This window comes from Lepidochelys olivacea, assembly GCF_965140295.1.
Source record: "Lepidochelys olivacea isolate rLepOli2 genome assembly, chromosome: 4".
Classification (NCBI taxonomy): Eukaryota; Metazoa; Chordata; order Testudines; family Cheloniidae; genus Lepidochelys; species Lepidochelys olivacea.
The window spans coordinates 21,640,461-21,712,549 of record NC_140414.1 but is presented as its reverse complement, the minus strand read 5'-3'; positions in this window follow the sequence as shown (position 1 = coordinate 21,712,549).

Sequence of the window (72,089 nt, the reverse complement as noted above, 5' to 3'; positions counted from 1 at the left end):
AATTCAGTAAAGCCCTTTTGCACATTCTGAAGTCCCACTGACCTATTTCCAAAGGGACTGAGCACTGGCTCAGTGGGAATTGTGGGTGCTCAGCACTACTGAAAACTAAGCTGCTTTTATTTAATTGCCTAAATGCAGGCTGTTCTTGGCCCAAAATATTGAACAATTTTAAAAAGTAGGGCTATTTTCCTCAGTGTTTTCAACAGAGTAGAGAAATTGATCAACAAGTAGAGCTGGACAAAGAGTGAAAAAATGATGCAGAACACTTTCACAAATAAAGTAGTGTATTTCCATCACTATGATTCATAGGACCATTGGGTTAGTTATCTGTGAGTATTCAAACAGCCAAGGGTATTCAGGAAAATGTTTCAAAACCCAGAAAGTTCCCCGCATTTTAGTATGTTTATTTATCCCCAAATTGGAATTGCAAGTTCCCTATTTGCTATTTTCTGTGTGCTATTCCTCCATTTGAAATGTTTCAGTCACCAATTAGGAAGAAAACACTGTACTATGTGACTTAGGAAACCAGTCATATGATATGATTAATGAATAATCCGAATGTATGTTTGCTAACAACCTGCACTATGGAAATTATTCATCCTAAATTTAGGTATAATTAACACATTCAAAGGTCATCAGAATTGGTTCATGAATGATTTGCTGATCAAAAGGGGGTCAAATTCATGCCCAATATCATATGCATAATAATTAACATTTTGACCAACTCTGCCAACAAATAACTGTACCTTAAATATCTTTTAAAAAACAATCTCACCTGGTCTCACCTTCCTTATTTTCCTCTGACTGTCATCAGACTTGCTATATGGGGTGCATTTTCCCCACAATACGTGTGCATAACTGCCATTATATCTAATAAAAGAAAGGCCTAGATCCTCAAAGACATTCAATTTCCATAGAAATCAATGGATGTTATGAGCCTAAATACCTTTGAGGGTCTTGGCAAAAGTATCCATACAGTATAGCATCAAAGAGGAAGCCGACCCATGTCATTAAGTAAAGCAGTACCACTTTTAGAAATGCTAACAAATAAGAAGGAGGAAGCTGCTGTTGGTTTTGTGCTATCTTAGGCCAACAAAATAAAGTCAGAAAACCGGGTTATGTTCTCTTACCTGACAGCTCTTTCACATATGGCCATATATTTATTTTAAACTTGCCTCCTGAGTGACAAATTGAAGCTGCTCATTGCTCAGGTCTCCTATGTGAGCAAGCCAGACATGCAACATGATGATAGGCCCCAGACAGCAGGAGGGCAGCTGGGAATTACAGCATCTTTCCACGCATAGGCTAGAAAGCAGAGAAGATGTGCAATCTGAACAGCCCATGTGTCCTCAACAGTGAAAGTAAATGGAATTCCAGGTCTGAGATACCATGTGTTATGCATCTCGTTTACGCATCCTCACTGTAATTTTTAGGATGTCTGTTAATTTGTGATAAAACTTCCCACAACTATTAAAAATAGCTAACACTGAACATTATTTGTCTATTTTTCTTTTTGTTCATGTTGTTTTGCTTAATATAGGGCCAGATTCTTATAACTGTTCATGCTGAGTAATATCCACTGATTTCATTGGGGCTACTCCTGGAGTAAGGTATTATTCAATGAAAGTAAGGATATCAGAATCTGGTCCTTATTGTTTGTATGTTAATAGGCCACCATTTTTTAGTTCATTATGATCATTCTGTTGGCTGAGATGTGTCTCTGAGCCACAGAATTTCATTTGATTGATGGATTTCAGTAGGAAACGTAACTACATTAGAGATGGGCTTGAACCAAAGCCCCCAGATCCAAACCAGCCTGAACTTTGAGAGAGTTCATATTTAGAAGCAGATCTGAATCTGAGCTTCTGGGATGGGACCTCTCTTTATAATGCGTTGAATCAAAACCCTGGAACCAAACACTTCCTGATTTCATCTGGAGGTAAAAATTGAGGCACAGCCCCATCTCTTGTTTCCTTCAATTCCAGCTGAACTCACCAGGTAAATTGGAACCTATGCGCTCTCTGTAGAGATTAAGAAAACTTGTGATGGCAGTAAATTTTCTCCACTGGGAATGGTTTGGCCGTACAGATTGATCTCATAGCGGTGCTTAATTTGTGCAAGGACTTGCCAGGGCTGAGCTCCTGCACCACTCGGCTTGGCAGTTCAGAGCCCCGGCACCTCTGGGCTTGCTGCATCAGTTATGAATGTAAAACAAATTGCTTGAGCCCTGGCACCTAATTGCTTGAGCCCCAGCACCTCTTTCGTTACAAATTAAGCACGAACAGAAACAGAAGCCTATGAGTTAAAAGGGCTTCTCCCTGGTGACAAACTCTTCCCCTGCTAAAACATTATTAAAAATGGGGAGCCATTGGAACTACTAACCAACTAAGAAACAATTTGCTTGATTCTCCTCTCATTTACACCAGTAAAATTCCGTTCACTTCCGGGGAGTTACTCTTGAGTCACATTGAGAAGACAACAAGGCCTCATCTGTTTGTGGTCCAGCTGCTTGTTAGAAATATTGGCCCTAACTCGCAGTCATAGGGACCTGCGCTTCCTATCACATATATTTCTGTATCTGTAGCCAGGCAATTATTGCTCACTTTGGAGCCAATCCCCATTGATGCTAAGGCACCTTTGCACCACTCTGGGAGTGCGGAAGGGAATAAAGAGCATGTCAATTACACTCAATTTAAGGCCCATCCCTCTACACTGCTCCAGCAGTATAGAAGGGCTTTAGCGTAAATGGGAATTGGGCCTATATATCCAATAACAGCCTGGATACGGGTACAGAAGTGTGTGTGAAAGGAAGCCATGTCAGTATGAATGCAGGGTGAATGATTTTTGCAGGCTTTTCTCTTGATTTTTTTGGTGTGTCCCAGACTGACCTAGAAACATGCAAATCTTCCCCTTTGGACCATTTTATCTGAGATGATATACTGTAACTCCCTGTTTTGTCATGCCCAGATGGGAGTTTGCAGCAGAGGCGCTGCTAGGCCTGGTTGCTGATTGTTGTTTACAACTTTTATGAAACCCATTTCCGTTTCCCAATTATTATCATCGTTCTGCAAACATTGCCTCTGGCATTTATTAAACAGTTTCATTATTGTGTATTTTAAAATGAAAACTATGGAATTATTCTCTGTTCCATGTTGCCCTCCTGGCAACAAGCACACTCAATTATTTAAATAAATGCATCCTTTGCAATGGATATATTCCCCTTCCGCATCAATACAGTACCCTGGCTTCTATGTCCATTAAATTTCATTATTACAATAACGCCTCTTAAAAACAATTGGCTCAGCTCTGCAGAATGGTTTCACACTGAGATGAGACATGTGTGTATATAATGTATACACATGTTGAAGATGAACAGCAACTGAAAAGTGAACTCTGTGTCTGAAAGTGAACCAAGAAAGTGAACTCTGTGTCTGAAACACAGATTACCCACATGTTTACATACTTAATCAGAGAAATTTCAAAGCAGTGCACTGGAGTTCCAAGTATAAATCCTATTTAACAAAACAAGGGAAAAGAACTCCCATGTAGCCCTTTGAAAATGTGCCAGATATTGCTGAGTTCAGCTAGTGAACCTATAGTATGTAAGAAAAACCTGGGACGTTTCTAGTACAATATCTATAAAATGGTTAATTCCCTGGATGAGATTCGTAGGTATTTTTTTCATTCTCTCTCTCTTGAGACGTTCTGTTACAAGGCAAAATACACGAACTGGGCCCAACCTTAAAAATTAATTTTGGGATGTGTGCCAGACCAGATGGTTAGAAAAGCTAAACACCGTTGATTTATTTCTTACCCTTTATGAAGCAATATTAGAGACAATGGACCTTATCAGAACAAATGAGAATAAACAACGGGATGCAGACTCAATACAGAATTAACAACCAAAGCTACCAGCTTTTATTATGCTATGATTAACTCTGAATGTATGAAAGCATTAACAATCAGCAGAAAATGTTTAGCTTCACCTAGTGGAATCATGCCAAGCTATATAGCCCTTTCGTCAGCCATCTCCAATTTGTAAGATGCCTTGGTGGTAAAAAACAGAGCGTGGAAGTGAAATCTAAGAGCAAGTCACAACATGATGTCCGCCTCATTGCTCTAAAAACCTAGCTAACAAACATCAGATGAAATGCCATGCTGAAAGCCTATACCACACGGAGCCATGGGGATTTGATATCTCAAGACAAACACCTGAGAACTAGTCTAAAGTCTGCTATCCTTCTGTTTCTACACCCTCCTAAATCAGTGAACTAAACAACCAATATTTACATAATCCCATGACTTTTTTTCTGACAATCCCATTGGTACCCAAGTGGGAAGGTGACTGAGGAATTTTGCTGTATTATTTCCATTTTCTTTAGGTTGGGATTTTCAGAGGGGCTTAAAGGAAATAGGCCCCCAACTCCATTAACCTCTCTAAAACCTCCAGTTTTAGCCTAACCCCCCATTAGGATTGATAAAGTGTAACATCCCCTTGGCAGAGCGCTCTCCAGTCAGAGGCAGGACTCTCGTGTTCTGTTGCTGGCTCTGGTCTCTGATTCTGGGCACATCACAGCATTGCTTGGTGCCTCGGTTTCCCCATCTATAAAATGTGTATGATATTACTACTGTGAGTATTATTACGCTACAGATGCTTTCATTAATGAAATGTAAAACTCTGAGGTCTTTAGATCACAGTGGCTTAGAAGCTGTAAGTGTAAAATATTATTGTTTAGTGTACTCTCTGTTGTCAGTCAGCAGTCATTCTTTCACTTTAATAGTAAACAGGTTACATGTTATTACTTTAACATACCAAATGGTTGCTACTTGGCTCTGTCACCCAGAAGTTCAGCACTTGGTTAACTACTGTTGGCAACCAGAGAAAATAGCCTTTCTGATGGAAAATGTTTAAGGTCTGTTATTTGTGAGATGCAGCTGAAATGTTATGTGATGAATTTAGCCCTGTTTCACTTCATTTACCACACCTAACACATAAAATAAGAGTTTAGTTTATACCCTCGCGCTACCATGCATGAATATCTCATTATCACTGCAAGGACTTTTACTTTTATTGGAACTTGTAATGACATTGTGGTGTGTTAATTTTCCAGGGGTAACAAAAATCTAGCAAGTTATTTAAAAAAACCCAAACTCCTGCATGGAGATAACAATGGAGTTTGGCATAAAGGGAAAATAAGCATTTTTGTGAATGAGTTTTATTTGACCGATTACTGCGTTCATTAATATGGATCAGATGCATATCATGGGCAAGACTGCAAGGCGCTTTCCTCCACTTTGCTTGTCCCATGCAAGTGCCAGGTAAAAATGCAGTAGAGGGAATTACCCCCTCAGCTCACCCCGGGGGCTCACATCACCCTAAATGGATGAAGGAGGGCTGAAAAGAGACTGCTCCTTATTTCCTGGCCCCAGTCACATAAGTCAAGGTAACAAAAGGGCAGTATGCCTGTCACCAGGGCCACCTGGGAGGGGGCAGGAGGGGCCATTTGTCCTTGGCCCCTGTATTGAGAAAACCCCCAAACCAAGTGGCCTTCTGACATGGCACATGGGGTCGAAGTGCCACTTAGGTTCGGCCTGATGGACCCTACATCACCATGGAGGGGCAGCCAAGCCAAACCTGAGTAGTGTTGGGACCCTACAGGCTGGGTCCCAATGGCTGGAGCGGGGAGCTGGGCGTAGCCCCATAGGCCAGGAGCACCGTCACTGGTGCGGGGTGAGTGCAATATGAGCTCACTCTTAAACAAATGGGAGTTTAGTGCCCAAATACCTCTGAGGATCTGGGCCTCAGTACAGAGACTTCAGTGTCACCTTATGGTCCTCTGGTAGCCCCCCTCCCCTGGTGTGGGGGTGTTCAGCCAGTGGAGCCATGTACTTACAGACGTACTCCTCAGGCCCCCATTCTGTGACTCCTTGATCTCCACCCTCCATGGATCTGTTGCATGTAGCGCTTCCCATGGCTTTAACGCTGTTAGGAAGATTTCCTCCTCTCTTATAAAGCATTGATTTGACGATCTACTTGGTGCTGCACAACGAAAAGGAAAAAAGGCCAGTCCATTCCCCAATCAACAAGATAGAAACAAACACCTCAGGATTCTATTATTAATGCACATGTGTGCAGTGAGGCTAATATGGTACAAAATTGAACACACCTGGGCACCACAGAATTAGGAAGTGGGACCATGTGTATCACAGACATCCTGACCGGCTTTACATCCTGGATAAAAACTAATGCTCAAGATCCACATGTCAGGCTCATCAGTTGTGTACAGTAGGAATAATATAGTGCCATCAGCCCTGAGATTTCTACAGCAGCAAATACTGGATCGTAATTTTAGCCTGTTTGTAGATGGAGTAGTTTCCACTGATAATCTAAATGGCAGTACTATTTTGAGGAGAAGACTACGCTAGCTTCAGAACGTTGTTGCTTTTACGAAATGAAGACAAAATGGATTCTTGCTGCTTTCGGATTAAAAGTCTGTGTTTGGGTTAATGTTCATCTCTGTGGACTGTAACTTCTAGCCCAGTTATATCTGTACAATCAGTCTGGTTTGTGCAGTCACTGCCAATGTTTTTTTGCAATACAACTTTTCCACTGGTAACGCCAGTAAGGTCACATTTCCTAGGACTTGCATCATATCCTGGGAGCATCGCCAGGTGGAAAAGGAGCAGCTGGAAGAAAGCGGGTTCTTAAGGTTTCCCTGCAGATGGTACATAGAAAAAGCTTTGCATTGCTGGACACTGAGTGAACTTTCATGGATCTGGTGGTCAGTTTCGTTATGTAACGTAATGTGTGTGGGGGGAGTTCATTGAGGGGAGGACAGATAGACCAAATAAAATGTGGAGCAAGGTGGATCCTCCTCTAACAAGAGCAATATCTACATGTATATATCACAGATAGGTCCCACTGTATTAAAGATCTCACTAAGTCGTAGGTAATATGATCCTTTAACCCAGATGTCTTTTATAGCCTTACAGTTTCTTAAAAATCTGCAGTGTCTTTTTCCTCCCCCATAGTATTTAGGAAATCTGCATAGGGAATGTACGACTTCCCATTTGCAGTGTCCCCAAGATCAGGCTCCAGCCAGAGCCCAAATGTCTACACAGCAATTTTCAGCCCTGCAGTCCAAGCCCGGCAAGCCTGGGCCAGCCCGTGAGTGTTTACTTGCTGTGTAGGTGATCTTTAGGAGGCTCTCTAAGGCCCTATGGAATCAATTGAAACCATGTCAGGAAAATGTGTCAGTCCTCTTTTTTGGTTTTGCCTTCTTTACAGACTCAGGATCAAAGTCAGATCTAGTGTAAAGAGGTGCAATGCTACTGGCATCAGCAACTTCGGCCCGAAACAGAAATGATTGTCCAGATTTCTACCCAGAAGAGAGGGAAATCAGCAATGATCCATTTTCTGTTCCCTTCACCCTTTGGAAGTGTTTCTGTCACTCAACTTCAGACGTGAACAGTGCAAAATTCATCAAGTTAGACACATCAAATCCTGCATCTTGACAGGGGGTTAGACTGGATGACCCTTGCGGTCCCGTCTAACCCTATGGTTCTATGATTCCATGATTCTAATTTCACTTCATGCAAACGTTTGCTTTGGTTTCCATTCCATGGGATTCGCCCTGCCTTGCTGAGTTTTGCTTTCAGTGTCAGGTTCCAAAAAATCTTGAAAACCTCAAAGCAAAGCTCACTTGAAATGGCCACATTTCACCTGATTTCACATAAAGGCAGTGGGGCTCATCATAATAAACCTCATGCCCTACGTTCATGCCTCAGAGACGTAAAGGAGCTTCTGGAGGTTCTCTACCATGCCTTCTGCAAGTGGGAAGACGCAGCAGAGTGTCGAAGAGCTAGCCCTCATGAAACACCACACATGGCTCTGCACGCAGGACAGAGCCATTCAGATTAGACATTGGAATAAGCTGGAAATGAGACAATACAAATACATGCAAATGTACTCTACATACCATGGAGATTATGCATCTGTTGCATGGAGCTGGGCCTGTGCTAAAAACTGCTAGAGAAGTACCTGAAGGCCAGTGCAACTATACCACTGTAACCACACCTTAATGAGGAAAAGGGGCAAAATGGCAAATGTCCTTTAACAAGCCCTGGCAAGGACAGTGTGGGCACACTGCACTGCTTGGGCCAGAGCCTTAGCTGGCATACATTACTGTAGTTTCGCTGAAGTCAACAGAGCGATGCTGATTTATACCAGCTGAGGATTTGCCCCTCTGCATTTGTACCCCTGCAATCCCACCACTTCAGTTAGTACTGGTTCAATATCCTAGTGCAGGCACGGCCTCTGGTTCATTTTACGCTGTCCTAGGAGAAGTTATTGCTGATATACTCCAGTGTGAGAGGAGAATCAGGCACTGGTTCTGCTTCCGTGTAAGACAAGGGACCTGATTCTCCCCTGCTATGCACCTGAGTAAAAGTGGGTGAAGTCTGGCCTACAGTTTCTCTACAGTAGTTAGTGAATATTACTTACATCCATATTTGGTACACGTGCCTGTCGACGTTTAGAAAGCTAAAATATATATATAGCCTTATGTGGAAGGGACTGAGGGTCAGTTTGCTGAGTTGTGCCTATTTTTGCTTTCATTGTGTGAAATGGTAGCATACAGCATGATACCATGGTGTAAAGCTTGGAAACGCTAGGGTGTTCTGTTGTATTTTCAGATTAAGTTTAATATGTGCTCTGTCTCCAAAGACATGCTTGAATATTTCTCCTTAAGTGTCTGGAGTGGGGAAAAAAATTCTCATAATGAGCAAAAAGCAAACAGTATAGCACATGGACTACGTCCTTCACAGGGACATAACATGGCTGAAGAAAATGGTGAGTAAAAGGAGCATTTCGCCTGATCTCTTCATGTTCGTATGCTGCCCATTGATTTTTGCAGATGCTTGTGCACAGTGGGCACGGTTTCCAATCCAACGCCTGGCTAAACGTGATCAATGTTGAACCCACATCAAAGTCCACTTACGGAGTTCTCTTTAGTCAATTCTATCTTCACTATGCCATCCTGTCCAATCCACACAAAGTTTTCTAGTGATTTCATTACTGCACATAACCACTACTGTAGCTTCTTAATAACTATTTTTGTTGTTACATAGCAGTGCAAGGAAATTATAAATCTGAAGCTGAATTGATGTCCACATAGTTTATCCAACTGAGAAGAAAATTGTATGGGGCTAATAGGCTGATTTTAATGGAGTGTGTATATGTCAGCTGGATAGTGAAAGGGTTAAACTCCCCACCCTATAAAGACTGCATTAGCTGCCAGGCCTGATCAGAAGGACCTTCAGCTGTGGCTTATTATGAGGCAGCTGGAAAGAGGGTGGATTGTCACTGAAGGGAGAAGCATATGATTATGAGAAGCTGATTGTGCTGAGTAGGAGGGCTCTGATCTGACTTCACTACAGTTGAGGGGCTAGACTTTTTCATGGTTATTTGGCTAGTCTGTAGAAAAGAGAACCTCTTTGTGCTACTGTGCCAAGCAGGTAATCCTCTGTGGTTGTGGTTTTCCCCCTCACTTCCACAATGGGGAACCAGGGCCATTCTTATTCCACCCTGCCAAAGGACCTCCCCTTCCTCTGTTAATTTCTCTATCTTCAATCCAGGAGGAAATCAAAATGACTATCTGAGTCCCTCCTGAGGAGAATGGACTGGAGCTGCTAGGATGGGAGTCCTGACAAACTCCTCCCTGCCTGCTGGCAAACCAAGAAGTGAGCTGTTTTGATCAGATGCTTCTTGGGCTCTTTTCCTTGAATGGATTAGTGACCCCTCCCAGTGACATGGTGAATCTATGTACAATTGATCAATTCTGTTTGAGAATATGAACTCTGTATGTATCTGTGTCACGATACAGACTCCATTTTAAATGTGGGACTTGCTGCTTTTGCTGCTGTCATTTTTATCTCTATGTTGGACTGAAATTCCAAGTGATGATGGCACAGGGCTGACAATAAACAATCTTGTGTAAACCTTGATGGGCCTCTGTTCAAACAGAAGTGTTCTTGGATAAAGTATTCGTTACCAGCCCATGTAGGTGGACTGGTAACTAAGCAGGGGATCCACCTGGTAAGCTGAAGAGTATCACCTCACAGGGGATGAGAAGTTATAAAAGAGATGGTATCTCCACCAGCCAGTTTGAGAAGAGACCAGAAGCAGAGGAAGCTGGGGCAGGAGCATAGAAGGACTCATACCATAGAGGTCAGAGAGTCCATGATTTTGAAGAGAAGCCATCAGCAAAAGGGGGAACCTGGACTCCTCAGAGGACGCTGCACGAATCCTAAATAACTCTCCAGGTTGTTGAGGAAACTGATGCAAGAAAGTGAGTAGAGATGTGTTTATTAATCTCTCTGGATTAGTGTATTTCTCATGCTATCGAAGTAAAGAATAATGGGATTTAGGATCTTGTGCAAAGCCTACCTTTGTGGCTGTTGGCTTTGCTATCATGTGGCTATGAAGGATTATACTGTAAACTCGTATGGCAGGAGTTCTGGGATAGACTGTGTTAAACTACTGGGAAGTCTGGTGGAGCCAGTACTAGTTGCAGGGCTAGGCAGTTGGACTGCTGGCTCTCAGAAGGGGATGCTAGACAGAGGCTTCTGTACCCTGAGGGCACCTACAGACCCAGAGCGAGAGACTGTGCCACATATGATATTCTGAAGTAGTTAAGTAAAAGAATGTTTTTAACCTGTTGTCACTACTCCCCCAAAACTCCCACTAACTTCAAGGCAACTAGACATTCTGTCCCCAGTTCTAATGGTAGAACAGCTTTGTGTGAATAAGGATTTCAAGGTCAGGTTCTATATTTATAACTTATTCTCAAAATTTGACTTGAATGATGACCATATTAAAATCACTAACATACCTACTGTTGAAGAGGAAAAATAGAAGTGAGACATTCAATGATTGGAGTCCTAGCTCGTCTGGACTCTTTGCTGTATCTGCCTGGATTCACTGAGTGCTAGATTTTGCATTTAGATCTTTAATTTAATATTAAGATATTTTAATAATCACGTAGCCAGAGAGCTCCTTTGTAGCTACTCATGTACTGTACCCATGAGTTGTACGCAAGTGTTGTTCCAGCTAAGGTCAACAGTAATTTACACTTAGCAGCTTGTCTCCAGATCCACATTTTATAGCTGGCAGCGTATGAATAACTTTAAAGTTGGGATAGAAACACCTGCTTTTGGGTTCTGCCATCAGAAATGCTTGAGAGATACAGATCTGGCACTGCATGCTGTTGGCAAGACAATTGGCAGTTCACAAGTTTGGCCTTTCACTTCTTCAAAGGAAACAGTTTGTGCAACTTTCTGAACCACGCATGTGTGGATGGGAGAGAGCAGAATTTCTCCCAAAGGGCTTCAGTGAAAAACAAGTCCTTACTAATACCATATGAAAGTTGTTTCTCAAATAATGAAGTGGTTGCCAAATTGCTAAGAAATGGGGTTGGGAGATACACACGGAGTAGTGCTGGAAAGACGCTTTGGCCCAAAACCAAACAGCATTTTTAAAAAGAGACCTAATTACAGTGCTTTATTCTCCTGCTTTGCATTTCATTATATTTGACCAAATTCATCTCAGTAGTAAGTCAATTGACTGCAGTGGAAGAAGCTGGCCCATAGTGTGTTTTATACATTCAAATCCAGTGGAAGAAGCTGGCCCATAGTGTGTTTTATACATTCAAATCCAAGGCAAAGTCCTGTGCTGAATTGTGCAGATGCATTATGGCTTAAAGAGAATATAGGGTACCCTCTTCTCCTACTCTCGCACGTCTGGACAGTGGCAGGGCCAGACCCACACTTTTAATGCTCTTGAGAACTGGTGGAGGAATGCCTGGTGTCATGGACACAGGTTTCAGGCCCCAGGAAGCCTTGTTCTCCGCTGCTTTTTTGGGAGTGTAGTTAGTCCCTCAGCCTGTGTGAACATCCTAATGGTCCAGAACCAGAAAGTCACTTGACTTCTCCTAGTGGTGTCACCTAAAGTTTTCTCTCTCACCAAAGTAGGCCCTGGTTCATCCCCAAGCAGGTATGCTGAGCTGTTTTCACAGGAGGTGCTGCCCTGCCCTTTTTCAGAGACAAGCACACGCTGTTCCTTTTCAGTCCTAGCAGCCCTTCCTCCTCGCAGTCTGAGCTATCCTGTCCTGAATTAGCAGGAAGACTCAGTGACCCAGCGTGAGGGTGGCGCCCTCTTTCCCTTCCCCCAACCTCTTTGCAAAGCTCAGATGCATAAGGCAGGATTTTGCAGTGAACATCAAATTAAAAAGCAGAAACTTGCTTCCTGATGCTCTTGCTCCCTTTCCAGCTCCAACTCTGACCCTCTGAGACGTAACCGCCAGTTGGATGGGGTTGTTTCTATACTGCCAACTTGTCCTCCTCCCCCCTGCAAAAACCAAAAAACCCAAGCCCAAACAAAGCATGGAAAATGTGAAACAATTACTTTAGCAATTGCATCAGCCAGCAATGACTGAATAACTAAATACAATGGGGAAATGACTGATGTACTAGGGACTGCCATAATTGCATATCTTACGAGTGTTCTAACTCGTGTCTTATCCATGTGTGCAAGTGCACAGATGGCTGTTTGGGAGGGTATATTCAGCGGAGCTTTCTTGATGCATGAAACCAAAAACTACTCTCTATCTCTCATAAAAATACAGAACCGCCAGGCCTCCTCTGCTCTAGAAGTGGGGTGGTCAGGGCACGTGTTGGTGTGGGAGGAAATCTGCACGGGGGGGATGACGTGGCCGCTGGTTGCATGTTGTCTTTGGTCTGGGCTACACGCTGACCTTTAAGCTTTCTGACTTCCCAATGTTTATGTAATGAGAGCTGCCCTTTGAAAATTGACAGTGAATTAAAAGAGAAAGACGGGCGCTGAGCTCATTCGTTAGGCTGGATATGATGATACATCTGCCCAACAAAAATGATCCAGGAAAAAATAAGAGACCACATTTAAGAGCCTGTGCCGCAAATTGACTCTGCCACAGACTTTCTGTGTGTTCTTGGGCAAGTCATTTACCCTCTCTGGCCTCAGTTCCCCATCTGTAAAATTGGGATAGTATTCCTTCCTTTCTCTCACCCTTTGTTACATCTATTAGTCCTTGCACAGATGAGCGTACGATGTCTCTCTCACGATGTGTTGTATAGCTTCTCACACAGTGGGCCCCTGATCTTGGTTGGAGGCTCTAGATCAGTGGTGGGCAACCTGTGGCCCGTGGGCCACATGCGTCAGGGTAATCCGCTGGCGGGCCGTGAGACAGTTTGTTTACATTGACCGTCCAAAGGCACAGCCACCCGCCACTCCCAGTGGCGGCAGTTCGCTGGTCCCGGCCAATGGGAGCTGCGGGAAACGGCAGCCAGCACGTCCCTGTGGCCCGCACCGCTTCCTGCATCTCCCATTGGCTGGGAACAGTGAACTGTGGCCTCTGGCAGCTGCGGGCGGCCGTGCCTGCAGACAGTCAGTGTAAATAAACTGTCTCGCAGCCCGCCAGCGGATTACCCTGACGGGCCTCAGGTTGCCCACCACTGCTCTAGATGCTACTTGAAAACATTAAATAATTAAAAATGTCGTTGCTAATACATGGAGGTTCTGTAATGAAAGTAACTGCTGATGCAGTGGGTGCTACCCTGGGCTTTGGAACGCCCGGGTTCAATTTCCTGTTCTGCCTCTGACTTCGTATGTGACCTTGGACAAGTTAGTGTCTCTCCGCCTCAGTTCCCCATCTGTGAAATTGGGGTAACAGTACAATTCCCTACCTCCTGGGGACTATTGTGAGGAGAAATACATTAACTGGCAGAATGAGGTGCTCAAATCCTACAATAGTAAGCAAGATAATTTACTATAAAATTATGGCCTAGATTGTGATCGCTGTATTCATCTTGGGTAGTACCTTACTGCACAAGTAGTTTATTTATTTCAGTGGGGCTACTTGTAGTGTCAGGTTCTATCCACCATGAAAAAGGCTATCATAATGGGATTCCACTCTACCCTTGTTTCCTGCTGGGTGGACAATTGCTTTCCTGCTTCCTCACCTTCTTAACACACACACACACACACATGGAAAATAACATTCTATCTGTTCAGTGAGTGGAGTATTCAAGATTTGTGCCTTAGCTATATCTAACAATATATTTTCAGTTGGGGAATCTACATAAGTAACCTGCAACTCTTTAATCAATCTCCCAATTTTATGAAGATTTTCTCTATCCAATTTCTTTCTGTAAGTAGACCTGGATTTTTATTTTTTTTTAAAGCCAACAAACTGCTGTATGCTTTGAAAGCTTTCCTGATAGCTGTAGAAATGGATGTAGAGCTTGTATTCCCCTAAAAAAATATCATTTTTAATATCTGCTTACCTGATTGGGTCTTTAAGCATAGATGCATTCAATCACCATCTTGGAGCATGTGATAAATCTCTGCTCAGTATTAGATTAATAAGAACAGAAAAAGGGCCTGAAATGGTTGAAGGCAGAATTTCACCATTAGCTGTGCTCTTAGTAAGGGTTTGTCTTCGCACAAAGGTTGCAGTGGTTTATATCTAAAATCTGTTTTAAAATGGATTTTTAGATAAACTGGTGCAATCTCTCGTGTGGACACACTTAAATTGATTTAACCCTGGCTTATGTCAATCAACCTTAAATCAGAAAGGAATCAATTTAAGCTAAATCAGCATGAGCCCGGTTTTGAATTGAAATGAGTGTCCACACAGTGGTTTGCACTAGTTAACTAAACAGATCAGGAAACATAACTTTAGTTAAACTAGTGCAAACTTGTGTGTAGACCACGCTTTAGGGTCTGATCCTTGCATTCTTTGGGCAAAGTTCCTGCTGATGTCCAGGACTAGTAAGAACCTCAGGACTTGGCTACTGTATTGATCTTTGGTGGAGGATGGAAACATTTCAGCCAGTTACTCAATAAGGGATTGATTTTTTTTCTCAGAAGTGCTTGGTCCCAGTTCTCCCTTTAACATCTTCTGAAGCTGTGCCCAGCATGTCTGAATATTATGCCCTAAAGCTTTACAAGGGAATGAATGAGTATGCTAGCTACAATGGTTATATAATATATATATATATGAACAAAACAGAGAAATTGGAGAAACAGTGTTGTCAACTCTCATGATTTTATGGCGGGTCCCCTGATATGTGGTGGTTTCCTTAAAGCCCCAGCTCCTGGAGGCATGTGATTATGGGAGAGTCTCACTTTAAAAAAAAGTGAAAACTCATGATTACAGAGAAAAGTCTGAAAACATGATCTAAGGGCACCCTAAAGACTCAAAACCAGAAGCAAAAAAACCCCCAAAACCACCCAATTTTTTTTTTTGGCTTACAAATGGGGGTTGGCGGTGTTAATTTCATGGTTTTTGGCATACTGGAATCATGTTTTTTTGTTTGGTTGGTCGGTTGGTTTTTTCGTTGGTTTTTTTATGCTTTGGGTTGGCAGTACTGGAAAAGGTGCAGTGTTCTACATCCACCGCATTGTCCAGGAAGTACACCACACAATGGATGTTTAGATAAAATGTTTGAGGATTATTGTACTCCAAAGAAGACTTGCATTCCAGCACCATGTGTTTGATTCTCTCAGCAAGAAGCAAATGAAATAGTTGGTGAATTTATAACACACCTGCCTACCCTCTACTGAAAACTAATGACGGCCATCTTGTAAATGGTGTGATTTATAATAGAATTATAGATGATATTCTACTACTAGTGATGAGACGACAGAATGATTACTCCGTGAGAACAGCTTAACTCATGTACAGATGTATGTTGGCTCAGACACTGCACAACAAATGAAAACTTTGACTAGTGAGTATACAGCAAACTGCAGTTTAGAAAGAGATCCTTTGCCGTAGATGGAGTTCAACTAGAAAACGCTATGCAAATGTGCGTGAATGAAGATACAAGGATTTAATGGAAGGGAGCTATTCGCTAAGATGGTCGCTGGGTGTCCTACATCTCCAACTGCCAGAGGCATCTGGAACTGGGCCCCGTGAGAGACAGGATACTAGGTTATATCGACCATTGGTCTGATTCACTATGGCCGTTCTTATGTTGACTTCGTGGGGGCGGGGGGGGCGAACAGCATACTGTATAATGCTACAATATGGGCAGCAATATATCTCTCTAACTCACTTGGCAGCGTCTGTAAGAAAAGCCATGACCGCGAGATGGGATGGGAGTGGATGTGGCCGCTATCTTTCTGTTTTGTTCATTTGTGGCTTGCTCCAAAGCCCATTGGTACCGACGGGAGTCTTTACATTGACTTCAGTGGGCTTTGGATCAGGCCTGTCTTTCCCCTTCCCCACGGATTGAACAGTCCATTCTCCATAAGGGTTCCATAGGACAGAGAGAGCTCCACAGTGCTTGTGGCAATGTGTGAACTATGCAATCAGATGAAATCCTCACATAGGAAGTGCCTGGAGAGCATAGCCACAGCGATGCTATTTGGTATCTAAACAGGCATACTTGTAAGAGAGAGAGCCCCCTAAACAAATAAATAAAGATCCCCCTTTGAAAGGCCTCAAGTGGCTGCCAAATAGCTTTCTAAAGATGTTTACAAAGGTTCCCTATAAAATTAGATCATTTGGAAAAGCCATCTTTTAATTGTCATTGTAGGTTTTAAAGTGATAAGCCTCAATGGGCGAACAGTGAAGGTTTGATTATTATTTTTTTTTAACAGGCCTCCGAGTGGAGGACCTCACGGACGTCTGCAATTTCAGGCAAATATTGAAACCTAGCAGTCGGAATGAAGTGTCAGGATTGTAGAAGTGCTTCATGGTACGGGGCAGAGGAGTTCAAGAAATCAAAATAAATATGAGCAGGACCCACTTTTCAAAGGGCTAAGAATAAACTTTACTTCACAACTCATAATTGGGAATGAGAATGGTTATTAAATGGTTCGCTTAAACCTGGCTAAGGTTGGGTTTTTGTAGAGATGAATTATTACTTATTTGGATTATTGTAGTGCCTTAGAGTCCTCAGTCTCATTGTGCTAGGTGCCGTACAAACCTAAAACAGAGACAGTCCCTACTCCCCAAAACCTTACAGTCTTAGTATAAAAGAAGAGACATCAGGAGAATAAAACTACTGAAGTTAGCTAGGGGAATAGTATTTGCCTTAGCAACATGATAGTTTGGGGAGAAATTCTTGTTGGTCTGAGGTTACTAGAATAAAATCACTCTGTAGGTTGCTATGACTCTAATTATGGTACTTAAAATGTTATAAAATAAAACACAGAAGTCGTATAAAAGCCACAAAGAAGGCAGAAGACACAACAGAAGGGGTGGAAAGAAGACGCATAACAGAGAAGGAGTTATTTTACTATACCGTATACCCTTTCTAGGGATTGAACAGTGACCTGGTATGTCCGTGTATTCTAGGGACTTCCAAAGGACTCATGGACGTGGTCTCTAAGGGCCACATGTATAAATTCATCCAAAAAGTCCAGTACCACCATCTCTTCACTGTTTGTACTACTCTGTTCAGTGAGGTACTCCTGTCAGATGCCATGGTGATGGGGACCACATAACAACCTACAGTTGATGGGTATTGTCCTTCACAACAACCAAGCTACCTATTATTTTGCAATCCTTGTTACCAAAAGAAGGTTTGTGCAATGAGAGGTTTTACATTGTATTCTGTAGGTGATAACATTGGGGCTCAAACGGATCCTGGCAGAGAATTGCAAGGCTAAGGGCCTGTTGCCCTATTTCTGAGCCATTCCCCAGCAGTAATGTACTGGGCACTTGGGGATTGCTCCTGTGGTAGTGATGGGAGGGGTTTTATGTTCTTTAAAGAGTCTGAAAGAGTCAGTCTCTGAGGTTGCCAGGTCCAGTCTTTCCAACTGCTAGACCCTGATTCTGCGAGGTATTTAAACGTGTGCCTAACATGTCCCATTGGCATCAGTGCTCTTCACGTGCTTCAAGTTAGGCACCTGAACTGTGCTGAATCAAGGGCTAATGGGGCGGTGGGGGGGGCTTGTGGTGTATAAAGAATGCAAGATTGGGTCACAGGTACACCTAGAGTAATATCTGCATTTAGAAGATTTGAGCTACTGATCTGTCTACCTCCCTGTAATGGCTGAGGTCTGGTGCCCGTGCATAGGACCTGCTGACTGATCTATCTGTAAATGCATTGAATGCTACTTTTATAACAATTCACTGAGTCTGAAATGTCACAAGAGGGCTGGAAAGAGCTCAGAGAATCATGCTGGGCCAAATGACACCACTAATAACATCAGGTAACCAGGAGTGTGTGATTATCGGTGAACTGGGTTTCACTGATCCTCTCTCCAGCGCACGGTGCAGAGCAAAATAACCATGCATTAACTTCACAGAACTAGGGCGAAGGAAGTATATACCTTTAAGACCGGCAGCTATGGTATGTGGCGTGTTGTTCCTCTCACTATCCCCATGCGAACATCCATTGTAAAATACATGCATTCTGGAAGCATGCTGTGGCAATGCTAGGCAGCAGTCACTTTACATTGTCTGCTGCCATAGTAACACCCCTGAATGCTAAATAAGTCAAACCTGTAGCATTAATTATTCTTCCTCAGTTTCTAGTTCCCTTGCAAGAGGAAGCCATGGGAGCCTGATACTTGAGCCAGCCAAGTTGCTACTTCTGAGGGAGCTGGGGCTGGCTGGAAGCACATGAAGGGCAGCTGCAATACATGCATGACCAGTGATCTGTGGGTTTTGGCGGTCAGTTCCTGAAGGTCCATGTATTTGGCAGACAGCGTCACCTACCCCTTCTGTGCTCAAGGACTCATAGGTGCCAAAATGTTTGCCGCATCGGATGCGTTTCGGGCTGTGAGCGGGGGAAAAAAGTGAAGAACAGAATTGCACCATGGCCTGCAGATTTTAAAATCATGATGGCTTTTAGCTAACAAATAAGTACAACATTATTTCACAAAATGTTCATGTTGAGTTGGATTTAAATTTTGCTCACCTGCCCTGCATCACAGATGGTGTAGCTAGTTGTTAGGAAATACTCAGGAAGCCCTTTGCAGTGGATAGCATCTTTATTGAAATGGCTGACTTATGAACAATGCTACTTCTTCTATCAGGCCAACAGATGATGCTTCTTATATTAACTAGCTACATATACCTGTCTCTAGGTAGATAATTTATCTCTTCTATAGAACTCCCATAATACCAGTCACCCAGTCACACCATCCACACTCTGTTAGATGCTGGGATGTTATGAAGAAACTATGTACTTAAAGGAGTGTCTTAGAAGTGAGGGAACTCATTTATTAAAGCAGCAACTGGTGAAGTATCCTTCTTGGCCAGTAGAAACTAGTGCTTTCAACCACCGGGGCATCCAGAGATGTTGGGCTAGAATTTCCCATGCTTGGTCTGTGTCTGATGGTGAAATCCTGGCTCTACTGAAGTCAGTGGGAGTTTTGCCATTGGCTTCAGTGGAGCCAGGATTTCACCGAGTATGCCCGCAGTTCTCCAGTTTGGATGTTCTCCAAAATTGGAGGCCTACGTCCATCTTTAGGGCAGTGGCCTACTCTGTAGAGGCGTTGAGTACCAGTAGCTCCCACTGAAGTCCTTAACACCTAAGGTCAAAGGGAGGTCGTGTAATGAGTGAACCTGGGCCTGCACTGGGAAGACCTGACATTACACAATAACATAAGCCAAGCTCTGATAACAGTAATTCAGAGAAATCAGCCTCTGCTGACTCTAACAAGGAGGGTGCTCCTGAATAGTTTCTGATGATGAATATGATGGAAACAATTGTATTACGTTAGTGCGACTGCACATGATCCCATACAGGGCGATTTGGTAAACGTGAAATAAATAACATATCACTAAGGCTGATTAAGTGGATTTGCTTTGCTGTAGCATTCACTGGCACACAACTACAAGTGCTTTATGAAAGGCAAAACAGCATCTGGATTCGCTGGTACTTTGGCCCTCTCCCACCAGCTCAGCAACCTCACCTAGATAGTCTTTTTTTTTCCATCCCCCCTGTAGATTCCATGATCTTCTGACAGCCCCATCCATCTGCACTACTCAGCTGTGTGCTTCTCCACTTCCTACTGTTCAGCCTCAGACTTATGGCCTCTTCTGGGAGCCTCCTTCCCTGCTCAACCAGAACAGAGTCAAGGAAGGCTTGAACTTAAACAACAGTGACCTCCACTCCATCCAATTCCATGGAAGGTCCCATTCATGGCAGAATGGCTGGCCATTCTGTGCAGCTTCAGTCCCTCTCCCAAATCTGCCATGAAATGCAGTTCGGCCTCTGAGCATTATATTGTATGGACTCCGACTTCTCAGTGTGAACCTCCTTCAAGGGGTCTGGTTCCAGCAGGTTTTGCAGGACAGCACAGTTTTCCATGAGAGTTCAACTGCAATAAATGGTATTTTGTCTATCCAAAGCATTCAAAAATGAGGCAGGCCCCAATCCTCTCAAAACCCCCATGAGATTGGCTTAAAAAAATCATAAGATTTTGAAAAATAAATTTGGAGATCTTGATTTGGCACCGTGCTTCTGAACCATGATGGCTCATATTTTCAAGCTTTTCTCTGCACTCACAAATGCAAGAAAATAGTTGTTGTTTTTTTCAAATAAAAGTGTAGAGTCTCATGTAATCACATGATTCCAGGAGCTGGAGCTTTAAGAAAAATGCTTCATATCACAAAAATTGAAATAAAACTGCAACACTGTGAGCAGCAGATGGGATCCTGAGCAGTCCTTTCCCCTTCCTCCTTACTCCCCAGCATCTTAGATTTTCCTCGGTGTCCCTGGAAGTGGTCCATGCTCTTGCTAGTTCTCTAATTTCCCCTTTGGTTTGTGCCCCATGAGAAGGGTGGGGCAACAAGCCCATTTCCTTCTGGTGAGGTGTAAGTAAGAAAGTCCGCAGCTGAGGCATGGATATGCAATAGACGAAGCAGTGTCAGATTTAGATTATACTTTGCGTTAACCACATTTGTTAATTGCGATGACATTTCAAATTTTTGAATTAAAAAAAACAAACAAACAGCCCCCTTCCAAGAAATTCAAACATGGCATTTCTTTCCCTCTGTCCTGGGTTTCAAATGATTATAAAGCTGATTGAAAAAATGTATATTGGAATTTTGAAATTTGGGGAGTGAGAGGGAGGAAAGAAACAACTTTGACAACAATTTAGTTATTTCCCCCTTGCCCCTTTTGACCGGCTCTAATTGAAATGAAAAATTAAATATGTATCATGATGACAAATACTACGCACTTGTAAGAACCTTTCTTCCAAGACATTAAAAAACAGGTATTCAGAAAAGTCATTCTAAGAGCGATTGGTATGCTTGCTAAATGAAGCTACAAGGGAAAAGAAATCAAATAAATCAATTCCACTCTTTAACAAAGGATATAGAGATAAACAGATAAATGGTATCTGTCAGTTAATGAAACATCATATAGGGAAGGCTTTGTACATGGAAAAAGTGAGTAAGTGTGGGGTTATTTAGCAGGAGATGGGAAGCGGGAATCTTGGTTATTTGGTTTTGGAAAGGAGAAGCCATGATTTACTCACCTGTTGAAAATTTGCACTGTTGAAAGATGCTTTGATGGTGTGAAAGGTGCAGTGAGCATCTTATACTGTTATTTAAAGATCCAGTAGACGAAGGTCAACATTGGAAGTTGCTGTATGACTGGACCTCCTTATAGTAAACTTGGGTATCCAGTAACATGAATAAAAAGATGTCTTTTGTGCCTCGGCAGTACTTGTCATCCATATGCCCCTAAGTACTTTACAAAGATGGGTAAAGCATCATTAAGCACTGTTTTCACAGATGGGGACAGAAACACAAATGATTTGGCTAAGGTTATGCAGTGAGTCAATGGCAGAGCTGGGGATAGATCCTATAAACCAGATCCTCAGACACATCTGAGCTGGTGGTGAGGAATAAGTCCTTTTCCACCTCCTTTCCCCATTGAACCTTAGGGAAGGCAAAGTAGCTTTAAGGCTTCTCTAATTTGCCTACATTGGAACAGCCCCTTTGGGGCACAACCTCTCATCTCCCACTGTACATCCCAGAATTCCTGCTCTGCTGGATGGGCCTAGAAGTGGATGACCTAATGCCACTTGCAGTTCCCCTATGCTCTATCTACCGCATTCGTTTAGGGTAACCCTACTTATCATGATGTATAATGAAAGTCAAATTCTTCTGTAAGGGGGAAGAGAATCTCTCTGTTGTAAGAGGATTCCAGTGTATTTGGTACAGAATAAGTGGATAGTCAAGTCACTAGGTAGTACAATAACTTCAGTTAAACAACTGAAACAATACACACAATTTTCTCATATTGGGAAGAACTTGTTAGTAAGGAACCAGATTTATTTCACTAGGTTCCCAACTGTCTACATATAACAGAGACCGAGAGGAAAGAGTAAGAAGCAAGATATCCAGGATTGCAGATGATGATAAAGTCAGAAGAACTGTAAATAATGAAGAACTATGCAGTCAGATGCAGAAGGGCTTAGATCATTTAAGTATCTGGGCTAAAAGATGGCAAATGCCAGGAATCAATGTAGATATACATAAAATACTGAATCTTAGGCAAAGAAAAAAAAAACCCAGTGTCTACTAAAATAAGTGTTGAGCAAGGAAGATATTAGGATAGGAAGTTAGAGAAAATTCCCTAAAGCCTCCAAGACAAAGTGCATCTCTGTAGTGATGGAAACAAAAAAGGTGCTGTGATGTTTTGCGAGTGTAAATCAAGAGGCAAGGGGTGTGATTGCTATATAAGGTAGGACTGTAGAGACATGTCTTGTTTAGCGCACTCTGTCAATATGACCCCCACCTTAAGGCACTGGAAAAGGCATGTCTGAGAAAAGGAACATGAGAGGATATTTTACAAGTGTAATTTATTAAAACTAATGCTTGTTTTCCCCACCAAAGACATGTGCATTTAATCAAAGTACTATACAGCATCTTTCGCTTTTTAATTTTATTTTTCAGGTCCCAAATTGATAATTGATTTGACAGCTTTGCTTAACGATAACCTACAAATAAATGGGCTCATTTCAAAGGGATTTTTAAAAAACAAAATTAACGTTGATTTGGTTCTTTGTTGAAATGGATGCGACTCCAGCATCCTTTTCCTTGTGACCATCACAAGGATACCTTTATGACATGAGGATAACACCATTCATACCTTTCAGTAATATTCTTCTAAGAGACTGGAGAAGATACATTGCTCTCCAGAGGGGAATGTAAGGTTCTTAAAGATCCTATATCCTAATTAAGAGGATCGTCAGCACAATGCCAGAGAGGAGACAGAGAGAGCCTGTTTCTAGTTAGAGCCATGCATACAGGAAAAAATTTCTTTTTGGCTGTCAGGATCACAGGAGCTGCTCCAAAATTAACTCTCTTTATTTTATACTTGAGCAAAAGCAGGAAGAGGGTCTTTGGCATCGGCTCGTCTGGGGAAGCTGGCCTCTTTAAAACAACATGGATCATTCGGTGAATGTTACTGCCAATGTTATTGCCATCCACATATAAATATGTACATGGACTATCATTTTCTTGTAACAAATGGTAAAAGATATGCTGGTGACAGTGAGGTAGTCATGGAGAAAGAACTACTTTATCACCTACCTATGACTATGTTTCCCAAGCAGCATTCTCGCCAATCACAAGCCCTGTGTGATCATTAGTTCTTGCACATGGAAGCAATGAAGTTGTCTCTTAAAGTAAATCATTCAAGGATTTTTATAATCTGAAATAAAATTTTCTAATATTTTTTTTCTAAGTTTTCCAGGTTTAAGGTTTTAATCTTTTATTATTTATTGTACAGCAGTTTTGAAGGGCATGATGAGAAGCACTGTATAAATAGTTGTTGTCGTTGGGGGATCTGTGCATGACAATGCTGTATTTAAAAAGTTAATGTTTATCATCATGAGGTTATTTTGTGTGCCATTCAAAATAAAAAATTAACCATGCATTGGCTTTATAAGCATTTTGCTACCCTGTCAATTAAAGTTGCTGATGAATATTTTTTAGAAGAGGGAGAATGGCATATACATTTTTGTTTCTTCCTGCAAGACTTAAGGCATCCCATTGAAAAGAATATACCTTCTACTGCTCTATATGATTGTTTTCAGAAGAACAGCCGTATTAGTCTGTATTCGCAAAAAGAAAAGGAGTACTTGTGGCACCTTAGAGACTAACCCATTTATTTGAGAATAAGCTTTCGTGAGCTACAGCTCACTTCATCGATTGTGTGACACAGAAAGTTACACTAAGTTTTCCCTCCAGGATTAAACATTCTTTTAAACTACTACATGCAGGATTTAAGCTTTGCTATCTCTACCTCTGGTAATTAAAAAAAAAAAAACCCACATGAATCTGAATTACATGCTAATCATAGCAAAATGCTGGACATTCTCCTAACTGGGGGCTTCAAAATAATCCTCTTTAATTGGAAAAAGACATAAAATATCTCATTAGATAGATCATACCTGGTAGTGCCATTTATCCTATAGTATAAAAAAAATTATGCTACTCGTAATTTCTTCCTACCTGAATTCTAGGACACCTGGAATTTGGCAGCCAAATACTTGGTGTGGGATAAACTCTTTGCTCAGTGAAGTAAAATAACGACTGTATATGCTCTTAGGGCTTCATCTTGCTCCAGTGAAGTAAATTACAGTTTTTCAGTTGACTTCAATGGGATCAGGATCAAGCTCTTTAACTGTATTTTTTCCCCTTAAGCTGTTGAAACAACCTATCGATGGGCTTGATCCAAAGTGCAGTGAAGTCAGTGGGAGTCTTTCCATCTACTTCAGCAGGCTTTGCATCAGACCGTATGTTCTGTGTATCTTTTTCCTTCCATATGTATTGTTACTTATTTAATATTTCATATGCAATATAAAAATCAATAGCTCAGATGACCTGGATGAGTGTCAACATGAATCCCACACACACTTATTCATGTAAGTAACCCTTATGCACCCAGGTTTTTAAGGCAGTAAGTCTTGCTTGCCTGAATAAGGGGTTTTCCAAGGCTGAGCCTCACGAAATTACATTCTGTCTTGCAGTTTCTACTGGGTAAAGTACTATTCCTTTTGCTGACCTAAACTGCTTTGAGTATTACTGTGTACTGCTAAGCAGCCACCACACTTCACCCCAGACATGTCCACATGTCAGTTTTCACAAGGCTTAGTGGTGTGTAAGTGTGAGAGGATGCATGTTTCCCCCACCCTCAATCATTTCTCTTTCTCCTCTACCCAGCCTGTTAAATGCCTAATCTATCCCTACTCAAGCCTACACTCGCTCATTCTGTACCTGTTATCAGCAATAGGTGCAGTTGCACTGGTGTTGGCCTCGAGCAAAGAACAAACTGGTAAACAAGGTTTAAGAGAGTCCAGCCCTGCAGAGGGCACAGTGCTGTAGAGGTGGATGACTGCCTGCCTTCCCCAACCTCCCAAAAGGATGAGTGATCTCTGTGGTGTGGTTGGACCCGTTATTATTTACACAGCATCATAAATGTGCAGTGCTTTGCAGAGAATGTCTCACTTATGAATACATCCGTCGGTTCCCTTGTGATGCGGAAGGGTGCTGCCTGATGTGATCTTAGCTGGCATTTTGGTACTTGCATGAATGAAAGGAAATCACTACAGCACTGGGAGCTCAAAAAAGGCAAAACCCAACGCCACCCCACAGATGCTGTTTACTTTCAAATATTCTAAAACCTATAAAACTGAAACCCTTCTTTATAGGCCTTATTTATATGTTTTACTGGCTAGCACACCACACTAAGCACAAATGTACTTTCTGGGCCCAATGCCGCAGAAATGTGCGACGTGAAGAGTCTCAGCGATTTTATTAGGACTAAGAGCTGCCAGATCTGACCCACAGTGGCTTTTTGAACCGGACACTGGCATTGTAACAAATTCTGGGACTGATCCTGTTCTACTTATGCCAGAAGAAGTGCGGCTGAGCATTTCCCCCAGTATTTTACATTGTTCATATGTCCTTCATATTTATTTTTAGCTGTGTTACAGTGTGTTGCACATTAGGGCCACTCCATATAAGACTAAGGATATATACATATCCCAAATGATCAAGGATAATTATATTCTTAAAGAGCAATATGCAAAGGTTCTCCTACAGATAATTAAGGAGAAAGCTCTGTTCACCCATGTGGGAAGCCAGCCAGGAAATACAGACATACTTTGGGAATTCATCCATTATTTATAATCTGCAGTGTCTTGTCAAACAGCCTCAGTGAAAAGTTAAAGCCTTAACACCTTCTCTAACATACTGCGGGCCATGCCCCCCCATTGGGCCAGATTCATTAGAACGCTACCCTGCACCTGCTAAAACCCTGTGCCCCTTAGGATATTGAACCTGTAGGAGCTCAGGGGTTGCATCAGTTTTGGGACCAATCTTATTTAATCTTTTTATTACTGACCTCGGCACAAAAAGTGGGAGTGTGCTAATAAAGTTTGCAGATGATACAAAACTGGGAGGTATTGCCAATTTAGAGAAGGACAGGGATACCCTACAGGAGGATCTGGATGACCTTGTAAACTGGTGTAATAGTAATAGGATGAAATTTAATAGAGTGAAGTGTAAGGTCATGCATTTAGGGATTAATAACAAGACTTTTAGTTATAAGCTGGGGACGCATCAATTAGAAGTAATGGAGGAGGAGAAGGACCTTGGAGTATTGGTTGATCATAGGATGACTATGAGCCGCCAATGTGATATGGCAGTGAAAAAAGCTAATGTGGTCTTGGGATGCATCAGGAGAGGTATTTCCAGTAGGGATAAGGAGGTTTTAGTACCGTTGTACAAGGCACTGGTGAGACCTCACCTGGAATACTGTGTGCAGTTCTGGTCTCTCATGTTTAAAAAGGATGAATTCAAACTGGAACAGGTACAGAGAAGGGCTACTGGGATGATCCGAGGAATGGAAAACTTGTCTTATGAAAGGAGACTCAAGGAGCTTGGCTTGTTTAGCCTAACTAAAAGAAGGTTGAGGGGAGATGATTGCTCTCTATAAATATATCAGAGGGATAAATACCGGAGAGGGAGAGGAATTATTTAAGCTCAGTACCAATGTGGACACAAGAACAAATGGATATAAACTGGTGATTGGGAAGTTTTGACTTGAAATTAGACAAAGGTTTCTAACCATCAGAGGAATGAAGTTTTGGAATAGCCTTCCAAGGGAAGCAGTGGGGGCAAAAGATCTATCTGGCTTTAAGATTGAACTTGGTAAGTTTATGGAGGAGATGGTATGATGGGATAATATGATTTTGGTAATTAATTGATCTTTAAATATGCATGGTAAATAGGCCTAATGGTCTGTTGTGGAATGTTAGATGGGGTGGGATCTGAGTTACTACAGAAAATTCTTTCCTGGGTATCTGGCTGGTGAATCTTGCCCACATGCTCAGAGTTCAGCTGATCGCCATATTTGGGATCGGGAAGGAATTTTCCTCCAGGGCAGATTGGAAGAGGCCCTGAAGATTTTTCGCCTTCCTCTGTAGCATGGGGCCTGGGTCACTTGCTGGAGGATTCTCTGCTCCTTGAAGTCTTTAAACCACGATTTGAGGACTTCAACAGCTCAGACATAGATGAGAGGTTTTTCGCAGGAGTGAGTGGGTGAGATTCTGTGGCCTGCGTTGTGCAGGTCAGACTAGATGATCATAGTGGTCCCTTCTGACCTTAGTAACTATGAATCTATGAAACCCCTACCATCTCTGGATTTCTGCCAGATGTGTGAGTGTGTGGCTTTTGCTTACAGCCAGGTGCCTACCACAGCCCCACTTGCTGACTTCTGAGGGGATACAATGGGTCAGAACACCCCCAGCACCTGGGCCATGTACCCTCCACTAAGCCAATTTTTAGTCACTTCCTGTCCAGTACCAATACACTTATAGGAACCTGGCACCATCCAACAAACTCGCCCCCTGTGGCCCTCCAGTGGCAAATGAGGCTGCAGCTGCTTTGTACTGTTCCCTCTTCCCTTCCAAAGACTTCCCCCATTATGTCTCTTCCTCGGGGTGTCCTGATCATTGTTTTTTCTGGAAGGAAGCTACATTTCGTTTGACTCAAGTAGAAAACTGAGGATTTATCTTATGGTCTTTCCATAAATCCACTTTCCACAAGCCACTCACAAAGCACTGAAGACTCTTTGCTTCACCTACAACCTGGATATTTGGATCAGTTTCCGAGCAAGAACAAACATGTTTCCTTTTAAAGCTTCTGAAGAGCTGGTCCATAAAACGCAGGCACACACATGCAGCCCCATCTTCTGCTAACATTTTTAGAGAGAAACCACCCACAAGAGAGCTTAAAGAAAAGCTTTTTTTGAGAGCTCCACCCATTATGGCAACAGGAAAGGATGCTTGGAAAATGTGACCTCTCCTAACATTGCAACCGTCTGGGCCCCAATTCAGCAATGTATGTGAGCGTGCCCATATTTTAAGCATGTGAGTGGTCTCATTGATTTCAATGCAGCTGCTTGCGGGCTTCAAGTTAGTGAAGTGCGTATGTACCTGGCTGAATCAGGGCCTTTGGGACTTCTATACTAACAAATGGAAAAAAAATCTGCAGATATCATTATTGCTGTTGAAATTCTGCCATCACATCTCTCTGGAAACAAACCCTTCTTATTTTCCTTTTCATCTTTAAAATCGTTTTTAATGCAAGGAGTTCCCATCTCCACTGCAGAACGATCCTGCAGTATTTCAATGAAAGCAGCCAGCCTTCAGACCCATTTGCCCGCCCTCCCCCCCCCAGTACCCCGACACTTCCGTTCCCGGCACGGGCGCAAAACCCAATTAGTTATTAATTGATGCATGTTAAAATTCATTAACTCTGCGCACGAAGCTTAAGCTATAATTAACTGTCTTCCAAGCCTTTTGTTCTTTAATCTCCGGGTAGAAGTTCCCATTGTTAATAAGAAAGAAGAGAGGCATCCTGAAATCTCTCAAGTAGTCACTCCCTGCAGCTTCTGTGGCAGCAGGCGGCTTGGTACTGGTGATGTGACACAGTACCAGTGGGGACATCACTTTGATAATGCTTTCATGTCAGCTACTAAGTATTGATTTCCAGGTGTGAATCTGATCAAATCTAGAATGGAAGAGGTATTTGGGGGGATGGGACTTCAAGGTTATTTTCAGAAAGCCGAATGCGCTGCTATCCTACTTCTTGAGTGCCACAACATACGTGCTTTTTCCTTTCTAATATATTCTGCAAAGATTTGTGGTTTTAAAAAGCTACCAGAAAGACAGCACAAGACAAACTTGTACTCCACATACGGAATAGCATTCACCCAACATTTGTTTTAAAATAAAATGAGCCGGGAAATTAATGTACATATCAGTCAGCGCTTAACAAGGAATTTTACATACATTTGTGTTGCCACCCCTCTGTACACTCTGGTTTGTGCAGGAATAATGCATTATTTCTAAGGTATTTCCCCTCCTCCTCTTCCCCCCCCCCCACACCTAACCACCAGGCATGTGTTTCTAAGACTTCTATACACTTAGAGTGTATGCCCACTTCCCATTCCAAATGCCATACGCAGCACTGAGCATCCCAGCCTTAAAGCTACAGACAGTATCCTTGATATCAATATTACTGAAGCAAAGGAGAGGGGACAGTATTGGGAAACAGGAAGGGAAACGGGAAAGGAAGAACATAAGACTGGCCATACTGAGTCAGACCAAAGGTCCATCTAGCCTAGTATCCTGTCTTCTGACATAAGCCAATGCCAGATGCTTCAGAGGGAATGAACAGAACAGATAATCATCAAGTGATCCATCCCCTGTTGCTCCAGCTTCTGGCAAACAGAGGCTAGGAACACCGTACCTACCCATCCTGGCTAATAGCCATTGACGGACCTATCCTCCAGGAATTTATCTAGTTCTTTTTGGAACCCTGTTATAGTCTTGGCCTTCACAACATCCTCTGGCAAAGAGTTCCACAGGTTGACTGTGCATTTTGTGAAGAAATATTTCCTTTTGTTTGTTTTAAACCTGCTGCCTATTAATTTGATTTGGTGACCCCTAGTTCTTGTGTTATGAGAAGCAATAAATAATACTTTTTCTCCATACCAGTCATGGTTTTATGGAACTCTATCATATGCCCCCTTAGTTGTCTCTTTTCCAAGCTGAAAAGTCCCAGTCTTATTAATTTCTTCTCATACAGAAGCGGTTCCATACCCCTAATCATGTTAGTTGCCCTTTTTTGTACCTTTTTCAATTCCAATATATCTTTTTTGAGATGGTGAGACCACATCTTCACTCAGTATTCAAGATGTGGGCATACCATGGATTTATATAGAGGTGATATGATATTTTCTGTCGTCCTATCTATCCCTTTCCTCATGATTCCCAACATTCTGTTGGCTTTTTTGACTGCTGCTGCACATTGAGTGGATGTTTTCAGAGAACTCTCCACAGTGGCTCCAAGATCTCTCTCTTGCGTGGTAACAGCTAATTTAGACCCCCATCACTTATATATAGTGGGATTATGTTTTCCAATGTGCATTACTTTGCTTTTATTAACATTGGTTGGAGGGGAGGGGAAAGAAGCAGGGGACCATCTCTTTGTTCTTAAGCATCAGGGATGGTCATGGCTGCAGAGGGGAGGGCCCAGGCTCTGAGGTGGCACCAAGCATTATCTCTCTCAGGTGTTTGGCTGGCTGGTTCTTGCTCGCATGCTCAGTCTAACTGATTGCCGTAGGTGGGGTCAGGAAGGAAATTTCCCCCTGCTCAGACTGGCAGTGACCTTGGGTTTTTTTTTTTCAGCTTCCTCTGCAGCGTGTGGGTCACTTGCCAGAATTATCTGGGTGTGTTTCACTCATTTCCTGCCATTGCAGGAGCCTCAGGCACTGTTGCGCGTCAGTCCCTCCTGTTCTCTGTCTGTGGCACATAATAGTCTAGTCCCCTGTGGGCTGTGATCCTTTGGTCTCATTTCGGTTGTTGGGGTTAGCGTGTGGGTGGTGGGTGGTGCTGGTGACCTGTGGTATACAGAAGGCTCAGACTAGCTGGTCCAGTGGTCGTAACCTCTGTGACTCTAAGTCACTGGGGTTCTGTGTGGATGCAGTAGTCTAAAGTTGCAGGCATGAGACTTATGTTCTTAAATAAAACTCTGGAAATCTGACCAGGGTTTAAAAAGCCAACTTGGGGTTTTTATTTTCTTGTGGCTCCCAGCCCAACCCCCCCGCATCGTTTATTTATTTTGTTACTTTTGTGAAGTAAGGACAGATGCTCTACTTCTGAGTTCGGAAGGACTCATGGTGGAGTGATGCTTGAAACGGAGGGGAAAGAAAGTAGTTCACTCTAGGCTTCCGCCCCATTCTCATTCCTACCCAAATGGCTTTTGTGTCTAGTCACGGCTTAAACATTTGAAAGCAGGGTTTAGAAAGAAAACAGGGCGCACAACTCTAGAAAGCAGCTCTGTGCACATCTGCGAAGCAGAACCTGTGTGTGATGGGGGGAAGGTGGTGAGAGAGAGAGTTCTTGATGGGATATTTTGGGGCTACCTATAGACTCCAAAGATCATATAGGGGGCTCAATCATGAGTCTGTTGTGCTCCCATGAAGGGGAGTCAGGGGGCACAAGGAGACCCCTCACTCCCTGTGTGATCTACGTGCTTCACTGGTGTCTGTGGAGGGGGCAGAGCAGCTACTACCCCCTCCCACCTAGAAGCCTGATCCTGCATCAATGAAGTCAATGGGAGTTTTGCCTCTGACTTCGGTGAGTGCAGGATCGAGCCTTAGGTGGGCCAGGCAGTGAGTGGGTGTAGCCAAGGCCTCACTCCCCTCAATTCCATGCTTCCATGCAGGCCCAGAGGGGAAGTAATCTGTGCCCGAAAAAAAGGTTGGGTGCAGATTACCTACCCCTGGGAGCAATGGGGAGGCAGGAACCGGATTGTGTCTCAGTCACAGTCTGGTTCCTAACCTGCTCCTGCTGCACAACCATTACACACCACATCTGTAAGGTTACAATCCAGCCGGCAGTGGTGACCCCTGTGAGGCCAATATCTTTGTGGTTATACTTTAGATATTATTCTCATGTGGCAGGCAAACCATCAGGGAGAATCCCTCATGTCGTTTTCTTACCCCTATTGCCGATTCAGCAGCAACGTTGATGGGGTTGTTTTTGTGGGTGGGGGCTAGAGTTAATACCCATTGGCACTGTGTGGCTAATGGTGGGAGTTCAGGGATGTTAATGGTGATCCTGGGAGACCCCCCAGAAGAGAATCAATTAGGACCTTGTACGATTTTTCACATGCTATAGTATCAATCATATGTATTCTGTCCTTGTAAGCTTGTGAAAAGTAACACGAATACTGATATTGAAGATGCTGTCAAGCCATCACAATAGGCGTTTGACAGCACCATACAAACCAGAGATAGGGACAGTTAATGCAATCAATAGCTTGAATGGTCTCATACCAATACAGTCACTTAATACAGATCAAGGAAATGATGTGTCAGGGTCTCTTTCTTTCTGTTTTCTGTCCTGTAAGGATTAATGTTTAAGGGAGTTACCTAAAGCTAATCTGCTGGAAATATGCTAATTTTTATGATAGAAGAGCAAACCAATTAAGCCCAGTTTCTGCCAAGGAGCTTTTGGGATTTAGAATTAGCAGCTCTCTGTTGTGAGAAGAAGCTGAACATAAATCAGAGGATAACAATCATATTCAGCTTCTAGCGATGAGTCCTGGGAACACGGTGTTAAATTTGCTGGCAACTGGTGGATTTTCATTGTGCAGGTCTGTAAACAAACATATTACCTTATCAAGAAGTCTGAGCCTGGTACAATTCCAGGTGGTTTCATTACCCTATCAAATCTTAACAGTGGCTCTGCAAGATCAACCTTTGTTTTGCCAAGAGCCATGAAAAAGACAAACAGCACGGCCTAAAATCATTATAATTTTATTTAACTGAGAGCCAACCTGATACGGTGCCAAAATTAAAATAAATAAATAAAATAAATAAATGTTTAGGGCCGGTGGAAGATGACAGATAAATAGGATAGGGAATAAAGGCCTCCATTTAGCAATGAACAGCTACAGTAGTAGCCGTGCAAGTTTCCCCAAACTACCCCGCAAAATATGTACTGTTTTTCTTGGTTTAGCCTTTATGCAATGCTAATGGATCAGATACACGTTGGGAAGAGTTGTACTCAAAAGTGGCTAGATTCAGGAAGGGTGCGCAAGAAGATTATTGAGATTGTAAATTCTTTGGGGCAGGGACTGTCTTTTTGTTCTGTGTTTGTACACAGCCTAGCACGATGGATCCTGGGGGCTCTACTGCAATACAAACAAATAACAGGAAAGGAACTAGAAGTGATGGGCTTAATAACTATGGGCGGGAATTACTGGGTGAAATTCTGTGATCTGTGTTATACAGGAGGCCAGACTATGGTCACAGTGGGCCCTTCTGGCCTTAAAAATCTATTAAAGGTACATTAAAAAGGCCATGGAGGGCGCAGAGCACTGAGAGCTGCTACATGCAATTCAGATCCAAATCTTCAGAGCATGCATGTGCTCCATATCCGTGCCTAGGGACCTAGACCCTCAGGCAGGGTAAATAGGCATTGAAGTTAAAAGAGGTAACAGCTGAAGATCTGGTTCTAGATTTTTTTATTTTTTTTTAAACATACTACTGTTACAAGTATCCTCTGGATTGAAAGCAATTAGAGAACAAATCTCTCTTATCGTAGTAGTATTTTTCAGCTTGTTTACACTGTGGGCCAGATTTTCATCTATTTAGGTCCTAAAGATGCAGACAGATGCCTAGTGGGATTCTCAAAAGCGCCTATGCACCTACTTCGCATTCAGATCAATAATTGGAAATCCATGATTGATTTCAATAGGTATTAGGCACCTAGTGGGATTTTCAAAAGCACCTAAGCAGGTTAGGTGCCATCTGGATCTTTAGGGACCTACATAGCTGAAAATCTGGTCCTGCGTGTATAGCCAGTTTCACGCTTTTCCCTTGTACAGCCACTGAGTTGCTTTCCACTTTGTTTGGGTAAGTCTATCACACTGCAACAGGGAAGAGGAAGAACATTTTAAAAAAACAGGAAAACATGATTTAGAATTACCAGAAAGTGTCCAGTGGATAGGAGCGAGTGTAATACCTCAAAACTATTTCAACATTTTTTTTTAAAAAAAGTATTATTTGTAGCACTATAAGTCCAGTAGCTTCAAGGAGACCCCATCATGGACCAGCACCTCACTGTGCTTGGCCCCATACGGGCATAGAACAAAAAGATAGTCACTGCCCCAAACATCTTAGATTTTGTAATGACAGAGTCCCTTTAACACACCTCTGACACTGAAATAGAGCCAAATTTTTCAACTGCCCAGCACCTACAACTAGATCAGATTTTCAGAAGTACTCAGCACTTTTCAGTGTGGCACTTAGCTCTGAGCACCCACCATGATTTTGAAAATCTAGATATTTATTTAGATGCCTAAATGGGAGCTGAACTCTTTTGGAAAATCTGGCCCTCAGTAAATAATATCAGTGATTAATAGCAATTAATAAAGAAATGGAAGAGGCCATTATGACCATTGACTTAAAACAAAGTTAAACAACTACTTTAGCAAAAAGTTAATGGACTATGCCCCTTTTGAAAAGAGAGGAAGAGGCAAAGAACAAAAATACACCTAATTATGAAGAACACTCTTTGCATCCAAATGAAGCAATGTCCTTGCCCAGCTGTTAAAAAGAAGCAGAACTTAAATACGAGTTGTTCCAAATATGTAAGATGCAGCAACTGTCCAATGCCTGCTGCAAGCAGAAAAAAGTTTTTCGGGTTGCTTCACTCAGGAAGCAGTGATCCCAAAACTCCATCATTAGTAACAATAATTAGAAGGTGCTATAAGAGGGAGTGTATGGTTGATTGCACCTAAAACGAACAGTCTCATTAATTTATTGCAGATTTTTAACTTGGCTTCATTAGAACATGTCTGTTGAAGGCCATTTAGGACTCTGGGGATGTGCCTGTACTTTAGATTCCCTCCATGTTGTCTAGCAAAAGGAAGGCAAGAGCTCTTTGTTGTCCACTGTGAAGTCTTGTGCATCGCCACTGCCAGCCTTCTAACCAAGGGAAGGTGGTTTATGGAAACCAAGCACCTGATTCCCCACTGCCTTGCTTGTGTTATCATTTGTGTTCTCATTTGCACAGTGAGTGTATAGTTTCACAGCCACTATCGCCTTCTGCTTGGGCAGCATCTTACCTCCACTTGGCACTCACTTTGAACAGCTACAAAGGAGTGCACGAGGTACAAAGCCCTGTGGAATCAGACCCCAGGCCTAGAGAACAAGTCTCAGTAAAATAGTATATTTTCCATTGTCAGATTCAGTTCTTTACACCATTGTTTTGTGTCAGCTGGGGAGCTCTGTTCTCTTGCTTTCAGTCTGAAATCATCCAAGGCTGATCACCTTTTTCTTTCTTTCTTTTTTTTAAATTTTATCATCAATCCTCCCTGTGATGGCACCTGGTCCTTTGCTATTTCCACTGCTGTGATCACAGTATTGTATTGTCACCTGGGGATATCAGGTGGAGCTGCTCCCTTCTGCCCTGACACCCATGCTGCTCAGCGAACTCTCTAGTGGCAGTGTTCTTTGAGGCTGCAGCTGTTTGCCTTATTCCCAGTTAGCTGATGACTTCCCCCTAAGCGTGTGGCCATCAGAGCCACAGCCTGTCTTCCAATGAAAAACACAAACTGCAATTGCTTTTGGCCCATTGGACTGGAAAGGCAAGTACATAGGTCCCCAGGATAACTCTGTTTGATATTACCATGAATCCTGTGGCCAGTTTGAGTTTAAGCTGTAGGATCACATTAGACCTGATCGGATCTCTTTTATCTCACTCAAATTGAGGGGACATGTGCAGTCGGTAAGGGTGGCAGGACTGGGCCCTGAATTATTCACTTTCTTAATACAAATAAAAAGTAACCTTGGTTACGTTTTATTTAAATTGTTGGGAAATAAACCCCGGTTTCTATTGTTGTATTTTTAAAAGACATTTTGGATGGGATTTTTAAACGTGCCCAGCATTGGTTTAACTCTGAAGACAATAGAAGCCTGTCTTATTGTTTATTATTTGTATTGTGGTTGTATCTAAGCGATGGTATCAAGGGCCCCACTGTGCTAAGTGCTGCAGACTCACAACAAAAAGATGGCTCAAACCATCATTACACTCTAAGAACAAGACGTGAGACACCAGGTGGACATGACAAACAGAGGAGCACAATGTAGCTGTGAGATACCTTCAATTAGTGTAATAAGCAGCAGTCACACCCCCACACCAGCTATCTAGCCATTGCCAAGTGGTTTGTAGCCATCATGACATAGGAGGGTTTTAGAGACCGCTGTAAAGGAGGATAAAGCAGTGGTTTTGTGGGGTTTTATTTTTTAAACGCTCTTCCCAAAAGAGGTGACCAAAAAACCCTGTGAAGATGCTTGTTAGAAACTACTGACTTCCGTTAGACCAGCGCTGAGTGCTTTTGAAAACCCCACCTTTAGCTTCAGGAACTGGTTTAGGTGCTGGATTGGGAAAACCATAGTGCCCCTGAATTGGTACAACACAATGATTGGCTCCTCTGCACTCCCCATCAGCTTACCTCAACCCTGACTTGAAGCGAGAGGGTGGATTGCTCCATTTCCTTTGCTGCTCTGGTCTGTAGCAGATCCTCCTCCTACCTGAAGCTGTTTCCTCTACGCTTCCAACCTCCAGTTTTCGGTGTCTGCCTTACAAATTGTTCTTATGTTAAAAATCCAGAAGAGACAATTCACGATCTTTTGGTCCGTTCGGGTCTTTGACTTCCGGAGTTGTTTTTCCAAGGTGCCTAAGGGGGTTTGGTACCCACATTTCAAAGGAATCTGGGCACCGAACTCCTTTACGGTGTTTTGGAAGATCCCAGCGTAGGACTCTTTTTAATAATAAATTATTCCAAAACTTCTCTCTCAAATCTAGCTTTGGTTGCGTGTGACACAGACACAGAGACCCAACAAATGGTAACGAGTGATAAGCCCTTGGGAGAAGTTAGGCTGTAAGACCATACCCATCATGCAGAATTTATGAATGGTTAACAAACCGAAGAATGGAGCCCCCTTCTAATGGAGGGAAATATTAAAGAAGTGTTAACAGCTAATTCGCTGAGAGCCAACTACTCACATAAGACACAAATGGGAAGCAGAAAGGCAATTCATCTATTTTAAGATAAACAGGAGAAAAATACCTCATGAATCAATATCATCATCTTATCCAGCAACTATCTAGCTCTGAGACTGTGCTCACCATCTACAGTCAAACCCAGCTCAGATTACATGATGAGAAGGGAAATACCACGGGCCTGATTCTCTGTTACTGTAAGGCCCCTACCAGCACGAAGCGTCTTTAAAGGAAACAGCCCTCTGAAAATACCTCATGTGCAGTGCGGCCTTTCTGGTAGGGAAAGGGCTCAGCACCAGCCCTGTTGCACAGAGAGGGATGTATTTCCTCATCCATTTTACAACGGGTGATCTAAGACAGTGGTTCTCAACCCAGGGTCCGGGGTGGTTTCAGGGGGGGGTCCATCAAATATGGCTGCTTTTAGACTTGGTAGGGCCCAGGGCAAAATGCCAAAGTCCCGCTGTGCAGGACTGCAGCCTGGGGCCCCAAGCACCACCACCCGGGGCTAAAGCCGAAGCCTGAGCAACTTAGCTTCTCAGTGCCCCCTGTGGCGTGGGGCCCTGGGCAGTTTCCCTGCTTGCTACCCCCTAACACTTGCCCTGGCTTTTATATGCAGAAAACCAGTTGTTGTGGCACAGGTGGGCCATGGAATTTCTATAGCATGCTGGGGGGGCCTCAGAAAGAAAAAGGTTGACAACCCCTGATCTAAGGCACAGAGCAATTTTCAGAGATGCTCAGCGCCTAGAGCTCCCAGTCTCAGTGCAGGGATTTGAACCAGTGGTTACAAAAGTCTAAATGATGCCAATGGGATACCTAGGATCTTTAGTTTGCAGCAAGCTGGGGTGTGAATCTACCCTGCACTAGCCCACCCTGCGTTAATTGTCCGTGTGGATCCTGCTGAGATGTACTAACAAGTTTGTTCGTGCGTTTTAATCTACTCCCATTTTAAAGCCGCAAGTCTTGTCCCATTTCACACCCCAGCTTGCTGCAAACTGTTCTTGTACGCAAGCCCCTAGGTAACCACACCAGCTCATAAGCAGCTAAAGTTTGTTCCACCCACCTGATATTTCATAGTGAATATGCTTCTGTGGAAAATAATGTAGTGTTCTGCATTTTAGAAAAAACTTTTTAATCGGCAGTATATTAAAAAAAAGCATTACATTTAATTTAAACTGCTCTGTTTTTAAATTTCAATTTTATTAGGAATAGTTGGCAGATTGTATCAAGAGAATTGTTTTTTAGTTTTTAAAAAATATAGTTTATAAGCTGGAAAATGTAACTGCTTTAGGTTTTGAAAACAGACTTTTTTCCTGTGTACACTTTTCTTCTAATCGCAATCAGAAACACAAAGCTGGATACTTTTAGCAAAGACCACTGGGAGTCAGGGTTAAATCCAGCCTCCAAACTACCACTGAATGATACAGGCAAATCAGTTTAGGCTGACAAGACTCATGCAGAAGTAATTATTTACCACTCATCAACTAAACCCTGATCCCGCATAAACATGTGTTTAACTTTAAGCACATGAATAGTCCCATTGACTTCCCTTAAAGTTAAGCCTGTGTGCATTGTTTATTTCAGGATCAGGGCCTAGAAAATGAATTTTGAACCTAATCTAAAAGTTATATGTATAATAAACAGCTAAGAATTTTATGCAATGTGGACTTTTTGTTGGCTTAAAATTTTTATTTCTGATACTTGCATTTATATTTGACCAGACCTAAACCAAACAAATGTCAGTCTTTCAAGTTATATACATTATAGATATTTTAATAGAAAAACAAAAATGAGAATCAGAACAGTTAAATGATACAGCATACCTAGTATTATATATGCATTTCCTGTTTTTCTGATGTTTGGGGGTTGTCTCCCCTTAGGTTATGTACATATGGCACAGTTCACCCAGGCTCCTACCCAGATTTTAGGCTTAGCCCCGCTACCATACACGTAGAAAAACTCTGACTAGTGTTTGGAGGTGATTTAAGCCCAGGTTAGCTGACCCACCTAGGGGTGTGTGTTACAACCGTGCTCTTCTTTAATTTTGGCTGAAACCTGCTAACTTTGTAATGAGGACAGAGAAAAAATCACTTGCGTGCTGATAGCCCTCCAATGCCTTTCCACAATATAGCCACAAAGGACAGATAAGTTCTCTTGCAGTTGACAGGGATCCTAGAGCTCCTCAGTATAAAGAATCATGAGATACATCTCCAGAAACAGAGAGGCAAGTGCAGACATCATGAGGGCACAGTAGCGTGGATACGGTTTTGCAGTGAGGATGCTGTCAAGGTTCCTTCCCCACTCTGAACTCTAGGGTACAGATGTGGGGACCTGCATGAAAAACCCCCTAAGCTTATTCTTACCAGCTTAGGTGAAAAAATTCCTCAAGGTACAAACTTTGCCTTGTCCTTGAACCCTATGCTGCCACCACTAAGCGTATTAAACTAAAGAACAGGGAAAGAGCCCACTTTGAGATGTCTTCCCCCACCCAATATCCCTCTAAGCCATACACCCCCTTTCCTGGGGAAGGCTTGATAAAAATCCTCACCAATTTGCATAGCTGAACACAGACCCAAACCCTTGGATCTTAAGAACAATGAAAAATCAATCAGGTTCTTAAAAGAAGAATTTTAATTAAAGAAAAAAGTAAAAGAATCACCTCTGTAAAATCAGGATGGTAAATACCTTACAGGGTAATCAGATACAAAACATAGAGAATCCCTCTAGGCAAAACCTTAAGTTACAAAAAGACAACAAAAACAGGAATATACATTCCATTCAGCACAGCTATTTTACCAGCCATTAAACAAAAGAAAATCTAACACATTTCTAGCTAGATTGCTTACTAACTTTTTACAGGAGTTCTGAAGAGCATTCCTGATCTGTTCCCAGCAAAAACATCACACAGACAGACCCTTTGTTTCTTCCCCCGCCCCGCGAAAGTATCTTGTCTCCTCATTGGTCATTTTGGTCAGGTGCCAGTGAGGTTATCCTAGCTTCTTAACCCTTTACAGATGAAAGGGTTTTTCCTCTGGCCAGGAGGGATTTTATAGTTCTGTATACAGAAAGGTGGTTACCTTTCCCTTTATATTTATGACAGATGCTCATACCTGAGCTAGGCTAACCTGGGTGTTCAGACCCAGGTGCCAATCACTCAGGTTAACTATGCATGTAGATATAACCTAAGTGGAATGTGCAACAGCTTTCCCCTAAAATACATGTTCTTCAACTCACTGGGCCAACCTGATTGACTTCTCACGTGAGTCCTACAGTGTTCCCCTTGGTATCAATGGAAATATGGGAATTAGACAATCAAGATTTGGTCCACTGTGTTCCACTGTTTTGACGACTGCAGGAAGACAAAGTTTTCTACTGATATGAACCATTCTGGCTTTGCAGTGTTTGCCTCTAACAACTGGACAGCTGTAACTCCAAAATCAGGTAAAGGGAAAAGGAAAGAAATTCATGGTTTATGGCCAGGATCTAAACAAATTTTATTGGAAATATTTATGTTTGTAGGTTTGAGGAGTTTTTATAGTAAAGAGTTCTGAAAACTGCCATAAAATTTTGCCTTGGGGGTTATGATTACATTTGTATCTGTCCCAAACTTATATAAATAAAAAAGACAGTTTTTACTGTAGAAGCTTAAAAGGTTACAGTGGTATTTGGTCTGTGACGAACCTTTTATAGGTATGATGTTGTAAGAATATTTTTTAAAATAGCAATAAAAATACAACTTTAAATTTCTTGATAAAGCAATTTTACTCTTGGTGATAAGAAAAAGATAATGTTAGAAATGTCGTTGCATCATTTCTGCTACACCACAGTCTAATGAATTTTTGCACATGCAAACTGCTCTAAACAGTAAGTAGCTTAGAGTCTTGTTCCGAAGAAATACGACTTCAAGAAAAACAACGAGGAGTCCGGTGGCACCTTAAAGACGAACATTTATTTGGGCATAAGCTTTCTTGGGTAAATACCCCGCTTCTTCAAAAAGTGGGGTTTTTTACTCACAGAAGCTTCTGCCCAAATAAATCTGTTAGTCTTTAAGGTGCCACCAGACTCCTCATTGTTTTTGTGGATACAAACTAACACGGCTACCCCTCTGATACATGATTTCAAAGGAAACTTTGTGATCTTCTGAGATTTGATTAAGAGTCACATTTCTTGGCCACAGACCTTATCTTCCCGGTTTTTGATCTGGCTCCTGAACAACTTGTGTGTTATGTTAAGAGTAGTAGTATCATAGGGCCCAGATGCCCATATGATTGTACCTGATGATGGTCTGTAACCTTGTGGAGAGTATGAAGAGCCAGCAAGCAACATGGAGAGTGTTTCACAAACTGCATTCTAGGTAATAACATGAGAGAACCCCATTCTTGTAAAACTAAACTGTCTCTTTACTAAGAGAACTATGTACAGAGATGCTGTCATAGTAGCTAGCATTTTAGCCATGTATACACAGATGAACTTCCTGGATCCTCTTCCAAACTCTTCCTACCCTGCAACCTGCACTCCTTCCTCCAAGTTCCATGCAGGTTGTTACATCTTTCCATTGAACAATTTTTGTTGTTGTTGTGTCTTTTGTTCAAACATTTGATGACTTGCTGAGGCTAGAGTTTACCAGTACATAGCTGTAGCGAGGCGGTCACCCGCTCCGGCCTTAAAGGGCTTAAAACAACCCAGGAGAGGGCTGTGGCTGGGAGCAAGCAGTTCCCAGGCTGACTGGGGGGGGGGGGCGCAGCTGTGGCCACTCCCCAATTAGGGTTCAGCTGGCCCTTTTAAGAGGGCAGTGGGCCAGGAGCAGACAGTGTCTCTGCTTTTAGAAGGAGAAGGGCCTGGCTGCTGGGGAGTATACCTGGGTACCTAAGGTGGAGCTGGGCTAGGGGAAAGCCAGAGGAGCTCTGGCCTGGAAACCTCCCAGGCTGCAGGCCTAGAGTAAGGCCAAAAAGAGTACTGGGGTTGCAGGGGGCAGCCCACGGGTAGGCAGAGGCAGCAGGTCCAAACCCCCCTTGCCTGTGATGATTGGCTTATTCGCTGCAGTCTGCCCCAGTGTGCGGGGGCTCAATCGTGACTGGCAGTAGCCAAAGATTGAGGTGAGGTGGGGATAGAGGGTGGAGGTTCCCAGGGGAGGGGAGACCCAGAGACTGTGGAGGTACTGCCAGGGGGCAGCACCCTGGGTAAAAGGAGCACCGAGGTCCGGGAGGGACAAGGGGGCCAGTGGCAAGTGGGACGCCGGCCTGCAGAGGGCACTCCAGAGGCTGGAAGAGCTAATTTCCTGAGAGACTAGCAGGAGGCACCACAGGGGTGAGTCCCGCACCGTGACAAAAGTTCTTTGTAGGGATTTGGCCTTTAACTCCAGCCCATTGCATCCTATTAGGCCTCCAAGTGTACTGGTCTTTGAATCAGTCTCCCATTTCTTATTTACGTTCTCTCTTGTGACAGGGGATTTACTTTCACCCTATTGCTGCCTTCATTCTATTAGGTGGCATCTTGCTTGTCCTCTGTATTGATCGTATAAGTCGTTTCTTCTGACTCTTCTTCTGACAATTGAGGAGGTCAGGCATGTGCACCCCATGCTGAAGCTAGTGTCTTCGCTTCTATTTTGAGCAAGCTCGCTATAGTACACTAGTATGGGTACATCTACATGAGATGTAAATCACATCTGTGACTGCACTGTCAATGTACCTTCAAAACCTGGTCTGCTCTTTGCTCATCTCAGTCTAAAATTGCTGCTTATCAACATTGCTGAGATTACAGTGCAGCTGGTTCTGCAATCCAGCTGGCAACCAATTGGTCCTTGATTTAATAGTATAGTTGCGAATATGGTAGTTGAATGGCTGGCAGCCGCCTTCTTGTGCAATGCAGGGACATTGGGATTCTTTGTATCCGCTGAAGTCATGCTGCATATATCCTGCTCTTCAGTGGAAGTCTCTACATCCTCCATCACAGCATATAGTGCTGCATTTTCCTTCCTGGGGTAGTTGCAGTGTTGGGACACATGGTGGTTCTCTTTCCCACACCCCTTGCACCATTGTCCATAGGCTGAGCATTTTTCTTGGTAACTTTTTTTGTTTTGCTTTCCACAGTCTATACGCTGCTTGGATTCTTGCTCAGTCTGTCTGTCCCGGTCCTGCTTCCCCATTTCTTTTAGCTTCAGCCTGTGTACCTATTTTGCCCGAGTAGTTGTCCTTGTTTTGATTCTTTCCCTGGACAGTTCAGCTGCCCTTCCTAGTTGGAAGCTTTTCTCTAGGATTAGATCAGTTTCTCCCAACAACTTCTCCTGAAAATTGGAATCGCACAAATGATCCTGCCCTTAATTAGGGAACCTTTTAATATCTCCAGACTTGCATGTGGGGTGCCAGAGTTCTCAGCTCTGTAACAGAAGAATCTATTCCATATTCTGCTTCCTGCTGACCGGTGAACAGGCATGCCTGCACACGCACAGTATCTCTGTACAGTCTCATTCTGTCTGGAGTCACAGTACTTGTCCAACAGCTGGCCTAGTGTTTGGGGCATTATTCCTGGCAGCGGTCTCTCATTCTTCCTCTCTTTGCCCCCAGTGAGATGGTACAAAGAGCTTTACCTTCATTTTTTCCATCTCTAGCCCTCACAATCAGCTCTGTGTACAGACTCAAATCTTGCGTCTATGCCTGCAGAAGGATTTTTGTCTCGAAGTGCAGCATTCCAAGTGGTCTGAGACCCTGTCTGCTGCCAGTTTGTTCTGTTTCCAGGTGATGTTTTGTTCTCTTGCTAATCACACACCCTTCCGTGCTATGGTCTTACTAAACCGACTACCTGCCAACACAGTGTCATGTACTGTGTGCTGCTGGGTAACATGAAACGATGCTGTGCTTGTAAAACCAAACGAGCTCTTTATTAGGAGAAATAATTACAGATCTGCTACCACTGCAGCTAGCTTTCAAGCTATGTGCATGCAGACTGGCTTTCTGGTGCCTCCTCCAGACTCTTCCCTCCTAGTTCCATGCAGGTTGCTACAGCGGATTCATGCTGTATGGGAGCAATGCCTTAAACACTGGGCAATATTTTGCCCTCAATATTTATGCAAAGCTGCCATTGATGTGAATGAGTTTTTTGTGGGGGTTGAGGGTATAACATGGGCCACATGCTTTCTTTTACGTGTATACAGGCATTCACCCCTAGCTTCTGAGCACTGAACAATAATAATGGCAGACAATAGGAGTTAAGGGGGCTCAGCAATTGGTGAGATTGTTCCGTGCTGACTAACAAAGAGCACAATGTGAGCTATAGTTTGGGTCACTATTAGCCATTCGCCTCTGCTCCTGAAATAAGATGAGATGTCTTTGGGGTAGGATAAGAACAGGGAATGTGGCTACTTTCTAGAGCGATGGCACAGTGGCAAAAATGGATGGGTGACACAGCGCTCTTCCCTTTCTGTCACGTTAGCTGAGATATCCAGCTGAATGAACCAGGTTCTGAACAATCAGAGGCCTTGATGGGTAGCCATTTTCTCCTGAATATAAATGGGTAAAGGCTGAAGACATTTTTTGCAAACATTTATTCTCCTTCCCTCATTTTGGCCACCTTGAGCTATTAGGAGTCCAGCATCCCTCACTGGTACAGTTGTTTTACTACAGCATCGTAGTAAAAAAAAGGAGATGAGAGATGATTTATCAACTTCCAGCAAGATTTGCAGTTAACCTCCATCATGATTTGCTCTTTAAATGATATACTAGAAAAATACTAGTCTAAATATACGAGAGTATCCTATAGGAGTAGTCAATTTTCGCTGCAGCATAAAATATGTTACTAGAATGTCCTAGAATCATAGAATATCAGGGTTGGAAGGGACCTCAGGAGGTCACCAAGTCCAACTCCGCGCTTAAAGTGTCTTCTATCATTGCTATAAAAAATGTTTTGTTTTGTTTTTTTTAAATAGTGACCATCAAAAAATGTGCAGGTACACTTTGAACCAAACCTGAAGTATCTACGACTGTATCTGTAAGTCGATACTACTCAATCTGAACCTATTTATGTCGTGGAAAGTAGCGTGGATGTAGTTTTCCCATGGAATTTCTTGTGTTTCCTGGATGAGATTTTCAGACGTGCACAGCACTGGTCTAAATCTGTTCCCATTCATTTTTAGTGGGAGCCTAGTTAGGCCAAATCTAACTGGTTTCAATGGGCACAATAGAACAATGCTGGGCACTTCTAACGTTTCCGTCCTGCGGCTTTGGATGTATTGGAAGTACTTTGAGAAAAGAATGTGCCAGTATTTCTAAACCTTTGCTTTCTGCTATGAGACCATCAATACATTATGAAATTAGCAAAAGGTTAGATCAATGATAATTGTAACAATGTAATCCTTTATCAGTCCAAATTTATCTACAGTAAGGTAACTGCCTCTCCTGAAGTAAATAAATATTTTGCATGCAGTTACTCTGTAAAACTGCTTTACAATACACTGTGAAATATGTAGATTTGTAAATGCTGTAAAACTTCAAAAGCTTAAAAATAAAAATACCTCTTAGTACCATAGTCAAGAAAGACAACAGTAAACTATCCAGACATATCTGAATGGGCACGTAAACTTTGCCAATAAACCGTGCTAAATGCTGTGTGTATGAGACTTGGGATCAGAGGTCAGCAGGCTGTTGACTGGATTCGTGGTGAAATCCGTTTAATGGCAGTTGGACTAGGTGCAAGCAATTAGAGTGAAAGCACAATGCCTCCAGTGCAATGGATGTTGTTCTGCCTTTGAGAAGGACTTTACTAAACAATATATACACTGCACAGAGGTCTCCAGGAACTAGTCAGGACCCAGACAGTAACAACTCCTATTGCCAAAGTCTATTTGGATAAGGGACAAAAGAAAGGCAAAGCAAAGAGAAAAATCAAGTAGTTCACCAGTAAAACCTCCCTCATCCCCAGCCCTTTGTGAGACCTCAGAATAACTCACTAGTGGTCTTACTAGAACATTAAGACCCTTTGTTTTCAATTTAAACCAATTTTTACTGAAAAATTCTCGGGTTTAAAAAAAAGTATTCATTTTTTTTTCTGAATTTCACCCTACTTTTGTATCATTCAAATGTATATATTTGAAAAGAACTTGTTTCGCTAGCAAAACACCTATATCTCATGTAACGTATTGTATTACAAAAATACATTTGTCTGTGTGTATATGCAAAGCTGCCTGTTGAAGTCCGGCTATGTATTAGTCTAGATTAAGATACACACAGTAAACAAAACAGGCATGCTCGTGAGCTCTGAAGAGCATGTGCATCTGAATGTACTGATGAATCTCATGCCTACCACATACACATTTCAAGCTGTTAGCAGATAACAGTTTAAAAATTTGACTCTCTAAAATGAGAAGAAAATGAAAATCTGTATCAGAATATGGTTCAGAACACAAGGAAGTATTTGAAAGTTTAAAACAAAAACAGGAGAAAAGGATGACGAGTGTATGCACTGCAAATGGCGGGGCCCAATTATTAAATGTAAATATTTATAGGCTAATGGATCTAAGTCTACAACAATAAAAACTTTTTAATTTGAATAAATGGTTATTTGGGGATTAGAGATGTATTTTCTTAAACCCAGAGGTGGCATTGTGTTTTGAGTTCTGTTTTAGTTCTGCAGCAAACCACATTAATGAATGGAATTCAAAGCATTAATCTGAATACCTTCCCCCCACCATCTTTCCGCCCTCCAAAATAAACCCCGATATTTACCAAGAAAAATTATTAATAGTTTTTTGCTCTGATTTTCACCTGTTTGTGTTGTTGTGATAATAAACACTGATAAATTCCTGGGGAAAATTAAAAATAAAAACTGAAATTGAAGGGCCCTATAGAACATGTGTGTATTCCTAGCAGTTTTGAGATCTGTACTTTCCTAAACAACTGCAGAGATTTAAGAGCTCAAACTCAAAAAGGAAGCTTATAAGAAGTGGAAATTTGGACAGATGACTAAGGAGGAGTATAGAAATATTGCTCGAGCATGCAAGGGTGTAATCAGGAGGGCCAAAGCACAATTGGAGTTGCAGCTAGCAAAGGATGTGAGGGGTAACAAGAAGGGTTTCTACAGGTATGTTAACAACAAGGAGGAGGTCAGGGACAGTGTGGTACCCTTACTGAATGGGGGAGGCAACCTAGTGACAGATGATGTGGAAAAAGCTGAAGTACTCGATGTGTGGTGTTGGTTTTTTTTTTTTTGTTCCTCCCGCCTCCTCCGCCCGTCTTCATGACAAGGGCAGCTCCCAGACTGCTGCACTGGACAACACAGTATGGGGAGTAGGTGAGCAGCCCTCAGTGGTGAAAGAACAGGTTAAGGACTATTTAGAAAAGCTGGACAAGCACAAGTCCATGGGTCCGGATCTAATGCATCCAAGGGTGCTGAGGGAGTTGGCTAATGTGATTGCAGAGCCATTGGAAAAAGGCAAATATAGTGCCCATATTTAGAAAAGGGGAAAAAAGCAAACCCAGGGAACTACAGACCAGTCAGCCTCACTTCAGTCCCCGGCAAAATCATGGAGCAGGTCCTCAAGGAATCCGTTTTGAAGCACTTGGAGGAGAGGAAGGTGACCAGGAACAGTCAACATGGATTCACCAAGGGCAAGTCATGCCTGACCAACCTGATTGCCTTCTATGATGAGATAACTGGCTCCGTGAATATGGGGAGAGCGGTGGATGTGATATATCTTGACTTTAGCAAAGCTTTTGATACAGTCTCCCACAATATTCTTGCCAGCAAGTTAAAAAAGTATGGATTGGATGAATGGACTATAAGGTGGATAGAAAGCTGGCTAGATTGTCAGGCTCAATGGGTAACGATCAATGGCTTGATGTCTAGTTGGCAGCCGGTATCAAGCGGAATGCCCCAGGGGTCGGTCCTGGGGCTGATTTTGTTCAACATCTTTATTAATGATCTGGATGATGGGATGAATTGCACCCTCAGCAAGTTCGCAGATGACACTAAGCTGGGGGGAGAGGTAGATATGATGGTGGGTAGGGACAGAGTCCAGAGTGAAAAATTGGAGGAGTGGGCCAAAAGAAATCTGATGAGGTTCAACAAGAACAAGTGCAGTCTTGCAGTTAGGATGGAAGAATCCCATGCACTGCTACAGGCTGGGGACTGACTGGCTAAGCAGCAGTTCTGCAGAAAAGGACCTGGGGATTACAGTGGATGAGAAGCTGGATATGAGTCCACAGTGTGCCCTTGTTGCCAAGAAAGCCAATGGCATATTGGGCTATATTAGTAGGAGCATTGCTAGCAGGTTGAGGGGAAGTGATTATTTCCCTCTATTCCGCACTGGTGAGACCACACCTGGAGTATTGCGTCCAGTTTTGGTCTCCCCAGTATAGGAGGGATGTGGACAAATTGGAGAGTCCAGCGGAGGACAACAAAAATTATTAGGGGGCTGGGGCACATGACTTATGAGGAGAGGCTGAGGGAACTGGGGTTATTTAGTCGGTAGTGGAGAAGAGTGAGGGGGGGATTTGATAGCAGCCTTCAATTACCTGAAGGGAGGTTCCAAAGAGGATGGAGCTAGGCTGTTCTCAGTGGTGGCAGATGACAGAACAAGGAGCAATGGTCTCAAGTTGCAGTGGGGGAGGTCTAGGTTGGATATTAGGAAACACTATTTCACTAGGAGGGTGGTGAAGCACTGGAATGGGTTCCCTAGGGAGGAGGTAGAATCTCCATCCTTAGAGGCTTTTAAGGCCCAGCTTGACAAAGCCTTGGCTGGGATGATTTAGCTGGTGTTGGTCCTGCTTTGAGCAGGGGATTGGACTAGATGACCTCCTGAGGTCTCTTCCAACCCTAATATTCTATGAAAAGGATACAGCTGGCTGAGTGCTTCCACCATTGAGAATGCTCCTGATTTTGTCACATGATAGTTAAGGATTCATTTCATGTCCCGCTTCCTGGACACAAGTGATTGTGAGAGAATTTTAGCTTTTGTTTATATTAAAAAAAAATTAGCCGTTGGGGTTGAGGAAGAAAGCTTGAAAATATGACCTTACTGCATCCTAGAAGCTCAGAAATCAGTGGATCAATAAAACCAAACCCAAATTGATTTTTTTTTTTTAAATCTCATGAGTAAGCCAATCTCTTGATGATTGGTGGGAGGGGAACTGACACATGCTTTTTGAACAGTTGGGGTTGGCAGCACTGTTCTTCCTATCAACACTCAGTCCTGCACAGAGATCTTATGCTGAAGTTCAGGCATTTATGTCCTGTACAAAGCAAAGTCCAGTGCCTGGGCTTTCCTTCCCTAGAGGATTCTCTGAACTTAGCTAATTAGCCAGTGCTTTCTGGGGATCCCCTCAGGCATTCCCCAAACCAGCCCCAATACAGATGCAGTTCAGTTGGGCCTCTGAGAATCAGACGCATCGCAGCAACAGCAGCTATTCCACTTCAGTTCTCCACAGGAATTAAAAAGATTCTTCTGGACTGAGTGATGAATCTTCTCCCTCAGCAGGCTGGGCAAAACTTCCAAGAACCGGAACAGGGTAATAGGATGAGGGCATAGCAGATGGTTTCTGCTGTGAAATCCTTCACAGACATTGACTTCTCATGCTAGGAGAGAGAATACTGCTGGAGGGGCAGCAGGGAGGGAGTATGGGGCTTGAAGCATCTGTCTCAGAACTCTGTCTCCCTTCCCACCAAAAACCTGTTTGCCTGTGTCCTTCATTTTATTTGCTGTCTCACTTACCTTTCCTCCTCTCCTACCCGGCATTGTTGAAAGCATAGGATCAACAGAATGCAAAAGGAAATATTTCCCTTTCGGGAACACTTTGTACAAGCACTGACTATGCCCTGTGTCTCATAGGAGTGAGATGATTCCCCAGAGGGTGGGGCTCAATCAGGAGTAAAATTTATTTAACAAACATGGAACAGATTGTTTGTAAAGCAAACATTAGAACAGTTAGTTCACTTAGGAAAAAAATGCTGTCTATTTGCCTGGAACGTCAGTTTGTGCTTCGATATATAACTTTCTAGACAAATATGATTAGAAGATTTTAGGTTCCATTAAAAGGTTACAGGAATCTTGTTTGTTGTATTTAGGATGGGAGAATAGTGTGTGTAGGTGGATGGGAGGAGGACAGGGACCAACTGGACAGATATTTTTTGTTTTGTCTACAATGTCTGGCACCATGGGATCCTGATCCACGGGTGGGTCTCCTGGGTCCTACCTCAATATAAATCATAAATAATAATAATAACAGTCATCACTGCATGAACATTTTCCAAAGAACACTGTTTTGACAGTGTTTATGCCTCCGTTTATTTTGTTTGTGACCGTTCATCTGAATGATGGGTTTTTTTGCTTGTAGAAGCGTCCATTTAAAAACAAATTTTAGATCTATAACCAATAATTGATTTTTGTGGTAATTACGCTCAGAAAATTACTCTGGTGAATTGTTGGTGACCGGAAAGTGGTAAAATGGAGACAAGTGGATTCAATTCATATATATGACAAAAACATTACGTAGTATATCGTAAGAGGAATCCAGAGCAGCTCTCCTTTCTACATTTGCTCTCCCTTCCTTTGTCTTTGTTATCAAATCCTCTCCGAACAAAACTCCACCCCAAGACGATGACAACAACCAAAACAAACCACCCCAACACTAATGTCCTCCTCCTTCTCTCCCCAAAACATAGGCACTAACACATTGTTTGCAAATCATCGCTCTGTACTCTCTGCTTGTATGAGCTGGTTGGGAGTGCTCCATCAAAACAGGGGTTTTGATAGAAAATGCAATTTTCACAAAATTTGATATTTTCACCAGGAAAATTTCAATTTTGCTGAAATTTTTCGATATTCCATCTGTAACCAATGTATTCTTGTTTCGTTTTAGGTCAGTTTGATGTTAATCGGCGTCTGAATGGGCACACTGCCTCATGGGAGCTGTAGTTTTGGTACCTCATGCCCCAGTTCTCCTCGATGGTCCAGATTCCCGGCCTGGACCACATTTCCTATGATTCGCTATGGTTTCCCTTCTAGTTGTGGCATCATGAATCTCGTGACCATGATGCCTCTTGGGAAATGTTGTCCTACTGGGGAGCCAGCCTGCAGAGGAGAATGGGGGCATGAACTACAATTCCCATGAGGGAGCATGCAGCTCAGGATGAATCAAACTGAAACCCTTCCAAATAAAGTTTTTGTTGTTGTTTATGAGTTTTCCATTCCATTAAAAATTTAGATGTTTTGACTTTTTTTGTCCCAAATCAGGACAAAAAAAGTGTCGAAATATTGGCATTTCCTGTGGGATAGAAGTTCTGATTTTTCTACCCGTGGTCATTACATCCCTTCCTCCCACTCTTTTTCTGCCTTGTGTATTTAGAGAGTAAGGTCTTGGGGGGCAAGGACTGTTTATTGCTATAGGTTTGTACAACAGTGGTGCCACACGCTCCGTTATCCCCTAATAAACTCCCTAGCCAACTTGCACATTTGGTGGTTGTGTCCAGGATTAAGTGGTTTGGGGAGGAAATTATTAAAGAGATTCACCTTATGACAAAATGCTAGCTTCCCAAAGAATCCCTGACTTGCTCCGGAAAAGGATCTGCATTTTAAGCAGAACAAATATTTTTTTCTTTTTTATAGTTAGCTGCTAGACTCCTTATTGCACGTTATTGGAAATGCGTGACCCTGCCCCCCTATGGAATAGTGGTATAGTAAAATAGGGACCATCTTTGCAATGGATAAGCTTCCACACCAATTGCGTACATGTGAGAAGCACCAAAAAGAGGATCGGTATTTAGGGATTTGGTCACCCTTTCTGGCATATTCAGAGGATAGAGGCCAGCAAGTAAGAATCTTTTGCCAGGTTCTTTGAATTTTAACCTACTCCTGAATAAGTCAGATATGACGTAGTGTGTGAACATTGTATTATAACTCTGCCTTAATACAAACGTTGTTTTTTTAAAAATACCCTCCCTAGCAAGGGCCCAGCATTCAGGCAATTAAAGTTCAGATTCAGCAAAGTACTTAAACACATGCTTAAGTCCCACTGATATCCAATTTAAGCATATATGTAAGTGCTTTGCTGTATAGGAATGAGATTACTCACATGCTTAAAGTTAGATGCATGCTTAAGTAGGGACTTTGCTGAATTGGGGCTTAGAAGATAGATAAAGGTAAGTGACAGGCACCATTTATGAACAGTGCTGCACACATACATGCAAACACAGCTACTTTAGCAATGTTGCATAAGAAAATTGCGAACAACAAAAAACTTATTTTGTTTTTATTACCTCAGGAGGAACCCAGGTATTATTAAATTTGGGGTGCACTTATATTGAATATTCTTGTACAAAAGAGCAAATGAGAGAGTTTTAAATGTCCTAAAATTTGGAAGACTTTCTACAATTGTCTTAGAATGCTTTCCACCTTCTCCCAGAACCCCCAATGATTTCTTTAGGAATTCCTCCTGTTTATAGAGTTAGGTAATCCAACCAGGAAACAACAATAATACATGCAATTTAGGTCAATCATACATGAACAGCAAATCAGGAGAAAAAAAAATACCATTCATGATCAATTGGTTGAAAATTATTCATGTAAAATTAATTGAATTACAAATAGCAAATCATTTAGTAAAGATCATACCAGTTTGCAGATCATTTGGGAGCTGAAAGAGAGCCTAAATTTGTCATATAAATTATTTGCTAAAAATTATCCACTTAAAGGTCCACCTAATTGTTTGGATATAAGATTTAGAGATAAATCACAGCTGAGGACACCATATTTCATACCATACACAAGAAAGAGTTTAAAAAAAAATAAAAAAACTTTAGTCATGGCATCCCCAGTTTTCTTGTTCTTCACTAGAGCTGGTCAGATCATTTGACAAAATGAAATATGGTTTCATGAAAGCCAAAATGTTTCATGGAGATGGATCAGTTTCAACTGAGTTATCGCCAAGAAGGTTTTCTCAGGTCATTTCTGACCAAGCAAAGAGACCTCGCCCAAATTGAAAATCTGAGCGTTTTGTTCTGAAAACAGCCATTTTGATAAAATTTCCATTGTTCAAAAACATTTGCAACCTTCCGATGTGGAACAAAAATATTGAAACCTTGAAAATGGTCACAAAACAGAATTGTCATCTTCTGGACAACTCCATTCTTTACCCTCAGTAATTTCCCCCCCCTTTCTCATATTTTTCCTCTACTTTTCCTAGTGAGCAATGAGACAAAAGAACAATTTACTTCCCAATCCTGTAAACGCTCATGCATGTGCGTAACACTACACACGTGAGTAATCCCATTAATTTAGTCCTCTGGAAAGATGCAGCATGTGGTCTTGTGCTGGCATCCTTCGAGTCGGGGATGGAACGTGCCTCCTTGAGCCATAATCCCGTACAAAGCACTCCCGTCCTTGTGGCAGTTCAGCACCATATCACCCCCTACTGACGGGGATAATTAAATGCTACAATCTATTTCTAAATTACCAGAGTAAAGGTAAAACAAATGAACAAAAACTTTACTAGTAAAACTTTACTAATAAATAGTCATTTCTGTATACTACTGTAAATATTCTGATCAATGTATTATACATATATTGACTGGCTCAGAGAACTATAGCAGCAAAATATTGCCCTGGGTAGAAAGAGTTCCTGAGATGGTGAAATATTGCTGGAAGGTGGAGGAAATATGCACAATCAAAGGAATCCTTGTTACCTGAGGCAGTTTTGCTGCTGCCTCTGGGGAGAGTCTGTATTTGTTTGTTGTCTTTAAAGAGTTTCTTTGGTTGCGATATACTTTCTGTGCTTGAGGTCTTCAGCATATAAATATATCTGCAGAGAAACTTTTACACACTGTGGTCTCTGTGGGTAAAATAGAGATGGGCCCTGAGCTGCAACATTCAGCCCTGGAGTGTGAATTTGAGCCTCACAAAGTTTGAGCGTAGCCCAGATCTGGAGTTTGGCTTTGAATCTTTATAAGATATCAAGGAGACTAGTCATGAAATGCACATGCGAGTTCAAACTCTGAATGGCAACATGGTCTGGAGTGTTTAGATCTGGTATTTTGGTTCCTGCCCAACTTTAGTTACTAGAGACTTTGCCACAGAAAAACAGCTAACCTTAGAACCACGTTCCCCCCCCACCTCATGTGAGTGGAGCTGTTTCAGGCACCATAAGTCTCCTTACCCCAGTAGGAGAAAGTTGGTTGGTTCCTCTTATGGGAGAAACATGGAAGCTGTTCATGTTTATTGGCCTGTGTTTTCAGTGTCATTGATAGTTGTCAACTATGATGATTGGCTTCTTAGGCACAGCTCTACTTTTGGTCATGTGACTAAATTTTAACCAATTACACTGGATAAAAAAATCCAAGTGGTAATAAATGTAATGCAATGAACTGGGGCATGGGCGTGTGGCTCTCTGCCCTCCCCCATCTCCAGTTTTTCTACTGGATAGAAAAAGAACTACTCAATGTGTCATAGGCTCTATGCTGATAGCAGCTAGGCTAACAGATTCTCCTGTGGCTGAAGAGCTAGTGGCATGTGCTTTTGGAGCTTGAAGATCTATATTGTTCTCCCTGTCTGAGAAGTACCAAGTGGTCAACATGCACAGCATAGTGACAGTCATGAAGTTCAAGGGGGCACAGATTCGTAGTATATGTTCTTGGTTTACTACAAATTTTAAATAATGTCTGGCAGTTAAATCAACATAGATACAGCAAGCAGCTTAATTTAACTTTGTATAAAAACCAGAAAGTATTTGAAAACCTGCTGCCTGCACCACAAGACTTGCACGTATATTCTTAATAAAAGGCCACTGACTTTGGCTTTGTTACCAGTGCATAAGGGTCATTGCACTGCTGTTTAGGTTTCCCCTCATTAAACTGAGTAGCTGTCATTTATTTTGAACTGATTGCACGATGGCCAAAGCCAGGGAGCTGAAAGCAGATTGAATAAGTGGTATGCAAGAAAAAAGTCTAATTTTATGAGGTCTTATTTAGGACACAATTGATTAGTGTCATGGCTTATAAACAATCCAAAAGAATCATGATGATGACCTATCCACACAGCATATTTCATCCAGAAGGATCCCAAAGCACTTTCCAAGTTTTACATCGTAATCAGTTCATACAGTCACCTCCAGGAGTTCAAAGGGGTAATCTCTGGACAGTGTTCAGCAATACCAAACAACCGTTCAGAACAATAATTGTGGGAGAGGGAAAGACTAGCTTATAAAACTGAAAACATAGGAAGGATTTAAGCTAGACCAAATGTACTGTAATGACCTAATTGGAATTTGAGCAGAACACTGCAGATATAAAAATGGTGAAAACCTTTCATAATGCCTCGGCAAAGCTTTTGTAACTTGCCCGCTTTCCAGTTCCATTACAACCTCCAACACTTGGTCCAGGTTTGCCAATATGTTTGTAACAAGTTCTGTGGTATCTCAAGACCCAAATTATAAAGGAAAGAATCAGCCAGCCAGCCTCATTGGGAGAGGAATGAACATTCTCACTTTTCCCCACTGGGGAAAACAAAACCAAACATGAAACTTTAGGTGTACTAACCTGCAGGGACCAAAAATAAATACACTGAGCCCTAGGTGAACTGAAGTTGCTTAGGACTTGTCTACATGGTGCGTTAGTGTGCACCAGCTGGAGTGTACATTCTAGCATGCACCACTAAATGTTCTTTATACTGTGCATTGATGACGTATTTCTTTGGAACAGTTAGTTTCCCAGGGTAATAATACACTTACTGTTCTGGGAAAAGTAGCACCGAACCTTGATTTCCCATTAAAGACTGTCTCCAGCAGTAGAATACCCACTCAGATTGTAGAGCAGCATTTTATCCGAGCCAGAACTAAATCAGAATGCTATCTACTGAACCACCACCATCACTTCCTTCAGCGCTCTGGGTCATTCCTCCTCCCCACCCCCCAAGTATCAGCACAGTTTGATGTTGCTTAGCATATGGTTGGTGATACGATCCTAGTTCAGGGCAGTATGATTGCAGTAGTACAAGACAACTAGTGTGTAAGCTTCCTGGGACAGGGACTGTCTTTTTACTCTTGTTTGTTCAGCACCAGGCACAATGGCGTTTTGACCCTCATTTGAGGCCCTTTGATCCTCCTGTAAAACAACTGGTAAATAATATACTACAAATATTGTAAAAACTACATTAGGTGCACAGAACTACACACAATAATTCCAAGGGTGAAAAATAGGATCTTTTTGAAGCCTTTGAAATCAGAAGTCAATGTGTTGTCTGTAACTCTTCTGCTGTACTGGGGAGAACTGGACTCTGCATACCTTTGTGCAAGCTTATGCATAATAAGAACTGTGTGTATTTAAAATTAGCATACCATTGCTTACTGCTACTGCATGAATAAGGTTAAAATACATGGTAAGAAAGCACTATTCAATTTGGCATTTTCTCTAATGCTAATTATTTTTTAAAAGTGTATTTATTGCTCATGAAACATTCTGAATGGGCAGACTGAGAGACCAAAATACTGCATTTATCAGCCAGAATAAGCCTTGTACAGAGGGTTGCTATGAAAGCTTCCTCAACCTCATGTGGCCCACAAAATATGCCTCAGCTCGATTCTGCAAGGACCACCCCTGCAAGTGGAGATGATGCATTGAGTCCCTGGCTTTTCTAGTGAAACTACCAACAAATCAGTGCCAATTGCGTTTGGACACCTGCCTATCAGAAACTTGGCCGAGATGCCAGCTTATTACATGCAGGCAACCAAACAGCCATCGGATGACAATAACTTTCAGTTTTTAATGTTTTATTTGTGTTGAAGTTGAAATTAATATTTTAACATTTTAAAATATTGGTTTCTACAATCGCCCATGCAGTGGCTTATATCATGTCACCAGTAATCTCACTGATGTATACAGCTTGTCACCAGAATAGAGCTGGAAATCTGAATCCCATCCTGGTTCACAAGTGAGATCTTTCTTTCTATAAAAGATGGCTACAAAAATAAGTTTTGTTTCCCCTAAAACAAGCTTAAAGACAGATTTACCACCCCCACACCACCACCCCCCCACTCCCAATTCAGCAATTTCTTTCTCTAGTGTTTTCCACTTTTCGGGCTCTGTCCGCCTGCCTCTGGTGAAATTAAATCTTGATTAATATACATAGTACATGTCCTTTGTGACTGTTACAGTTAAGAGAGGACACAGAGTCCTGAAAGGAATGCCTCTGAGGATTCCCCTAATGAAGTGACAGACATTAAGGATTCTACTGCTTGGATGGCCTTACAGATGCCTTTATAACCTCATCTCTAGATAGGATGTGGAGGTCTTGTTTTACCGTCTGACTCATCAACCATTTCTGAATGTCTGCTGTTAATTTGGAACACCTTAACCTCATCTGTTTTCTCCACACTCTGCCATTAGGCAGAGCATAACTTGGTCTTGAGACATCTGGAATTTGACAGCACATATGTCCTCTTCATATAAAACAATACATCTGTCCTGAAGGCAAGTTGTTCAATTGTTTCTAATAAATTGAGTAAAAAAATAATTAGGATATAATAACAAACCGTCATTTTCAGGCTCCCATAGGCTTCTCTGCTTGAATTTACCAGGTGTAAATCCCAAGCAAATCAGTGCATAACTCATAATCTAACGCTAATTCTGATACCCTTAACAACTCTGAGAAGCCCTCACTTCACAAGTGGTCCCACTGACTTCAGTTGAATAAGGTACCCTTCAACCAGTGTAAAGGTATAAGAATCTAGCCTTAAGATAGATGTTTTAACTCAATTATATTTACTTACTGTAATTTATCATAAATTAACAGAAAAAAATTTTTTTTACACAACTGGCCTTGCACAAGACATTTTCTGGACACTGAAATGGAGAAATGCAGTCTCAAAGTAGGAACATAGGACTTTACCAGATTGCATAAAACCAGCCATGTTTCTGGCCATTCCAAAGGAACTGCCTGTCCAAGAGCCAGAGGGAGCAATACTGGACTATCCCAGGGGGATTAGGCTAACAGAGAGACAACCCCCCTAAGTAGTATATGCTACACAACAGACCACCCCTGTCGTTTCATCTTGGAGTGATTTTTCTTTACAACCTCATTAGAGACACCAAAATAGCACAGCGGTGCTGCGAGGACATAAAACTGAGCTGCAGTGATGACTCTACACATTGAAACGCCAGAAAAACCATTAGAATTTGTAACTCTCAAAGGGCCTGTAAAACAAAAGGTAAAGTAACGAGTGACTCAAAGACATTATACAGCCCCATTGCACCTACACTGACCATCTCTTGGACTCTTCTTGTCTCTGATTTGCTCACAGAGGATACGCAGACAGCTGATGAAAGCTTCAGTGTGAATTTTTGCCAGCCTCTCTCTCTTATTATTGCTACAGGTTGGCATCTCCAAAGAGCAAGGAGAAGGTGCCAAGCTTATTACTAACCAACTTCTATAATTTACAACCTGCACAACTGAGGGCTGAAAAACCCAGCAATTTTGCAGGGTAATTCTGGGAAGTAACCGTCATCACAGCACCAATTATTAAAGCCACTTGCACGCACTAAAGCTATAAAGATTAAAAATATAGCACAATTGTCATTAAATATGGATGAAATCATATAATATGTATTATATAGCGGTACAGCGGCCAGCCGCACGAGCACCAGCTCAACCCTAGAGAAGAGCCACAAACCCTAAGTCCCAAATCAGCATGCGTTTTGTCAAGCAGAGGAACAAGTTTGTCATGCAAAATAAACACAGATGTTCCGAGCGTTGACTGTAGCTTTTAGGCAACTGGCTAGGACTAGAAAGTGCTTTAGGAAAATCTGCTGCTCAGTGAAAGCCTACAGTCTCCACACATACTGTACTTATACAGCTGCGGTTCAGGCTGTATGAGTCATTTAAAGGACATGGCCTGTTGTTGTTTTTAATTTTGTTTGCTGTTTATTGTAATTCTCCCTCCCCCTCCAACACACACACACACACTCAATATTCTGTCTTGAAACCCGTTCAAATGGTTCCCTGAGCTCATGTGCTTGGCATGCTTTAGTGACACACAAGCTCTCTTCAACAGTGCTGGCTAAAGCTACTTCATGTTTTAGAAAGGCTAGATTTTATTAGCACCTCAGGCCTTGCTTTGCTTTTTCAATGTAGTTGTTTTCCTCTCGTTCCTCATTCGATTCTCTTGAGAAATGAATCCTTTTTCCTTGTGCGACACACATCCCCAACTTTCAATCTCCTTCACTACTGCATGTCATTCCCATAGTCCAGGCGTGTGCACACACACACACACGTCTGCACTCCGAACCAGCCACTGCATTTTGCTCAGTTTACCTCAGGCTTTCCTGATGGTGATATCCCTTTCCTGGGAAGGGAATAGCTAGTGGTTCCTGATAGGGCTAACCTCCATCTTGCTCAAGATAGACAGTTACATTAGAGCTAGGAAAACCAAAGTAGAGTCCTCTCTTCTGAAGTATATTGTCCCCTAGGCTCCTGTAGCTTCAGTGGGCCCAGTGCAAGTCGCGCATTTCCAGTATGAGATTCAAGTCGTCTTTAACCCAAAGTGAGACAGAATGGTCCAGTGGCAGGGCACAAGCCAGAGACTTGGGGTCAATTCCCTGCTCTGTCAAAAACTTCCTGTGTGACCTTGGTTGAGTCACTTGGGCCCAGTTCCTCAACAGTAGTTAGTCGCCTAACTCTCATGGCTTAAAAATTGGAGTTAGACCCCTATATACCTTTTTGAGGATATGGGCCTCAGTCTCTCTCTGCCTCAGTTCCTCATCCATAAAATGGGGATAACAATATTTCTCTCAGGCGTGTTGTGAGGATAAATAAATTAAAGATTGTGAGGTCCTGAAATACTACAGTAATGGAGGCCAGATATATATAGATAGCCTTCTGCAAGGAAGGCTCATCAGATTCATTCCCCATCCTCCTCTGAAGTTATGTGGCAGTGTTCTCAGACCTTTCCTTCCCTAGTGAAAATTCAGGCCTGTATCCCTGGGGTCTCCTCTCAATCTTCTTTCTGCAGAATTTGAAATGTTTAAATCTCAGATATTAGCACTCATTTTTTTGCAGTAGTTTGGATTACAGTTTTACTCTGTGATCTTTTTTGTACCAGTCTCCTCCTTTCCTTTCACCCGACCCAGATCAGCCATGTAATAGCAAGGAATCTGGAACATCTTTACACCTTGTTGCAAGGTCATTTTTGCATAAAATGGAGCTGGAAAAAACTTGGCAGCTATGAGTTAAAGCCGCAACTATCCCCACCCCCCGTTCCAACAATTCACTCCCCTCCAAACTCTTCCTCCTTTGCAAAGATGAGCTTTGCAGTGTGCCCTGAAAGGCATCCGATTCTGGCTATTCCAGACCAACGGGTGGGAGGCAGATTCCAAAGAATTTTGCACTTTGGTTTGAAGCCCGTAGTTCCATAAGATTCTTACAATGATCTAGTAATTTTGCCTGTGATTTACTTCCCCCATTTTAAAGTGGGGCTAATCAGACTTGGTAAATTTCCCAGGTGGGACTGGGTGTTTAATTAACATATGTGAAGCGCTTTGAAATCCTTGTAGAGAAGGAGGGTAAAGCAATCATTAGAGCTGGTCCAAAAACAGGGTGACACTTTTTTGTGAAAAATTCTTTCATTTTTTTAATTGACATTTGAAATTTTGAAGAAAATTGTCAGACTTGACATGCTTAGGCCACCTCTAGTAATAAATTGTTAACTGTTGTTATAGCTCAAAATATGCAATGTAGGATATTTCAAAACCACTAATGTTAAACAATACATTTTTGTTTCCAAATTAAGGGCTAGATTATGCAGCCCTGATGCAAGTAGTCCAACGGAAATAAATGGGACTACTCAGCTAAATTAACGATCACCTTCATGAGTAAGGATTTGCACAATTTAATCCTAAAAGTCAAATGACAAACCCCTTACTCCCATTGCTCGGTAGTTACTCACACAATCGTCGCACTGAATTCAGTGTGCAATGCCCAGTGGGAATAAGAGGTTCACAACCTGGCTCCCATTCATCAAAGCACTTAAGCATATGCTTAATTTAAGGCATGTGAGTAGACTTATTGAAGTCAATGGGTCTACTCCCAAAGTTAATTATGTGCTTAAGTGCTTTGCTTGATCAGGGGGTCTGCATGATTACCCAGCAGTTATGCTTTAAGGATATCAGCAGGATTATTAAATTGGTGTCCATTCCCTGTTTGAATTTTAGCCTCCGTAGTTTGTTCACTCCCTGCTCCTGATTAGGGCCTCAATTCAGCAAGGTCTTTCAGCAGGCATCTAACATCAGTGGGTTCATTCCTATACTTAAAGTTAGTGTTTAAATACCTTGCTGCACTGAGTTGGAGCCTATAAAAGTTAGGCCTGGTCTACACTTTAGAAGTTTTACTGGCATAACTGTGTCAGCAAGCGGTGTAAGTTTTTACCAACATAGTTATGCTTGAAAAAGTCCTAGTGTAGGTGCAATTACAGTGGTGTAAAGCACTTTATACCTGTGTGGCTTATTACATTTCATATTTCATCAGTATAAGCTATACTGCCATAAGCACTTTCTTATTGGTATAGCTGTGTCTGTACCGATGTGTGTGTGTGTCATGTGGGGTGGTGCTTTACTTATGGTGGCATAATTAAAGCAGAAACACTTTTAAGTGTAGTCAAGCATCACACTTATCCAAGAGCGGAACAGACATTACCACATGTCTTAAGGCATGTTTACATTGCGGCTGGAGATGTGGACTGCAGCATAGGCTGGAATACCCACACTAGCTTTAATCTAGCATGCATGGCTAAAAATAGCAGTGAAGACACAGCAGCATGAACCCCAGCCTGGGCTAGGGACATGAGTACGAATCCAAGGTTCCAGGCAGACTTGTACAGCCCATGCTCCCACATCTTCATCGTTATATTTAGCTGGGCTAACTTGATTAAAGCTAGCATGCATATGCCAACCCAAGTTACAATCACGCCTCCAACAGCAGTGTAGGTATACCCTTACCTGACCAATCACCACTAAGGGCTTGTCTACATTACCCGGTGGATTGACCAGCTGCGATCAATCCAGCGGGGGTCAATTTATCGCGTCTATTCTAAATGCGATAAATCAACCGCTGAGCGCTCTACTGTCCACTCCAGTACTCCACCAGGGCAAGAGACGCAGGCAGAGTCGACGGGAGAGCGTCAGCCATTGACTTACCGCAGTGAGTAGATCTAAGTACGTTGACTTCAGCTACGTGATTCACGTAACTGAAGTTGCGTAACTTAGATCAGTTCCCTCCCCCTTGCCCCCGCCAGTGTAGACCAGGCCTAAGCAACACAGCTTGAATTTAACTATTGAGCCCTGAATACTTGAGGCAAACTGCTTGCTATCAATCAGAGGGGGGAACATACGCCAAAAAGTTTGTTTGGTAATTTCAGAAAACATATACATTCACAGAAAAGGTAGCGTGCTTGCAGACTTGGGATGAACAGGGAAAGAGTCTAAATTTGTTGAGTAAATTACTTGCTGAAAATTATTCTCTCAGCTCTAGTTAACGGTAGTTAGCTTGAGACCATGGATAATTCATTACCCACAAATCTCTGCCTGGATGGGGCAACATAAGTAATTTGGAGTCCATAGGCCTAATTAGGTATCATTTAATGGACTGATGCTCATTCTGCTGCTGCACAATTCAAAAGCAATTTGTTTAAGTTGTGCGATCCAGTTGCAAGGTGAAGGAGATTTTAATATCTACTTTAATTGTGCAGAACATCAATGCAGTTGAGACTTCTGGAACTATGTGGAGGGAGTAGGTGAGGACTGAGCAGCAAATGTGATATGTAGCATGCCACATGCCACTCCACCATTAAAAGAGAAGTGTCTTCAAAACATGGAAAGTTCATAAAATGATTATTATTGATACTGCTCAACTAAATAAGGGGTCATTATTTGGGATGGCCAAAATCATCCGAATAATGTTAACTTTTGATTAAAACGTAAGTGGAAATAAATCTCCCTTTTCAAGGTTCAGAAAATGTGTCCTCTGTACTTCCTGATTCTGGTCAGGACAGGATATGGATGAAGAAAAATACCGTGAGAACAGCTGTTCTCAATATATTTCTGACCCAACCAGAAGAATAAAAGCACCAAAAATTTCACAAAAGAGCCTGCTCTCATGCCATCTGAAGAGCCAAGATGTTCAAACTAGTTTGAATAAGGTTTAGATACATTATCAGAACTGGATCTTCAAATCCTTTTGAATTTCGCTTACCACTCTAATTATTATTTGCTGGTCTTCTGGGGAAGCGGATTTTTATTTTTAATTGAAATTGTTGGATCATCGCTGCAGTGCAGAATAACTAATGTGAGATTTGATATTCACATTTTGGAAAACTTCATGAGCAAATAAGGAAAAAAAATGCTGCACAATTTAATACAAAAAAATCCAGACATTTTCTTCTGCGTCAGTTTGCAGTTCAGAAACATTGCTCTTCATGTCATTGTTGCAAAATGACCAGTTTTGCATCAAAACTGGGGAAAATTTGAATTTTTGTACCATTCAAAATTACAGCATTTTGAGAACTAGGATGTTGTTGTTAATGGGATAGGCTCCAAGAAGCCAAGGAAATAAACGTTGCTAAGATGCTGTTTAGGTATTAAAAGCATGCATATATTGTATATGTCTGTTGTTATGCTTTTACAGTTTTTAGCCTTAAACAGCATATTGTGGCCTAAATCAAAGAGACAATCCATGTTCTCACCAATATAGGTGAATCAATTGAATGGCATGTTGCTGTTTTTATTCAAATGTGATGTTGTGGATCTCTGTGTGGAGGTGAAGATTGCAGACCGGCATCTAGAACATATCCTTCATATGTACACGTTTACTGACTAAGACAGAGCTAACTATCCATATTGTGAATAAAACTGAGTCTGCTGTGGGAAAGGTTACACTCCTCTCACAGGGGAGTATGGGCCAGGTCAGAGCTGTTCGTTTATTGACAGTGCAAACTCCATATTGGCGCAGGAATGGCCAACAAGATGATGGTAAAGGGAGTAAAGTGTAATTATCTACTAAACATCATCTTCCTTTACATCAAAGTCATGTTCCCATTGTGGATCCTGCATGGCACACAGCTGCATGCACAAGATGCCCTGAAAAGATGGCCCAGAGTCATCAGGGTGGACACACAAGAAATTTTTCAGTAGTGACTATACAATGCCGTTTTCACTTCAAAAATTAGGTGTTTGTACATAATCTAGCACAAAGGGGCTCAACCTGGTTGGAATCTGGATGTGTAAATGCTAAATAATAAAATCATTTGTGTTACCATTGAAATTCACCTATTTGAGAAACAAGTTTGCTATGCTGACATTTGCATTTCTGGAAGACAGACAGCCACACACACTGCTGAACTGATGCTGTCTCAGTTCAGCCTGCTTCTACATTCCTGGAGTATTTTTCGGAGTGCCCAGCTAGTGCAGAACATAAACTATGTTTGGTAGTTTGCTTGCAGAAAGCAATCCCTGTGGTTAGTTCGTGTAATGCTCTGATGCATGGCTACCTCTCCATGACAGCATACAAAATCCAGTCCCTTGTTCAAATCCTGCTCCTTGTTCTAAGAGTTGAGTTACACTTAGTTGTAAGTGATTTGTCAGTAAATGTCGGTAAACGTGGATTTCACCATACACCGACAAGCTGACAGAAAAATATTGCCATCTATAAGAACTGAAATGTGCATAGAGGCAAAGAAAGAAAAATGCTGCTTGAGAACTTATTAGTTTGTATATTTTGACATGTGATGTTGATAATTTGTGTTTTAGCGGTTATAAAGCTTTAATTTTTTGAAAAATGTCTACTATAATTAATTATATTCTGACCCACACCCACTTGCCATCCCTCCATAATTTCCCACAACTGTGAAAATTTAATTCAATAAAAAGATGCTTAAAAATTAACATCAACATTATCCATCTAAATTATCTATAAACAAAAAGCAAATTCTGGCAAGGCTACATATTGGGCCAGATCTTCAGGAGCTGTGCTAATTTACCCCAGCTGAGGATTTGGCCCACTCATTCGAGGATCAGAAATAATTCCATGTGATTTAGGTGAGCAATCACAACACAGCTTGAATTTTACAATCAATCTAGAGAATAAAAAGAACTTTCCAAAATGTGTTACATAAATCTGAATAGCAAGCAAACGTGAGGAAATCACAATCTGCTCACAGACATTCTGTGAGGGGGCAGGAGGGGAGACTGAAGCTGGGATTTTCAAAGGAGTTAAGGGACTTGGTGCCTGCATCCTGTTGAAATCCCATGGGAATTGGACGCTTAATTTTCTTAAGGGCCCTGTGTTAGTTTAACATAATTTAACTCAAAGTAAATTATTCTCTAAACTTGGACTTATTCTTGCATACCATACTACAGAAAAACCCAGCTTGCAACAGCCAGACATTGCCTGTTCAATTAAGGCCTAATTAAGAGGGCCGATGGCAGGGGTGGACACTTTTTGGCCCGAGGGCCACATCTGGGTATGGAAATTGTAAGGTGAGCCATGAATGCTCAGAGAATTGGGGGCTAGGGTGCGAGAGGGGGCGAGGGCTCTGGCTGGGGATGCGGGCTCTGGGGTGGGGCCAGAAATGAGGAGTTCAGGCTGCAGGAGGCTGCTCCCAACTGGGGCAGGGGGTTCGGGTGTTGCGGGGGAGGTGAGGGCTCCAGCTGGGGATACGAGCTCTGGGATGGGGCTGGGATGAGAGGTTAGGGGTGCAGGAGGGTGCTCTGGGTTGGGACCAAGGGGTTTGGAGGGCAGGAGGGGAATCGGGGATCACATTGGTAGACGTGCAGAGGGGCTCATTCACCTGCACATCTACCAATGTGATATATGTCATCGTGTGCCCGCAATGCCCCTCTGCCATGTACATTGGCCAAACCGGACAGTCTCTATGCAAAAGAGTAAATGGACACAAATCTGACATCAGGAATCATAACATTCAAAAACCAGTAGGAGAACACTTTACCTTCTCTGGCCACTCAGTAATAGATTTAAAGGTGGCAATTTTGCAACAGAAAAGCTTCAAAAACAGACTCTAACGAGAAACTGCTGAACTTGAATTAATATGCAAACTAGATACCATTAACTTGGGTTTGAATAGAGACTGGGAGTGGCTGGGTCATTACACATATTGAATCTATTTCCTCGTGTTAAGTATCCTCACACCTTCTTGTCAAGTGTCTAGATGGGCCATCTTGGTTATCACTACAAATTTTTTTTTCTCCTGATGATAATAGCTCATCTTAACTAATTAGCCTCTTACTCCACTTTTTCATGTTCTCTGTGTGTATGTATATATAATCTTCTTACTATATGTTCCATTCTATGCATCCGATGAAGTGAGCTGTAGCCCACGAAAGCTTATGCTCAAATAAATTGGTTAGTCTCTAAGGTGCCACAAGTACTCCTGTTCTTTTTGCAGATACAGACTAACACGGCTGCTACTCTGAAACCTGAGAAATTATATTTTATTACATACAAAAAGCTTTGTTAAAAGCCCAGTAAGGCTGCAGAATCAAACATTCAGAAGCTAGCCAATGGCAGAATGAAGGTTGCAATCTTAATTCAGCCCTCTTGTGCATCTGCAGTATGGTAGGTACAGTCTTCAGTTGCATGATCACGTACTATTTTTTCCATAGGACGCCTGCCTCATTCGATGCACAGGCTGGATGGTGGGCACTGAATGAGCAGCTATTTACTATTTTTTCTCCTCGCTGGTCAATGTGTGACACCCCCCCCCCAGCTCTATTTATTGCACATGTGCAAACCCTGCTCTGAAGACAAACTCCATGGTGCTTATCACTACAGTATCTGTGTGCTTTCATTTATCTTCACAACACCCGTCTCAGGTGAAGGGGTGCTGTTATCCCTATTTTGTAGAAGAGGAACTGAGGGACAGAGAGAGCAAGGTAAACACAGCCACTAATTCCGATTGGCTAGTTTGAGAAATAGCCTATTTCATTCAAAGCACAGCTCGCATTGACTTCAGTTGCAGCTGTGAGTGCTCAGCAAGTCAGGCCCCAGAGTTTTGAGTTGGGCACCCAGAAAGTGAAAAAACCACAATTAGCGGCCAACTGTGAAAAGTCTGATTTAAGTGTTTTCACTAGCATCGCACAGGATCTGTGTGACAGAGGCAGGGACAGAATTTAGTGCTCCAGGACAACGTTCAACTGCCTTAATCAACAGACCATCTTTGTTCTCCCAGTAGTCCCGTCTCATTCATGATGCACCTTTCGACTTCTGCAAGAAATGAGGCAGGGTTCCTATAGACAACAGCCTGCTTCACTACATAACCCTGTTTCACCCCTAGAGAAGGTCGAAACTCTGCACTGAGATGGAGGTCCTGTGGAAAAACAGTATGTGATCATGTCATGAATGACTATTATAATGCTTATGCACAAATAGGACCAAATTAAGGTTGGCAGCATTAATTTTGGCATTGCCTAACTTTTGAGTGCTTGACTTTGCAACCTTAATGTTCTTTCAACATAATTTTTTGGGTGTATTGTGGAATATAGATTAGTAACTTCTGTTAGAATAAGAAAAGGAGGACTTGTGGCACCTTAGAGACTAACAAATTTATTTGAGCATAAGCTTCCGTGAGCTACAGCTCACTTCATCCTTATGCTCAAATAAATTTGTTAGTCTCTAAGGTGCCACAAGTCCTCCTTTTCTTTTTGCGAATACAGACTAACACGGCTGCTACTCTGAATTCTGTTAGAATAGACAGCAGTAGCTGAATGTAGCTTTCTTTATTAGGGTTAGTTTTATAACATGTTTTTATTTATTTGTAAAGAAAACCTTCCTATAAAAGCATTTTTTTTTCTGGGCTTGCTGAGTGGCTGATGCTTGTAGTAGTGAGGACTTATTCATTTAATATTTGGAATAAAGATTACTTCCAGCTCTCTAAAGGCAGGTTATAATCTTCTTCCCAATCAGCAGAATGGATTCATGTTGCCAAGCCTCAGGATTTTATCACAAATTTTGTGATGCGCTGTTCCTCAAACTTTCAGCTCTGGAAGTCAAACAACGATGTGAGAATCTCAGTTTTCATTTAAAAAAAAAAAGCTTCTAGCCCTTATGGTTGCAGAGAAAAGCTTAAAAAGGTGAACCCTAGTGGCTTAAGAACCAGCAGGCAAATAAAAAGGATTTAAAAATCATGATTTGAAAGCCCCTCTCATGATTTTTGCAGTGGCCTGGTTCATGATTTTTGAGCCCTTGCAGGGGGCAGTACAGAAGACAACTCATATAAGGTATACACCTGGATTAGTGCCACACCTTTTCTTGTTTGCAGCGTTCTTGTGGCCGCATCGGTCCCAGGATATTAGAGACAAGGTGGGTGACATATCTTTTATTGGACCAACTTCTGTCAGTAAAAGACACACGCTTTTGAGCTATGCAGAGCTCTTCTTCAGGTCACTGCAGAGAACTCTTCTTCATGATCTGAAGAAGAACTCTGCGTAGCTCAAAAACGTGCATCTTTTACTGACAGAAATTGGTCCAATAAAAGATATTAGCTCACCCGCCTTGTCTCTCTAATATCCTTTCTTGTTATGTAATCAGGAAACAAGGACTCTGATAAACATTATGCAGTTCTGAAATCTCACATATAGCTTGATTATCCACTATTTGTGTAATAGAAAGATATTCATCAATCTCAACATTTGCTTACATATCCTTAGTAAGCCTTATTGGGCAGATCTTCAGCTGTTGTACATCAGTTAAGTCCCTGGAGCTATGTTCATTTTCAGCAGCTCAGGATCTGGCCATAGATTTTTGTAACGGACAGTTAAAACCATAATCCTACAGATGTGCACTTTTTGCCTGCCACTAGTAATCACATTTGAGTGTTTTAAGATGGTCAACGAAAGGGGGGGGGAAATTCCTGCATTTTACATCACTGTATTTATACACTAGTGGTATATTTACTCCTACCATCAATTTGTTCTTGGTAGTAGGTAATACAAACTATGATAACTTAACATTGTCCATGCTCCGTTTCCTGGAATCTACCCTCACAAAAGCCAAGGCAATGCCGCTGTTTCTAGGAGGCATAATATAACTTCCATTTTCTCCAATCAAAGAGAATTGCAGCCAGTGATTTGGTTTCTATCCAGATTTCTACATACAGATAAAATGGGGTCATTTCCCATTCTTAGGAATTCAGTGCTTCTGCCCAGCTGCCATAGCTGGACTCTCACCAGCACAGAGTGTACCGACAATGAAAATACTGTATCTGTATCTTTATCCTTGAAAAGAAACTGAAAAGGAAAAAATACAGCAAATACAATCTGAATAGCAATCCTCGTCGTCTTTCCTAGCATTGTCAAGCAGAGAAATCTGGAACCCACAGTGTTAACATCTATAAGCTGCTCCAACAAGGGAATATATACTGTTAAATCTTGGGAGTTATTTAAAATGCCAGTGAGTATAATAGCAGTGCTCTGAAATAACCATTTCATCTGCCTACATTACTCTAAAATTAATGAATAATGAAGCGATGCCCTTCACATTCTCTTCCCTTTCCATTCCAAGATATATTGATCAGATGACATTTATTTAAGTTTGGGATAATGTATTAATTTCAAGATAATTATTCAATATACTTTTGTCACTGTTGATATGCTTCAATGTCATCCAGGGGCCGAGGGATGAATAAACTGTTATCTGACATTGCTGGACAGGGTGCTAGAAATAAATGCAATTTTTCTCCTTGAGAAAAGTCTTAGGGGGGTTTTTTTGGAGCGGGAGTGGGGGAGAGAGGAGAAACGGGGAGAGTTTTATGGCAGAGTAGAGGCAGGCTAAGAGGATAAGGATAAAAAAATTGATGGTACTGTGGGACGAACTGCTCTTTCGTTGTCACTGGGGTCAGACTGATGATCAGCAAATCTGACAGAGCCCATCCTTAGTGGATGCCACTGCAATATTAACACTCATTTGGAGCAGATGTGGCTAAAAGCATGAAACATTGAACAAACAGCTGCCAGAGATCCAGTGCCATTGCAGGAGCACTTATGTTCTATTAATGGACTGCGTTTCTGAGGCCGGTAGGGCAACCCTTATTCCCCTCTGTTCTTTAGCAGATGGGTCAAGCAATGGCATTTCAGAGAAGCATGATCCCTTTGGTGGGATGTCACCATGTTGCTCAAAGAATACTAATGAAAAGGGCTCGCTGATCCGCTTACATCACAGCAACTACGACATTTCTTTAACCTCAAGTAATTTTATCAATGTAATTGTACTGCAGATTTATTTTTACACCCCCATGATACCAACTTTTTAAAAAAAATCTTTAGTCTTTGTGTTCCTTCATATGTCATCTGTGGAAGCAGACTGCCATACGCAGACAGATGGGGTCAGATCCTAATGTCAGTTACCGGCGTCTAAAACAACTTGTATTGAGCCAAATGAAGTTATTCCAGGTTTACACTGGTGTACCAGAGCAAAACTTGTCCTATAGTGTGGGTAGGAAAGGCTTACAGGATGTAGAACTTGTCTGTAAGAGTAACCAATAAGAAGAAAAAAAATCAAGGCATCAGTAAGTTGATGCATTCTGGTACCTGAATTCATAGGCTGCGTCCACATTTGCTCTCATCTCGCATCGACATACTTGCATTACTGCACTCTCGTTGAGCTAGCATGCTAAAAATAGTTGTGTAGCCATGGTAGCGAGGGAAGCAGCAGCATGGGCTAGCTGCCCCAAGTACAAACCTGCCTGGACCCTTAGATACATAATCAGGGTAGCTAGCGCATGCCGCTGAGAGTGGCTGCCCTTGCAACCATTTTTAGCATGCTAACTTGCTGAGAGCTAGTGTGGGTATGTCTAGGCAAGCTGGGAATCACACCTCCAGCTCTAAGTGTAGACATAGCCTATGAATTAAGTGGAGCGCTAAAACCCAACACAGAGACTGTGAATGTGTCTCTTGATTCAGAAGGAAAGTGGGCTGCATACCAAGAGCTCAGCGGACTTTCTTCAAAACAAAGAAGGCATGTGGGAAACATGCCCTTTTTAGATGCCGGGGAAGGACCAGAATAATACAGGAGTAGCATAGAAGAAATGTTCTCAACATGTAATTTCCTTGAGAGGAAAAAAAAATGCAAATCCAGGAATCGTGGCTCCCCAGTGGGGTGAGCATTGGAAAGAAAGTGGCTCCATACAAGCAAGGCAGATACTGTTTTCATTTAAGAAAAGAGAATGAGGGTGAACTGTGCATTAAAACACCACATCCGGTTTGTAATTTCACTACTGTGTAGGGTGAAACTCACTCTGGGACAGAGGGCCTTTGACAAGAACCACATAAACCTTATTTGAGAAGGCCTTCTCCTAACTCCACTAAGACTTCTGGGGTATGGGATGGCCACTACTGCCATCAGGGTTTTTTGGATGACAGGTGGCAGGATTCACCTACTCCCTACAGTTCAAGGCAGTACGGAAATGGACAGGGGAGTTACTTCTTCTGCAGTGAGCCCATAATTCCTAGTATTGTCACCAGAAATGCCCCTGGGTTCCATGTGATCATATCCTACAGATGATGCTTCTGTTCCCTAGGGTGCTGAGTTTTCCGGGGGGTTGCTAGGGAATCCCTGAAGATGATAGGGCATCTGTGTCACCAACTCAATAGAACCAGCACTTGGCAGTGCGAAAAGGATTGTTTCTCTGCTCTTGCTGCCCTACTGGGAGAGGTGAGGGGACAAGCTACTCTAATCTCCATCCCCAAAGACCTTGTATAGATTATGGACACAGGCCTGTACCAGGTGCCAAAAGACCACACTGAAGGCAAAGCAGCCAGCCGGCACACCTAGAAAACCCAGGGAGGGTGGAGGGCCCTGCCAGTCCCCAGGAAGATGGCATAGGTCCTTCCCTTTAGAGATCTAAGTTACAAGAGGTGGAACTTGTGTACTGGTGGGGGCAGGAGATGA